This window comes from Protopterus annectens, chromosome 1.part1, assembly GCF_019279795.1.
Source record: "Protopterus annectens isolate FY-2018-M chromosome 1.part1, PAN1.0, whole genome shotgun sequence".
Lineage (NCBI taxonomy): Eukaryota > Metazoa > Chordata > Ceratodontiformes > Protopteridae > Protopterus > Protopterus annectens.
The window spans coordinates 1359784373-1359856461 of record NC_056726.1 but is presented as its reverse complement, the minus strand read 5'-3'; positions in this window follow the sequence as shown (position 1 = coordinate 1359856461).

Genomic DNA, 72089 nt, shown 5'->3' with positions numbered 1-72089 from the left:
TACCTGGGCTGAAGTGTATTGCATCAGGGTTGCCAAACCTCCCAGAAACTTTTTACTGGTAACAATCAAGACTTTTATGGATAGACTCATTTTTCTTTTTTCCTATCTTTCTGTCTATCCATCTATCCATCTGTCTATCTATCCATTCATTCATTCTTTGTTGACCAGGTTGCTTTCACAGGCCTGTATCCTGTTTTCAGGGCAGACCCAAGCTAGTATTCATGCTGACTAGGAAAATTTGAATAGGGTTCCAGGGGAAATTCCCCTACTTCTTTTCATTGAGTGCCTGCATTCACCTGAGTTACAACCAACTCAGGCAGATGGGACCTTGGTTTAATATCTTATCCAAAGCTTGGTGTGCTCAGAATGCAAAGGGTGAATAGTATGCAGGAGTAGCTAACAAAATGTGCACAGGCAGGACCTTCTTTGAACAATGTAGTCCACTTCTGCTTATTGATCATCACCAGGACTCTGTAAACACTCCAAATTTTGGATAGACGTCAGTAAACTCACAGGGCATAACCTGACTCACACTTCTAAAATTACTTACTTCAGTTGGTCTGCAGATGATTTTCGCAGACACATTAGTGACCTCCTCAGATGTGCTGCAGGTCTGCAAAAGGGAAAGGAATCCTACACCTTCAATAGGAATTCAGCCACCCTCTTGTATCCTCAGCCTCTACTAAAAACTCCATCAATATTAATTTGTTACACAGTCCCCCAAAAATGATCACCACTGTATAATAAAACGGCAAACTGGCTCCCAGTTAATCAAAGATCAAACCTGCTCCTAGGATCTCAACTGTTCAAACGTACATAAAGATTCTGTTCCTCCTTTAACCTCAAAACTAATAAGGCAACCCCCCCACATACAACTTAAAAAGAAACTTGCACCACTCAGGCCCTAAAACACAAATCCCACAATCCACGCTAAATATCTCTGTGCATTCTTGATTCTTGGGCCCACACTATGGGAGTCTCTCCCACCTGCAATTAAAGATTTATCCTGTTATTTCAAGCTCTGTTCTCTACTAAAGTTGTGTTTAGTTAAATGAGCAAAATGTACCTGTTACCCCTCAGGTCACATCTTCTCCACTCTAACTCACCCACTAAGATCCTTTTCTCCTCTTCACATCTTTAATTTATATTGCTGTAACCTCTCAAATGTTTTGACACTTTTGCACATATTGTAAATTATTGCATTGGATTTACTGTGTATCCAAGGCACTGCTCTACCACTGTACTGTTACTGTCAAATATGGGTTATTGGGCTCTTGTCTATTTTGTATGTCTGGTCAGTTTTTAACCCTGGGCTGAGACTGAAATTGGTCAGAACTGGTCAGTGCTCTACCTCAGTAAAAATTCAAGTAAGCAAGTAAGCAAATAAATAAATAAATAAAACATTGTTCAACACCTCACTCACTGGAACTGTATGGGGCAGCACTGCTATACAGGCACACACATATGAATGAGTTTATGTGTGCCTGTGTGTGTATGTGTTTTTGTGTGCAAGCACACCCATGTATGTCTGTATGTCAGTGTATAGGATAACAGATTCATATGCTGTTAGTCTATCCAGCATACATTCTAAAACATTTGCACCACCCACACACAAACATTCAGCCTGGTACACTTCTGGGTGCACAGGCTATCATTCTGCATATTCTTGCTACAAATTGTAATCTCATGTCATTAGGCATCTGTGGGGTGCCAGTGCATCCTACACCAACAGCACTCCTTGTTCAAGTGCAGACTGTGCTGCATCTGCATAGGGTACACAGCCTGTCATGTTGTGTGTCTTTATATGTGTTGCTGCAGATGACATCCACTTTATTTGACTGCAGGGCTCACTGGATGCCATGATGTCTGTCCTGTTTGTAGCTCCTATGACCACTAAGTCCTGATTGATGCAGTCAATATTGTGTACCATGAAGTGCTATGAGATGGCCGTATGTCCCTCTGCAGTGCATTGAGTGAGTACTGATAGCTGCATGATTCTGTCTATGAAATGCACTGTGCATGTTTTAGCCTCATTCTTAACAAACCTATTAGCATTTGAGACACTGTAGCAACTGCGTCATGGGTACTGGCAACTCACTTCTGTTAACACATCCTGATTCCACCTATAAAAGATGCATTTAGTTATCAAAACTGGAGGCTAGCCTTTTTCATGGTCAGTAAACAGCACCACAACAGCACTACATTATCGCAGTTGTACAACATCACTTATACATATGCTGAGGTAGTGTGTAAATCCTTGCCTAAGTCTATTAGGCTTCCTAGACATCCATTTAACATATCTCAGCCTCAGAGCCAAAATTCTAACACCACACCTACACCCTCACCCTCACCCATACCTACTGTTAATGTAATGACCTGTAATGCAACCCTGTACACGTAAGGTCTCATAAGCCTGCATCACATCCCAGAAATATTTAGCCATTGATAACTTTACTGTAAGGCATTCAGACAGCGCTCATCAGGTTGGAAGGGATAAGATGACAGTTAACTGCCTTTCTTGTGTCAGGACTGAATGGTTTGTCTGTTTGACCTTTTTACCCTTTGGTTTGGATGTTATTTGGGATATTTTGATGGCATCCTAATGTTTAAGGGCATCAAACTTGGTTTTAAGCTCTGTGTTTCCAAAGTATGGCCAAACAATCCACTTATGCTGGCAAGATCAGAAAAAAGGATGAAATATGGCATGTCTACATCTAGTGAGGTTTGGCTTTATTAGCCTGAATGCACTAGTAAAGAATAAAAATTAAAAAAATCTTGGGCATTCAGAATCTGAGTAGCTGAAACACTGCATGTCCTTAAGGAGTTATTTGCATATATCCAAATGGCCTCCACTACAGGAAGTTTATTGTATTACAGAGTGAGGACTCTAAATTGACTGGGTCTTTCTTGTAGTTTGTACCATTTGGTTTATGACCTTTTTATCCTTTTGTTTTGGTGCTAAAATAAGGGAAGTTCCTGGGCCCTTAGGTCCTTGCACCACCTCAAATACAGTTTTGACCTTTCAGTTGCAAATTTGTTAAATAATAGTCTTAATCATTCCATGTTAGGGGAGATGCAGATAGTCAATGCCAAGCTCTCTGCTCATGTCTTCAAAGAATATAATGTCCTGACACTGCACAGTGATTTGCATTAAATAAGGATGATGCCTCATTTCAAGTATAAAATAATTGACTTCAGTAATTGGTTAGTAAATTGGTATCATTCTAGCAGTATCCAGTGTGTGTCTGCAGAGAATTACATGGCCAACAGACCCCCCCAGCCTATTTGATGAGGGGATACCCTGTAGTTTTCACCCCTACCCCCGAGCTTTTGCATAATGGCTAAAACATTTGTTGCTCTCAAAGTGACATTTTTATGCAGAGTTTGCCTGGCAAACATCCCAGCATAGCAAATTCCAGTCTGGTCAGTGTAGCAATGCTGAATGCCAAATTCCTAAACAGTAAAATCTCTTGAACCTGAGACCTTCTGAACCTTCAAATACATTGTGCAATGACAGAAATCTAGTTCCATTGTACTGACAGTACTCCCTCTGTTACAGGGTAGGATGCCTGTCGTGTTCAGATCTACTGCTAGCTGTGGAGAAGTATCTATTTTCATTATAACCCCTTGTCAATCACCAGATTCCACATGATACAGATCTGGCAGTGGCTGAAGTCCTAATTACACTCAATAAAATTAATTATCAAACTGTAGGCAATTATAGAACCCCACCCATGACCTATTTGAAGCTTGAAGAATACTTTAACCAGTTCGAAAAATGAACTGTTAAACCAAATTCCTTTCTTATAGATGACTTCAACTACCTAGACATAAAGTGTTAAGCATATACTACCAAAATAAACATGTACAATAATTTCTTGACTTTGCAAATGCCAGCATACTTGGCCAATCTGTCCCCTTGCCTGCCAGAGGTCTTAATGTTTCCCCAATTGTACCATTCCACTTGTTACCCCACCCTCAGTCAAATCTGATAATTTTCATATGACCTTCTCCCAGAAGACCTGCTTTGCAACCCTTAATAACTTTTCTACATTCAGGGATTACTACAAAAGCAGTTACTTACTATTTATTGACTCACTGACAATCATAAATGGTATAGCTGTCCAGCAAACCTTGTACCTATGGTTGCTACCTACTCCTCTGAATTTCCTCCCTCTTGGCTAGCTGTACAAAGGCATCTATCCCAGTCTATGCAAACATAAAGGCAAGTTTAAACCCATGTGATGGCATTACCATATCAATAAAATGTATAAGGCAAAGAAAAAGCTCTTGGCTATCTCTAACAGATGTCCATTTCATCATTATGAGAGTGATTTAATAAGTAAGTGTTTCATACTTACCATTAGGAAAAGCAACGCCAACTATGAACTTAAGATTACACCTATTTCAAGACAGCCATAATGCCTTCTCTGACTACATTAGCAGGCTCAGAAGTTACCAACAGTTCTGTAGTAAATTTATTTCTAATGGTACCTCTTTCTCTGACACCAAGGACATTGCTAATATTCTTGTGGGCAAATCCTCTTCCAACTTCACCCCATTTACCCTCCCATCTGTCCCCCATCATCCCTTACACCTCCTCTCCTGAAATACTTTTGGACCAAGTCCATTTGACTCTTTCCAAAATTAAAGCTACCAGTTCCATGGTTCTTGACACTATTGCTGAAGTCTGCTAAGCATTGTTAAGTCCCAGCTATCAAAGTCCCTCCATCAGTTCTTCAGCCTGAGTCTCTCCACTGGTTACATGCCTTATATGTGGAGAGCAGCTGGTGTGGTGCCCTTGCAAGAAGGTGGCCACTCTACTAAACCTAGGAATTGCAGGCCTGTTAATCTCAGCAGTCTTCTTTTCAAGGCTAGTTATAGGCAACCTTTTATTTATTATTTATTGTACTTTGAATAAAATAAAATAAAAAACTGCCAAAAAAAATCAAAATAGCCACTCCAAGCAGGTTAAATTAAGTGCTTTCATTTGTTTAATACACAAACTTCATCAGAACAGGATTCTGGCTTGTGGCCTCTTTTCAAGGGAGAACTGAGGAGGTGTTTTTACTACTAGGGTAAATTTGGTCAGGGCAGGAGGAATTTCCCCTACTCTACCACAGGAGGTTTTGCATCCAAATGAGCAGATAGGACCTTGGTTTAACATCTTATCCAAAGAACAGAGTACTCAGGAGTGTAGAGCCTCCCTTATACTCCACTGCACTGTCAGCAATCCGGTCACCTGGAGTGGGAAAAGCAACCACAGCCTTATGGTCTTCTAGAACCAAAGGTGATTATGCTACCTGTTGTGACACTGACACTTACTTATAACCCTAGATCCACACCAGTCTGGCTTTGTAAAAGGCAGATTATGCCTACTAAGCCCAGATGATTTTTTTGAAAGGGTTACTTAGGCTATGGTAATGGGCATACAGTCCACACTGCCTACCTGGACTTTGCCAAGACCTTTGATGTTATACCCCATGCTGGGATTATTAACAAACTCTTCCAATATAACATTAATCCATACATTATTCACTGGGTAGGCAATAGGCTATCTGACGGAGCCCATACCATTAAGGTCAGGGGGTGCTATCTCTAGGCAGAAAAGCATCATTGGTGGTGTCCCATCGAGCGCTGTCCTGTACCACTTCCTCTTTGGTATATGCTTTTCTAACAGGAAAACTTATGACAGTTAACAGATCTCAATGTTTCATCACCAAAACAATATCAGGTCTCAGTACCTTTAACTACTTTGGTAGATTACAAATCTTGTCCCTCTTCTCAATGTTGTATATACTCCTGAGTGCTGATCTCTGCTTAGTCTTCTGTGCTATGAATAACCGCAAACTCTTTGAACTTATCCAATTAAATTGACCAGTGATAAAGCAAACATCCATTCCATGGACCTAAACCTATACTACCACATTAACACCAAATGATATAGGTCTGAATGGAGAGATAATAAATCAGCAAACAAAGGAAAGTAGTATTGTTGGAACTGAATTCATCCTCACGTCTTCATGAGTATTTTCACAAGGTGGACCCTGTTTTTACAAAACCTCACCAAGATGACACTGATATATGGATTGTATTTTATATAGCACATATAATGGACAGCAATAGGTTAAAAAATAAAAAAAAAATAGCTTGGTACACAAGTCCCGGGATAAAAATACAATCCTGGTAGGCACAGCGGTGCCAGGACTGGAAAACTGCAGTATAGAATCCTCGAGACAAGAAAACTTTTCTATAATGGAGTTAGGCCAGGCTCAGGGGAAGGACTGCACTCTTGTTGTAGAAGAAAGTAGTAATCCACAAAAAAAAAACACTGACAGGCCAGAAAAGAGCCATAAAGATGACAGAGTGGATTATTGAGACTAACAAAGAAATTATATATTGTTACTATTATGCAAAAAAACATAATTTCTAAGCAGAAGATACAACAAAAAATTACAAGAGAAATTAGAGGAAAAAAATAATTGGACAAGAAAAACTGCCAAAAGTTTCAAATGCAAATTTGTGTTCATTAATATAACATATTCATGAAAAACATTATATTGACCAAAAAACCTTGGGCTGTTTGGAAAAAGAAGAAACTTAGGAAGTGCAAAAATATAAAGAACAGAATTTAGAGATTTTTGAAAGGTATAAAAAAGAAATATGGACATGAGAAAGAAAGAGAAAATGATATGGTGCAATATTTATGCAAAGGAGAAAGCAAAATGAATTAATACAAAAAAAGTAGCTCCAAAGATATTTGAAGAGAACTACAGGCAAAGGCAGCCAGATATGGAAATTTTCACAATACAAAAAATAATATCACAAGGGAGGAATGTAGGACAAAAGATTAGTAAAATAGAAGTTAAAAAAATAGAAGCTGAAGTTATGGAATTCCTGTGAAGTGAAGGATTTAGTATAGAAAGTCTAACACAGGTTATGGCACAGAGTGATGGAACAATGAGTACCCCAAATAAGGAGAATCATGAGGAGCGGAAGATATTTGAAGAAGAAATGTGGAGATGGGAAAGAAAAAGAGATGTAATATGTTACAATAGTTATGCAAAGGATAAAGCAATACTGATCCATACAAAAAAAAGCAGCAACAATGATATTTGAAGAGAAATACAGGCAAAGGCATCCAGGTATGGAACATTTTACAATACAAAAATAAGAAAACAAAGAGGGGAAGTAGATAGTAATGGAGAAGTTAAAGAAATAGAAACTGAAGTTACAGATTACCTGCAAAGTGAAGGATTTAGAAAATCTAACTGATAACATCACAGCATGCTAAAATAATGAATCCCCAAATTAAGGAGAAACCAATGGAACAGGAAGCATCTGATCAGTTGTCATATGAAGATACTTTGGAGTCTTCAGTAGGAAATCAGTAAAAACGTTCAGCTGGAGTTGCATAACAAGGGAAAGAACAGGAAACTGTGGCAACTCTCTGACTCAGTCTATGTTGTGGAGTGATAGGTCAGTGAGTTCCGATATGAAAGAACAATGGAACAGGGTGAAGTTGAAGAAAATATAGCACAGGGAAATTTTCCAGAACTTTCTATCGAATGCCCGCAAGAAAGAGAGAACTAAGAATGTGCCCTTAGTTTAGAAGAAAATGATCTAAGGGAAGAATTGCTTGATTTAATAGAGATGGATAGACATACTAAAATCAATGAAAGAAATAGACTACAGAAAGTCAATAAGACCAAAAATGTTAGAAGTTTGATAAAACAAATGAACACAGTAATCAAGCCTGTTCATAAAAAATCATGCAATATAACATAAGTAAACAGGATATATTATTGTGCAGATAAAATAATAACAGATAAACCCCCAGATTCAGCAAGCAGCCATGCAGGAATAAGTTATTCCTGCATGGTAGGGACCATTCCTGTTCATCACGGAAGCATATGTATGAAGCCATGCTGTAAAACGGACATGGTTCCATGTACGAATGCAGGGGTGTGTCTGAGAGAAGAGCTGTCACAATACACATGCCCCCCCCCCCCGCACTCCAGAATTGCTGTTTGGCAATTAAAATGAGTGAGAATGCTCGTAACACCCCCAACCCATCAGTGTAAGAAATCTGGACAAAGCCATAAGGGACAATCGTCCTTACCAAGCCAAAAGTTGATAGAATAACAGATTTAGCATAAGCACAAAGTGCACACCTCCCAACCCGTCATAGTAAGGAATGTGGACAAAGCCATAAGGGACAATTGTCCCACAAAGCAGAAAGTTGATGGAATAACAGGTTCAGCATGGATATTCTGAAAGGTACAAATAAAAAAAAAACACAACAAATACATTTTTTTTATACATGCAATAAAATTTAAGCATGGCTGCACAGGTGTGCCTATTGCTGAGCTATGCTTAGCCCAGCTGAAACGGCATGATAAGTTAAAAAGCAATAGAAATCCAGCATAAACGTAAGTGCAATAGTATAGCAGTTAGAGCGTATGCCTTGCATGTAGTCATTCACAGTTCGAGCCTCACGAAAGCCATTTCCATTTTGTATGTGTAAACATTAAAATTTAAATTTTTTGCATATTTTTGTAAGAAGTAATTGATTTTTCTTAACCAGCGTAGTGTATTAGGTCCAGATGTGAGGTGTCAGTGTAATAAAGTAGTGAAACCCCCATATAAACACAAGTGCCCCATACAATATAGTCACACAAGAATAAATTAATCACACCACATTTGGGGATGTCAGGGAAGGTAAATAAATCTATATTATGTAATGAATGATGAATCACTCCTATGCAGGTGGTAGACCAATATAATAAAACATAACCAATGCTAAGCATTGCACAGCTATGCTGACTTGGGTGTAAGCATTGTGTACATATGAATACTAAGCAATGGATTGCCCAGCTAAGTGGATTTGCCCATTGATAAGCAATGCTGAACCTGCCCTGTTAAGCACTGTCAACTTTAGCTAAGCAGGTTTGCCCGTAGTTTAGCTTAGCTACGCATTTTCAAAACTGTCCAATCATGGCAAAGGGCAGGAAATCATCCATATTTAAACCACACAGGTGGGAATACAGCTCATAACTGGTTGTAGCTCTTCACTGTAGGCAGTATGGCAGGTGTTGGAGAGGGCATGCGCTTCCGAGTACAGTGCTGGGGCATACAGAATTACAAGGTCATGGTAGGACTTCTGGTAAAAAAACATGACATGAGACTGCTGCAGTACCAGTACCAGGGCTCCCAGTATAAAGCAGAAGCCTGGGAAAGTCTCACCCATGATCTCACCAGTGCCACTGGTATCCTTCGGACTGGTGAGCAGGTCCGGCACCACTATGCCGACTTGAAATGGGGGATGAGGGAGCTCTTGGAACATTGGATCCAAGAAGCAAGAGACAGGGGAGATGTCCCCGCAGTGTGTAAGTGTTCATAGCAATAATTGTTTACCAAAGTCCAGCCTGTATATGTGATGGATAGGTATGCATAACTGTTTCTCTATTTTCATTAGAGCTGCAGCTGAGCAGGCTGTGAACCAGGAAGCCCATGCCAGCAGGTTGCAAAGGCTGCGCTGTGAGGCTGGTGAGTAGCAATCCTGCTTGTAGTAGTCATACCAAATAAATATAAATGAGTAAAATGCCACCTGGCACTAAAAAAAATGTGTATGGTTTCCACTGAATAAACCAGATAATATGACAGTAATAGTCCCATATAGGTCATATTTAAATAAAAGTGTAACTGCCTGGCAATAAAGTTCTAAATCCTGGACTGGTTGTGTTTACTCTGGTATTGTATGGCCTCACATGTTGCATTCACCAAGATCTGGTATGTGAATAGTACCACTGTGCCAACTGTTTCTCACACTGTGCTACATAAAAAATATGTCTAGGAATGTCTTTATAAGAATGTTGTAATTACAAGGTCAGATTATACAACCAAGAGAGACTTAGACAGAAAACACTGAATGAACAGACAGCACTTTCTAAATAGCTCACTCTGATGAAACACAAATTGTTGTATTTTAGCATACGCAGCCATGGTTTGAATCCTGGGAGTAGTAGTAAGCTGTATACACAATCATACCTCTCAACTGTACAGATTTGTGCAGAATTCCAGATATTTGCCTAATGTTTTTGGCCTTTTCCTCTATTTTCCTGGCCAATCACTGGGATGATCTCAGGATTGTAGTCACAAAATAATGACATACATTTGAGTTTCAGACTTCAGATCCTTTAGAAAATGTATATTAAAACAAATCCTGTTACTCTAGCAAATTTCTAAAAGTTTATAAGAGCAATATTTAAAATATGTCCCTATTTGTACCCCCAGTTTGTCATGCTCTGTACAGATGTTTTGAATTAAGAGGTTGAGAGGTATGTGCAGAATTATAACTAGGAATCTGGGAATATGTTTAGAAACAGTCAGGTAGTGTTAACAAACATTCCCTCCACAGGTCTACCAGGTAAGAGAAGTAGAATTTAGCTATAAGACAGTTGAAGTATACACTGTGTACAAACATACCACTGCCCAAACCAAGGCCACAGGGTATTGTAATAATACCTGTAGAGTAATGATTAGAGCAATGATTAAAGTTGTGAGTACTGCAAACATATACAAATTGTTAGTTGACATCTCTCTCTCCCCCCACCATATCTGCAACAATAATCTAAACACACAAATCAATGGGTATGTTTTACACCAAACCTACTGATGGGACATAGGTCCTATTGTTCAACAAATATTGAAATGTGTTTCTATTAATCTTCCATGTTGAAATGCTATCATTGGCGGCCTGTTGCTATCAATGTAACCTGCATGTCGTTGTAATGGCCACTGTGGTTTCATATATGCATGTTTTCTGTTTGCTATGCAAGTGTTTCAAATCTGTTGTTTTGGGTTAATGGGAATATCTATGCATGCTGCTATAACTAATCCCGGATTTTGTTGACTATTACTAACCCACATATGTTCTAAACTTGTAACACCATAGCACATTTCGGAAGGCCGGTCCCAGCAGACCCACCTCTCCCACCTCATCTGGTCGTGGCACCAGGGCCCAGCACATCTGGAAACCCACCCAGGACCTCCTCATTTGCTGGTCCTGCACCACCTGTGGGTGGAACCACCTCAGAGAATGGGGCTTGTCCCCTCCGGGAGTGGGCATGAACAGGATCCTGTCACCCGAAGCCAGGTCCAGAGTTTGGTGCGTAGTGATCTCCGAAAAAAGTTTGAAGATCTGCTACGCCAACTTGAGGGCCACATGGTGCAATTAGAGGGTCAGCCTATCCCTCCTGCTCAGCCCCCAGCACAGCCACCTTCAGGGCTGTGAAGGTCCAGTGGTGACTGCCCATGGGTGGGAACCTCAGTCCCACTGTTTCCATTTGGGGGCTCATGGGCTTCTGATTTCCAAACACACCTCCCTGTCCAAGGATTTACCCCCCACATGTGTCATATACCACCCCTGTATGCTGTCTTGTCTGTCTTCATATCCAACCTACCTCCCCAAATATACATACTATCCTTCCCCAACATTCCACTCTCACCTTAAAAAAAGGTCAATCTGTTCTCAAAAAAACTTTCGCCACATACCTAGCTCTCCATTTCACACACGTGTCCACTGGACACATGTAATCTGGTGTAATTGGCTTCACAACACATTATTGTTGTCCTCATCCCTCTCTAGGGGGTTTGAGTGTCCAAATATACCTCCAAATTCAGTATATATGCACAGCTGTTGCTGTAGAAGAAATGGACAGCAATGGAACATCCCTACACCCGTCCTGCACATCCCTAGCTACTTTCCCTATTGTCTTTCCCTCTGCGTGCCCCCTTTTTCATCAGTTTCCTATCACCACTTTTTTATTTTCTTTTAAAGAAATTAGCATGGGGGTAAGCAGGAGTAACGATTTTTAAGCAGTAGTAAGCGGGATTAAGCCTGTTTGCACAGAGCTAAGCAATGCCTACACAGATTAAGCACTTTAAGGCTAACTGTCTGTAAGCATATTTAACTGCATTGATTACCGCCATGCAAACCCGCTTACAACTGCTTAAAAGTGCCTTAATCACTCTGTATCCAACAGCCCTTGGTCTGCCCAGCAACAAAATAATCAGCCCTTACAAGTCTCGAACCCAGGACGCTGCACACCATAGCCACAGCAAGTTACCATAAACCATCTGAGCTGTAGATATGTGTGATGTTTTCTCAAACATATCATGCAGCACAGTCATTCAACAGTAGGGAAAATGTATTTTTGTGTGTGTGTGTGTGTGTGTGTGTGTGTGTGTGTGTGTGTGTGTGTGTGTGTGTGTGTGTGTGTGTGTGTATATATATATATATATATATATATATATATATATATATATATATATATATATATATATATATATATATATATATATATATATATATATATATATATACATATATATATATATGTATATATATACATACATGAGTTTACTTTGAACATTTTGGACATTAAGACTTTCACTAGAAATCTAACTTTGAAATTATTGTATTTAGGAAATGAGTCTGTTGAAAGTTCTAACATGTTTGTTAGACCTAGTTCTTTTATTCCGAATGTGAATCCTATTATTAATGCTTTTGAGAAGTTATGTATTAGGGATATATATGATGCGAATATGAGTGCAAATACTTATTTTAACAAGAGGGGTTATTTGAATTTGAATAAGCAAGAAGCCAGAGCTCTGCAGGAGTTGGAGAATGATGAGCGCCTTGTTTTTAGACCAGCCGATAAAGGAGGTCTTATTGTGGTCCTTGATAAGGGTTGGTATGAGATGAAAATGTTGGATAGTTTGGCAGACAACTTATTTTATGAGGAATTAAGTATTACACAGGTCAATGGACATATAGATATAGTTGCTGATAGTGTTAGGTCTCTTTTTGAGCAACAGTTAATTGACAAAAAATTGTTTGACTATTTTTTAACTACTAAACCCCTTATACCCATTCTACAGGGTTTACCTAAGGTGCACAAATCTATTTTGAACCCGCCAATGAGACCTATTGTCTCAGGGCGAGGATGGTGCACTGAATCCATCTCTATATTTATAGAGAAACATCTCAGACCGATTTTGAATGATATACAGCATATACTTAAGGACACTGAACATTTTCTCAGTGACCTTTATGATTTTTTATCTACATATGATGACTGTCGAGTTATGTTTGTTACTCTTGATGTAGTTTCACTTTTTACGGTAATACCCAATGAGGCAGGGGTTAGATCAGTTTGGCATTTCTTGAATAGTTATGCATTATATAGTCAAGAATTAGTATGTCTATTGACAGACCTTTTGAGGTTAGTGTTAGAACATAATGTTTTTTTATTTGGACATCAGATGTTCAGACAATGCAATGGCGTGGCTATGGGCACGTCTTGTGCCAATAGCTACGCCAATGCAGTTATGGTTGTTTGGGAAGTGGATCATGTTTTTAAAGGTCCCTTTAAGGAACACATTCGGTTTTATCGCAGATTTGTAGATGACGTCTTTGTCTTGTGGGAGGGTGATGAAGACAGTCTATGTAGATTTTTATGTTTTGTCAATGAGTCTACAGAATTCCTACGCTTTACACACAGGATGTCATATAATGAATTAGACTTCTTAGATGTGGCAGTTGTGAGAGATGAGAGAGGGTTAGTGTATACTAAGCAACACAGGAAGGATTGTCATGTTAATCACCTTCTTCACCGGAGTAGTGCACATCCACCTCATATTTTTGAGAATATTGTTAATCAAGTTATGAGGGCCTCCAGATTTTAATAATGAGTTGGATAGAGTGACTGGATTTTTGAGCAAGCGAGGCTATGATGACAAAACTCTAGCTAGAAATATACCATTAGCTGTTAGTAAGCGAGGTGCAGAGGCTAAACCCTATTTTTCTTAGAAAAGACAGCTATTACAACGTCCACAGAGTAAATCTGCACATACTAGGTTAAGAGTGCCCCTGAAGTATACAGCTGATGTGAATAGATATATTGATATCATTAGGAAACACTGGCAGGTTCTATTGACAGATAGTACCATAGCTGGTATAGTTGATACTGTACCAAGAATCAGTTATAGGAATGATAAATAAATTAAGAGGAGATTATGTTATCCTAAGGAGGTTAGGTTAGATGGAGAATACACTGGCACTATTCAATGTAGATCATGTAATTGGTGCAGTTTTATAGATAGTGGTCTGTCATTTCATCATCCAGATCAGGGCAAGGACTACACTTTTCATGTTTCTGCGACATGTGACAGCAGACATGTTGTTTATCTAGCTAGCTGCAGGGTCTGTGCAAAGTTTTATATTGGCAAGACAGGTAGACATCTTAGAGAACACATCAGGGAACATGTTTATAACATCAGGAAAGGTAGTAATACAAATGCACTTGCTAAGCATGTAGCCAGTACAGATACATCCCATGTTTTTAGCTTCAGAGTTATTGGTTTACTTCATGAGAGCCTTAGACAAGGTGATGTCTGTAATAGGACTGAAAACTTGGAAGCTACATGGATTATAAAATTGAGGAGCACTGAAGGGCATGGGCTTAATGAATGTATCCCTTTAAGACCCAGATTGAAAAGGAGGCCGTTGAAAAGATAATTTTTGAATATTAACATGATGTTTTTTATATGTATTAAATGTATTTATATATTTTTTAGTATGAATGTATTATATGTATGTATTTGAGAAGTTATTATATATACTTTTTGGTTTTTATAGTTTTTGCAATTATGAACCTTGATCAGGTGATTATGTGTGTCGGTATAAAAGGTGTGTTTTTGTAGTGCTTGATGTACACCTGAAGAAGCTCGTTTGTGAAAGCGCTTGTGTTTTGCACTAGTAAAGGCCTTTTTGGAGATTACAGCCATCAGCGTCTTCTTTTTTACTACAAGGACTTCATTTTTAGAGACGTTTTGGTGTGTATATGCTAGCAGTTGCTGTTTCTATTTTATATACATGCATGAGTTTACTTTGAAACATCTAAAACCCATAACATCTAATTTCATAACATTGAGACCAGAACATCTAAAACCCAAAACATTTAAAACCCATAAGATCGAATTTCATAACATCTAACACTCCAAATCACAAGAAAATAACATCCTCCCCACATATAATGATAAAAAAACTACCAAACACACTTTTTACTATGTTTCTGCGGGGGGCAAGCCCCCCTGCACACCCACACCCCTTGTAAATTAAATATACCAACTCCAAAATCGCACTACAGTGGGAAAAAGTAAATTTCCTAATCCCACTATATCAAGCCCACCCCCCCTGCAGAAATGTAGTAAAAAGTGTGTTTGGTAGTTTAGTCTAATTATATGTCATTATATGTGGAGGGGATGTTATTTTCATGTGATTTGCACTGTTATTATGAAATTTAATGTTATGGGTTTTAGATGTTCTGGTCTCAATGTTATGAAATTAGATGTTATGGGTTTTAGATGTTTTGAAGGGGACCCATATCTATATATATATATATATATATATATATATATATATATATATATATATATATAGACCTATATATACATATCTATATATCTAAATATATATATATATATATATATATATATATATATATATATATATATATATATATATATTGATATATATGCATATATATATATATATATATATATATATATATATATATATATGTGTGTGTGTGTGTGTGTGTTTGTTTGTAGTGCATTTGGACATTGGTTACCCAGTCTGAACCTCTCACTGCAAAACATCTGACCAAAGGCACTGTAAATGGGGATGGAGGGGCCCAAAATAGGGGCCTCTTGTAATTATTGCCATTATCCCTTCCTCCACAGCTGAACTGTTCTGCCTTGCAACAAAATAACCAGCCCTTGCAAGTCTTGAAACCAGTACCCTGCACAACATAGCCACAACAAGTTACCACTAAACCATTTGAGCTGTAAGATATTGGAATGATTTCTCTAACATATCATGCAGAACAGTCAGTCTACCAAAGGGAATGCACAATGTGGAAGCACTAAACATTCCAATGATACATACACACACACTTAGATATATATATATATATATATATATATATATATATATAGTTCAACAGACTCCAATTACACTCTGTAGTCAACTCCCTAGGGGGAAAAGTGTCATTTGTCACAATGTAAATGTATCTGTTACATAACAATGCTTAACTTACAATGTCACTATCACACTGACAAACAGAACTGTGTGCAAGACAGTACGCTCTAGCCCACCACAGTTTCCATGGTGAAACGTATGAAAATGTACGGCCATATACCTTTATGTTTCTTATTACTGATATTCCTCACATGTTGTAAAAGCCTAGGATAAAAACATTTAATACCCCTCCCCCATAAAATGTCTTACAAGGGCATATAACAATGTTCTCTATACACTGACCTCCAGGCTGTACAGGGTCACACATGTTTTGTCCAGCTGTAGCCCTCATATATATGGACGCTACCCACCAACTTGTGTGGAAGTCCACAACATCACTGGAATGATAGCAGGAATGTCAGCACTAAATAATGATAGACCATACCTATCAACCTCTTACTGCATGACATCTGGACAAAGCGTGGTATATAAGTGGAGGACAGAGGCTGAAACACAGGGCCATATTTGAAATATTGCTTTTATACACTGTGAAAGTTGCTGGTGTTACAGGATTGATTGCAACATACCCTTACTCAGGAATATGAAGTCAGAAACACAAATGGATGTTGCCATGTACTGATAGCAATCAACAGAGAGAATGGCACTGATATGTCAGGGACAAGACCTGTGGGGAACAGACAAAACATAACAGCCAATCCTCTGGCCATCATGTGGATAGGTCCACAGTTGAGAGCTATGCAGACAGACTGCATTCCATGCAAAACTAGCATGTACACACAAAACCTGTAAAACTAGCAGTATTCAATGCATATAACAGCAATACTCACACACTGCCCCTAGGTCTGGAACCTTATACAAACATGTAGTTGGCCTGTGTCCACAAGTCTTGTTGTAAGAGGTATTTCTATCTGCTGTCTGTAACACTGCTGCCCCCACACATGAAGGATGTCTTCCATAAGGGAAAGGGAAAGGAACAACACCCACATGATGTAGTAATTTATAGTAGTGGGTTGCTATGATACTGGCTTTTGGAAGAACTACACAGCTGCCTGCATGCAATTAGCAAGTGAGGAACAGCAATTGGTGCAGAGACCATCACCTGAACACGAGCATCACCTACAAAAGCCATGCTTCAACCTATTCAAACAAGCTTGATCCCAGTAGTGGAGAGAGAGAAAACAAGAGAGACACCAAAAAAAAAAAAAAAAAAGAAAAGAAAAAACAAACACATAAACAAAACCTCAAAATAAGAAATAAGAAACAAGAAGACATCCTGTACACAGAAGGAACCTGAAGATAAACCAGGTATGTGAAACATGTAAGCATGTAATTGAATGTAGTACTTGGTCTGTAATAACGGGATAGATGATTATGAAAGATGTATATGTGCCACCAATACTTGCTGTAATGATGTCCTGGTGAACAAATGCTATGGTCATAGCATCTGGCTCTGTCTGCAGTGGGCCATACCTGTCAACTGTGCTGATCTTCACAGAATGTCTAGATTTAGCCATCATAGTGTTTGTTCTGTTCCTCCAAACATCTATATTAGTCTGGCAAATAGCTGGAGATGGAAACAATGAAGTCATGACAGAAACATGAGTTTCAGACCCCACCACCTTCAGAACAGTCATGGTAATGTGAACTGTATCATGCTACAAACTTCATAGGTTTGTAATAGGCATATCTATGATCTGTCCCTATATATCCCACCTATGTTTGGCTTTTTCCACATGTGATGCTCTAAGAGGTGGATAGGTTGGGTCACAGCTGAGGAGCTTGACACACCCTGGAAAAGGACAGCTCACATATGGCAACCACTAGAGTGCCTGTCAAACAGTCATGTCTGTGCCACTGCTATGCCAGTTAATGGGATGTTGCCCATATCCATATGTTACCTGTGAATATGAGTATTATACATGTTTGTATTGTAAGTCTAGGATACCTATATAGGGCATGAGCGTAGTAAAGCACTGTTGCAGATGTGTGTGTTAAACTGCATGTGATATATTGAATTAATAACATTCAACTGTTCAGTGTTCTGCTGGACAATGTTCAAAGTTGTGACAGATATCTGTAGTCACATACACATATACTTGTTTTATATCAGCTATATTAATACTTTATCAAAATTGATTTCCCTGTTGTCACCCAGTGATGTGGACCAATGCCCAGAAGTCCTGGTATAACAGGTTGAGACGTATGATTGAGCTGCAAGACTGTAAATACAGTGTGCCGTAATGGCATAGAACACATATGTATACCAGGTATCCCCGAGCATGTGTCTGTATGCATATGTTCAGCTGAAAGGCACAGAAGTAATAACAAAATAGGATATGCATATTGCACATCTGTGTAATATCACTGTTACTGCATACAACAAAATAAAATGTGTACTGCTACTGATTGTTGCATTGCCATGACACTGATATGGGTACTACAGTAGGCATGCTAATCACTTAGTAATCAGGGAAGTATACAAATGTGTTATGACCCACCGTCCATGCCTACCACTAACAGCTATATCAACACCCATATACACTGGATATCAAAGTGTACATACCCCTGTTGGAATGCCAGGTCTGTGTGCTGTATACCAATGAGACCACAGAAAGTCATGTCAAAACGTTTCTCACCTCAAATGTGACCCATAACCTGTACAATTCTGTTGAAAAAGAAACAAAGGTGTTTCATGGAAGATGAGCAACCATTGCCAAGTGAAGATGTGATATGACGTTAGACTACAAACCAAAACAAATGGATGCTGTAATCATCGCAGCAGGTGTTTGCACAACATATCAGTGTAAGGGTGTGCACAGACATTCAGCTGGCTTACTGTACTGAGTATTAATTCCCATATTTTTCCACAGGATAGGTTGTTATGTTCCCTATTGAACTGAGCAGACTATAGGACACATCACAGGTGGGGATTGTGTTGACATGTGCTTTTGTGGGGTCATGTTCCCATTGCACAAGTACCATGCATTCTAACAGGGGTGTGTACACTTCATATCCACTGTAGCTATATGGAATCAGCAGTACCTTACCTGTACAACCATCCTCCACCAACGATAGAGTAATTCCCCTTGATGGACAGCATCAAGACACAAAGCACATAATAGGTTGCTATAATGGCTGTACAGGGACACATAGGTGCAGACCACAACTTGGAAGCAAGTGCACCTCTATCTGAGCAAGCATGTAGGTTCACATGTGACTTCCTGTAAGGCTGACTATGACTAGAAATCAGACATATCCAAACCACCAAGGTCAATTGCAACCATGTCTCCACATATGTACGCAGTCTCAGAGCCAGTAACACAAGTCAGCCTGTACTGGGGGTAAAGCACACCTCATACACACATGTGATGGATACAGGCAACCTGCATCAGACAGGATAGGCGGAAACAGTGGCACCCTGTCCACAACATTAGCACAGGGGGATATGCACATCAACATCACTCCTTCTCGCATCAGTGGTGAGCATGGACATAATGCCAACTGATGGAAAAAACAGCAAGTCTCCGTGGGGCATGAGAACATCACAGTTTTCCTCCTACATGAACACAGGCATGTGCTCACACTTCCATCACAAACTACAGTCAAACACACACGTCACCATCCACACACCATCCACATGGAAGACAGCCACTCTCATCCCTCTACACAGAATTGAATGGTGAATAATGGATTATGCCATTAAGTGTCCAACATTGGGGGAACTGGACAGGTCAGGGCCAGGAGTGTAATGCAAGATGTCAAAGCCATGATAGCTTACAGTGTTATGGTATAGTTTGGATTATTTGCAAGTAATATCCACTGTTGATGTGCACATGGACAACCATATGAGGTCCTGTGACCTTTTTTCTTGTTTATGTCTTCCAGGTACAATGTCACAAGAATGTCTGCCTGCATTCACAAACCTGGAAATTGATGCAGTCATCCAATACCTCATCATGCATCATGCCATCCTCTTTAGCCGCAGGGCCCAGGATCTGCAGGAGAGGACCAACCTGTGGAATGAGGTCATCCACAGGGTAAACAATGTCAGCCTGCACAACTGAAATTATGAGCTGCACAGATCTGATCCACCACACCCGTCAGTGTGCTGCTGCAGTTAGGAGGGACCAGCTAGCCACAATTGGGGGTCATTCCATCAGGCCCCCACTGACACATGCTGAGGATCTCTTCGCCAGCCTTGGGGCACCCGCCCACCTGCCAAGCCAACAGGCTGAAGACAGCATTGTGGAGGTGGGTGCCACCCACACAATGGATGAGCAGTGTGCAGGTAAGGCCCCAGGGCACATTATTAGACCACTGTTGCTTATCCATTTTCATCTGTAAAGTATCTACATGCATATGTCAGATAAGATAGTCTGGTGCTGCAGTGTAGTAATGAACAGATGTGCATAATCTCTAGTATTGTGGGTTTGTACTGTCGATGTGCTGAAATGCTGCTCCCACCCTGTACCAATGCCACAGGTGTGGCTACTGATGTTACTTCTCTCACACAACTATTTAGGTCACTCTGGTATACAACTGGGGCAGCAGCCTTTAGCTAGTGAGTATGGAATTGTTTTGTTCAGGTTTGCCAATTCACCAGCCATGTTATGGCCATGCTATTTGCCATGCACACATTTAACACACCTACCCATAATGCATGCTGTACGTGCTCACTTATTATTGGTGCTAACTGCACTGCATCACAGTGGTCACCATGGTGGCATATCTGAAGGGTATGTAAAAGTCCTGCAGTATACCTAACAACCTGTCAGTGCAAGATGTGTGGACAGAGATGAACATAATGGTGGGACAAATGGTCTACAGTAGGGACATCTCTGAAACATTACCCTTGTACAGTGGCTACAACAGTGTTTACGCCACTATTACATGGCAACTGTTCCTGATATCAACAACAGCAAATCACAATACCACATTACACAACTTTTAAAACTGTAATGTGATCCTAACATGAACAATGAATGTGTAATATGGAATCCTATGTTAGGACAACAAATATGGTGAATACATACCTTAACAAACACTGGAAGCATATGTGTGCTCACACTCCAAATAACATATTGTGGAAGCAGCTTGTGATGTACTGACAGCATTCACTCTTCTTGAGTACACACCTTCCATCAGGTACATGCCTCAATGTCACACCAAGTAATGGTCTGTTGTCCAAGAACTATGTCCATGACATTTGCCTTCTCACCTGCAACAGAGGCAGCCATGGCTTGCACATATCTTACAAACCATGAAATGGATCCCATATCTAAAAGGTAGCACTCAGGAGTGGGAAAAGTAGCCTTACCTCACCATTGAATGTACCATGGCAAACAGTGCAGACAGTTATGTATGTGTGTATGAAGTATGGGACAACATTGATGTAGAAAATAAACAGATGCTCATCCAAAACAGATGACAAAACATGTTGCAAACTGGTTATGGAGGCTGCCCAGAAACATGCAGCAACACTGAGGGATTTGCAGGAATGTCTATCAAGTACTGCTTGTGCAGTACCCGTGTTGACAATTGCCTGGATTCTGCATAAGTGTGGCCTATGGGTTAGGGTAATCAGACAGAAGAGTTATCCCACATGATACATCATCCAGGGCTCTCTACAGGTAGCACAAGCATAACATCAAGTCTCCCAAAGGCATGTGTTGCAATGTGTAATGGTGTCATGGGACCAAGGCTCAAACCTACAGACAGTATTCATAAAGATACATGTGGTGCATAAGCAACATCTCACTCCACCTCAGGGCCACCATCCCCAAAATTTAGCTTGCTGGTGCCAGTGTACACCTTTAGGTTTGCTGTTCATTAGCTGGAATTAGCCCCGTAGACATGGTGTTTGGAATTTGGAATACTGCAAAAAAACACTCACGTGTGGCCCATAGTTGTCAAGCATCTGCAATAAGGCTGAGGATGGGGAGGGGTGTCATCTTGAAACACAACAGTGAAGTGAAGCATACATCCAAAGCTTGCTAAGAATGGCTGTATCTGAACACAGTGAAGGTTATGAATTGTGCCAGACATAACCCTAATTCTACAGCAATAGTAAAGCCACTGTGTGGCCCAAGGGCTGTGCACATGAACTGACCTTGCAATCTGGCAGAGTTGGGGGACATTTGTAGGTCAGAGTGACCAAATAATGGCAAGTGAAGATGGGCCATGCTAGTATACCCCTTCCAGGAATAGTGACTGCTGCAGTTCATTTAACAGGTGCTTCAACAAACCATTATGTTAAGGGTATGCACACTTATGCAAACCACATATTGTATGCATCTCATTCAGCATCTGCATGACTAACACATATGTTTGATATGTCACATATCAGGTGAGTGTAATGTTAACAAATGCAGTATTGTGGCCCCATTGCATATCATAGAAGAGGCTGACATGTCAACAAGGGTGTGTACAATCCTCATACTCACATTAAGCTTTGAAGGTTGTCAGTGTAACCGGATGTTATTGCACATACATGCACTGCTGATGATAAGATCTGCAAATCAAAGGACAGGCATTAATTACTGACATCAGTCCTCATATCATCCCAGGTATGTGTCAGACAAACACCTAGGTGCTGTGAGCAACAGAGCAAACATAACTGCCACACATATACACATTCGGCAATGGTGTGTACACTTGTGAGGTATGGTGCACAGTACATTGCAGTGTGCTGTACTGGTGCACATCAATACTGTGTACATGGGTGCAGTGTGTTCCAGGGGAAGGGGCATCATCTATTAACACAACTCATGTATCACAGAGATGTATAATGTTGGTAATCAGAATTGAGTATGGCTGCAGTGCATGCTGTTGAGTGCCATATGTCATGCATGTTGACTGTTGGGTAATGAGAGGTCTGTGTAATATCTTTGTGCCACATCACCTGTAAGTGTGTGTGTGTGTGTGTGTGTGTGTGTGTGTGTGTGTGTGTGTGTGTGTGTGTGTGTGTGTGTGTGTGTGTGTGTAGAAGTAAACCATAAAGTAGAGGTCTTAATTTACATTTCTTGTCTACCCCTCACAAGTGGCAAGGTGGGTCAGGGTCCCTCCTGCAAGCAAACTGATGTTAGTGTCCATACAGACTCTGACAATGATGATAGGCATAGTGAGACACAGGCATGGTTGTCAGGGGCTGAATCTGTGCCATTGGTTGACGTCCAGCTTTTATCCACCCCATCCTTACACACAGTCACAATGCCCATACATGCCACATCACCAGTGGCCATAGATGAGGGACAGTTGGCGAGTGGTGGCATGGGAAAGGAAAGTGTGGTGACTATGGCAAGTGTGTCTATACACAGCAGACATAGCTGGATGACCGGCGAGATACCACACAGGTAGATGTACAGGAGTGCTAATAGGAGGGCTGCTGCCCATCATGCCCCTGGCAGAAGTGCCACAGTAGGTGTCACCAGACGCATGTTTTGGGCCATCATGGAGGCACAGGCATGTATAGAACGTTACACCAGAGATAGTCTGAGGCTCCAGTGGGCTACTCTTCCTACTGTACATGACAACATCCATGATCTTGTAGGTGCCGACCATTATTTTGTAGAGGTCATGGACAGACGGTTGGGTGAGATGTTGGGAATCCTCGACCGTATGGTGTCTGTGGTAGAGCATGTGGTGGGAGTAGGGCAGCAGCCATGTGGACGTAGGTCAGCAACACCAACAGGTGGAGGTCTACGTGAACGTGCAACAGCTCATGGCTGCTCCCATAGTGGCAGTACCAGCACCAGCACTGCAGAGGGGTGCTGTCCACACCACAATGCAGCAGGCCACATGAACATGGTATTGGCTGGTAACAACAGGGACACGGATCCAGCAGACAATTGTCATCATCAGGGGAGAGTACCATATCTGGGGTTTTGCCTGGTAGTGCCCATGCAACCCCTGACAGGCACAATTCCCATGTCAGTGGCCAGACACTGTGAGCTGCACACCCTGCCATGTACAGTATGCAGCTGTCCAAAAAACTCCTGTATATGGCAGCCACATGGCAGAAATGTGTGCATACACACACACACACACACACACACACACACACACACACACACACACACACACACACACACACACCCTAACCCACACACATGATGTCAACCAAATGGCTCAGCCTAGGCCTCGGGCAAACCCACAATACACCCTGTGCTTATGATGATACCTGTGCCACATCCCTGTCATCCATACTATCGATGCAGGGACATGCTAATATGGTTCTGATGCACAGGGTGAATGTACTAAGGTATAGCAATGTAATGCTGTTTAACATGTCAGCTGGAATGATTAATGCTTACATGTCAGGGTGTGTAGCTGTCTAGACATGATGCATTATAGCTGTTATTAACACTGATTGTGGTCTCCATAATGTATTCTGTTTGTGTTCTATGTGTCTATGTGTCAGCAGGATGTTGGTCTGCTCTCCTTTCCTACAAGAGGTGTGGCACTGTGGTGACACACTGACTGTGTCATATCCCAGGTACAGCTGAATACAAGTAACAGGTCTGTATAACAGTTACTGCATGTGCCACATGGCTGATAGGTCTGAGGGGTGTATACAGGTGAGTGCATGGTGGCTGATGTAAGCAGCTCTTCTACAGTGGACAATGGTAAGTGTACTGAGTGGCACACACCAAATGTTTGTGAATAACACACACACACACGGAGGCTTTGGTGTTGATGCAATACACAGAGAATATTGTTCACATGGATGTAATTCATTTTGCAGTGAACTCATTTTGGCCTAAGTAATTCCACCAAGACCAAATTGCCAAAACATCACATCAGTAAATAATCAGACTGCCAGTTTAATGTCATTGGCAATGGTACTGGCAGGGTCTTCCTCATTGTAGTGCAGTTCTGGAGTTGGCAAACATAGGTGCGCTGGTGTGGGTGGCACAGCCCCCCACTTTGGAGGGTGTGGGGTGGCATAGAACCACACATAGTGTGATTAACAACTACTTAACCTGTTAACATAAACTGTACAGTATAACAGCACACTAAGTGGGGGGATACGCACAATAATAACCCCAATGTGGGTGGCTGTGCCCACAACAATCACACCCAACTATATATACCAACTCCAGTATTGCTGTATAGCTGTACAGTGGGGAAGAGAGCATTTACACATCCACTACTAGTTTTGATGGAATGAATTTCCACAAGATGATTGCTTTGAAATGTTATCTTTTGCCAGTTAGTTCTCAGACAAATGATCTCCTGGGACATATATTTTCTGCAAACTGAAGTAAATCCCTTCACATACACACACAGTTACTTGGCAACACTGAGAGTAGAACCCCTACCTAGGTACTTATTGCTACTAATGTGTTTGGCCTTAATTGCACATACCACAGAGCTTTTAGGGTGAGGTGTGTCTTGAGCTTCCTGTTAAGTGAAGAACATCACTAGGCCTTGTACAGTATGGTAATGGGTGATGTACTGGGTGTTAATGAAAAATACATAGTATGACATACTGTCATATACACATTGACAAACACATACAGTCATAGACACATTTAACAGACCTGGGTTTAGCAGTGCTAACTACCTTGTCAGTGAGGCCATACTGTTACAGAGTTTTTGCACACAGCACATGCATCATTGGGCTGGATACTGTAATCAATTACCTGTATGGTTGATGGTGATAGTGGTCCTCATACAGTGGACCTTGGAACCTTTATTTATTTATTTATTTTACATTTGTTGACCGGGATAGTCCGACTGGATGCATGCCCATTTTCAGCGGAGGCCCGGGGAGAAAAGCTCCAAGGGTAAGCAGATACAGCATTACATAATACCAGCATTACATATTACAAACAGACTATTTACAGAGATTACATAAGTAAGCAAGTTAAACAAGTTCCACAGGTTACAGTTAGTCCTGAGCACAAGTCAGGATTAAATTAAATTACACAGTAAACTGGTTAACATATTTTTACACATTCGAGTTAGCCTGGCTTGATACATTGACATAGCCAGTTAAGTGACAAATGTTGTTTGAGTCTAGTTTTAAATTGACCTAAGGTGGAAAGTAAGGTAATATCAGCTGGAAGAGAGTTCCAGGATCTACTTACAGAGTTTGCAAAGAGAGAGGGTACCATGGTGTAAAGACAGTATACCCAGCACCCACACCCCACATTGGATATTATACTCACTGAAATTCATGATAATGCTCTGACATACCCACAATCACACATTGACCAGGACTGCAATACAAACCCTTGTCTATCTAATCAGTGCTACTACAGAGATATGCATTTATTACACATGACGCAGGGATAGTAGAGTGAGGGTTTGTTAGGGCTCTCCTAATGTCAGCAACATCACCATCCCTTATAATGTATGGCAAGGTTTAATGATTTTGGAGAATGTGGCTTAAGAATGCTGTCTCCTACAAATATGCACACTCACACACAATTGTACACAAACATACTCACATTTGCCAGGACTCAGAGGGCAACCCACGCCTATCTACCCATTTGTAGCACAGTGTTATGCTGGTACTGCAAGCTCCAGGTAACCCATAGGGTGAAGAGTGTAACAAGGTACATTTAATGTGAATTACAGCAGCAGCCCTTTCTAAGTATAGTAATGGGGGGTGTAGCATGAGACGGCCCTCAGAGTATTTAGTATTTTCAACTACAAGTTTACAAACACACACACACACACACACACACACACACACACACACACACACACACACACACACACACACACACACACACACACACACACTGTTATTCTCAGTAATGCACACTGACACATTTGTAAGTACTGACGTCCATAGGTGCAGGTATTTCTAGGTGTGTACCAGGCTAATGTCCATGGAGAGATGAGAAGAGTAGGGCATGTGGGTACATTGGTATCATGCCACCTAACATTTGTCAGCAGGCCATCTATCAACCAATGCCACTTGAGTGATCCTCAGGGTAACAGTTAAGTTCAACATCCAATCATCTGATTTTCTCTTGTAGAGGGCCAGTGAGGTGCTCCAGTTGACATGTATGCAACATTTATTGCATAACATGGCCAGTGTCTGGGTTAGGTACCTGTGCCCAAGCATGTTCTGTTGTCTGTGGTAGTCTGGTTGAGGTATCCATGGCATGTGGTACATACAGAATGGGGTTTCCTAGCTGTGGCATTCATAACAGAGCTGGGCAGACATGTTAGTGTTAGTCAATCAGAGATTGCCCGTAAGCAGCCAAGATGAATACCTGACATCTGCACATCTGTACAGAGGACAGACAGAAATTAGCTAGCCAACAGGTTATGCATTAGGATGAATGTTTTGACAGATAGATATCTGACACTGATAGGTATGCCATTACTACATGACAGCAGTCCTCAATGACATGTCCTAAACACATAGTAGTCTACAGTTAATATCAACATATCAGATCAAAATCCAATAGGAGATGACATACAGCTCAAACACCAAGAACACGATAGTCAGTACTCAGAGTCCAGCTTTGCATACAGGGGTGTATGGTTCCAGTACTACAATCTGCAGTCTACTCTCACTTGGAAAAGCACTGCTAAAAGTAGTAATGTAATGATACAATACATGCAAGTGTGACTGCATATAACCTGGAATACTACCCATGTATGATACACATACAAAGAGAAAAGATTGTGGTACTACCCATGTATACTAAGGTGTCCCATACAGTATATTCACACCCCTTGCTACTGTAATGACAGCACATAGAAGCATGTTATGTACATGGAATTAAATACACTTATTAAAGATGTCATTACCCTGCTATTTTATCAGACTGTAATGTGATCACTGGCTACCAGGGCTGAGCTATGCTGAGCAGGTGCAAGCATTGCTTAAATGTAAATGCTAAGCAGATTTGCACACTGGTAAGTGAAGCCAAAACGGTATAAGCGCCTTTTCGTTTAACCGTACATTAGCATTGCTTACCATCTGGCAAAACCCACGCAAACCCACTTACATCTTCTTAAAAGTGCCTTAATCTCGCTGTATCCAACAGCCCTTGTTCTGCCCAGCAACAAAATAATCAGCCCTTGAACCCGGGAGCCTTTAGACTATAGTCACAGCACTTAACCACTAAGCCATCTGAGCTGTAAAAATGTCTGTTGCTTTTTCAAATATATCATTCAGTACATGTACTGAATAGTAGTGAACAAGTGCTTTGACTACTACAATTGTTTACTACTTGTTAGTGAAAATACTGTTGAATCAGCCATGTTTTTATATCTAAATATACACATATCTGATAAATATGGTGGGATACATCTGAGAAGTAAATACAACACTCATGTTTACCCATAACAAGGATATATATATATATATATATATATATATATATATATATATATATATATATATATATATATATATATATATAGGTTCAGTACATAATCTTGAAATTGTGAAATATTGAATTTCAAAATCTCGAGAATATAGCCGAAACCCCTAAATGCTGAAAGACCAGAAGCATGAAATTCAAAATCCAGAACGTACAACACACATACATCACACACATACACATACACACAACTTCAACCAACAATCAAACATATCATCCTACACTACATGCACTCATATATATATATATATATATATATATATATATATATATATATATATATACCATGTGCCCATAACATGTAGTGGAGTCATACCTCAGCAGCATAACTCTCAACCTCTTAGTGCAAGGGAATATAATGTAAGTATTGCAGTTATAAATATAGAATGTTGCTACAGTAACAGGGGTTGTGTCAACAGACATGTTGTGTAGGAAGGCTCTTCTGAAACTGACATGTACGCCATCAGTTACTGACAGACATCATAAAATCATTATAGTAAAGTACCACACAAATCACAGTAATGATCCTGTGGAATACAGCAGAAATATGACCAATAAACATGGACAGTCTGAAACAATCTGGTCAGTCCAGAGGTATAGACAGAACTCCTTAGTGTAAGACGTGTGGACCAAGCCTGACAAAGGAAATGTTTACAGCCAGGCAGCAGTACATCTGACAAATATCTGGACATAACATCACACTAGGTAAATACACTGAGCTGCTAGGCATGTCACCAAACACTGTCTAAACTACAGGCAGACTGCCACAACACTAACCCAAGTTTCCTATGGGGAATACACATATAATTGCAAATATAGCAAGCACTACAGGCATGTAACAGCATGGAGTAACAGACACCAGTGTGAAAGTGCATACCCACAACCAATGTCAACACAGTCACAGTCACATTATGGTAAGCCTAATTAATAGTACAGTTTATGGACTTTGTGAACAAAACCATCATCATATTTGCCACTCACACACTAACCCTACATGTACTGGCCCAATTCACAGTGTAGTCTGATGGCTGACTGTGGTATGGGACATGTCTCAGTCTGGCCCTACAAACATATGCACTGATAGGGTACCAGAAACTGGAGCAGCATGCAACGTCAGATAGAACAGGACCAAAAACACTGACATCTACCCCAGTCTGTACACAGGCCAAATAACATATTCACAATACACTACTACACAATACTGACACTCTGTCAACAATCACCATAAGTACACAGACCTCACTACTGTACAGACTATAACATACTGTCCAGGTTTTGTCCTCAAATATAAGGCCTCCTATACATAACATGTTTGGCAGTCTGATGTATCACTGGCTTGATATCAGGAATGATGTCAGTAAATAATGATATACTGTACATTTGCACCTCTTACTGCATGACATATGGATGAAGGGTGATAGACTTGTGGGACAGAGGCACAAGCATATGGCCAATATTGACATATTGTTGTGATAAACTGAGAAAATTGCTGGTGTAACAGGGGTTTGTTGTGACATATCTCTTCTGAGGGACATGAAGTCAGTAACACACATGGATGTCACCATTTACTGACTACAATCATCACATATGGCTATGCTTGTATAATTGTTATGGCTAGGCTTGTATAGGCCCTAGGGTCAATAGCCTAGTACCAACCTATGAACCTATATTCACCCCGGGGATCGTGTCAGTCGCCCTGCTAGACAGGAGTCCAGAAAAGTAAATATTGTGGGAAGAAATATCTAGGGAATTGTTATGGCTAGGCTTGTATAGGCCCTAGGGCCAATATCCTAGTACCAAGCTATGAACATATGCTACTGCATTTCTAAAGACAGAAAATGTGTGAGTAACACACCACATCTAAGACTCCAAACTCTGGCCAGTCTGCAGATAGCCCTACAGGTGAGTGTTTCCTCAACCACATAACACTGTCATGCCAGACTTTAAATCATGCAGAACAGCCATATCCACACAAACCCTGTTAAGCCAACATTACTTCAAATGTAGAACAGCAATACTTACATTCTGTCCCCATGTCTGGAACATCCCCCTCCAGTTTTTTGGCCTGTCTCCACAGTGTTTGTTGTAAGAGGTATTTCCAACTACCCTCTGTGATGCTGTTTTTCAGACACCCACATGAAGTCCTGCTCACAGTGAGGGAAAGGGCCAACACCCACATGAAGTGCTTAGTTATAGGAGTGTGTTTCCATGCAATTGGCTAGTGGAATGATACCACAGCTGTTCCACATGCAATTAGCAAGTGGGGAACTCCAATTCCTGCACAGGCCATCAGCTGATCATGAACATTACCTACAAAAGACAAGCTGCTGCCTATGTAAAACAGATGTATTTTTCTACATCTACCATAGAGAGGGAGAGAGAGACAGAGAAATAGAGAAAGTAAGAAAGGAAGAGAGAAAGAGCCAAGCGTGTTTGTGTATGATCCATGGGTGGAGAGTGGTCTATGGGTATTATAATGGTTCCCTATATTGTTTACTAATCCATAATGTCACATAGTAATTGCACATGGCAGTATACATTTAAGGCTGTGGATTGTCTACAACAACATCTACAGTGTTTGACAACTGTTGGCCTTGTAATGTGGACATTGGGACATATAGGTCCTCAATATAACAATGTAGCAAAACCCGCACTGCAATGGATCCTGTCATTAAACAATCACTCCAACAGCATACTGATGACGCACACACAAACACAAGCATACACACTTACTAGTACTGAGTTTCATACCCCTACCTTGCTATGTATTCCTATTACAGTGTTATACAGTTATCACACATGCCACAGAGCTTACATGTTGGAGAGCTGTCCAAAGGTATCTTTGAAAGTGAGTGACATCAGCAGCAGTGCTAAAGGAGGGGTAAGGGAAGTGTAGTAAGTGTGAATGTCCACAAAATCAGATGTCAACAAAGGCATGCACACACACATTACACAAACACACACATTATCACAGTTGCCAAGACCAAGATTAGAACTCCTACCTAACTAGTTTGCTACACTACAATATTATGCAGTTATCACAAGTGCCATGGAGCTTATAGGGCTGAAACTTGGCCAAAGGGTTATTTCAAGGTGACTGGCATCAGCAACCATGCTAAAGTAGGGCAATGGGAGGTGTAGTGAGTGTGAATGGCCTCAAAATCATTCATCTTCACAGACACACACACACACACACACACACACACACACACACACACACACACACACACACACACACACACACACAAAACACACACTTGCCAGTACTGAGATCCATAGGTTCATTGCTTCACAGGTGTGTAGTAGGTGAATGGGCCAGAAGGCTCTACAAGGCTAGGCCAAGGGAATACCTTGGCATCAGGCCACATGACAATAGTCCACAGTGTGGATCATGGGTGTAGTCCCTGGAGTGGTCCCCAGGGGTGGGTATTGTATTCACCATCCACTCATCTGGGTTTCTATTGTGAGTGGCCAGTGATGTGAATTGCTTACCATGTATGTGAGCTATATTCCATAACATGGACAGCATCTGGGTTGTGCACATGTCCCACATGCATGTTCTTTGACATGTGGAAGTGTACTTGAGGTCTCTGGGGCATGCTGTGTGGACAGATTGGTATCTTCTGATGTGTCATTCCTGACCTCATTTGGTGAAACCTGGCTATGTAACTGAGTTTGTGATTGTACCTACATTGACAGTATGATACAGGTATTCATTGGAGTTAGTGGTGCCTGTCCATACAGGGCATGTGTATAAGGCATGGTATTCCCTTTGTGGGGTATGTTTGCAGACTCTATAGTTGTTGCAGACATCCAGTGGGGAACATGGCAAAAGGGTCACTGTACACATTTATTTGGCTACTGAGGGGATGGAACAGGGTGCCATGTGCTTATTCTTGCTGGATACCACACAGTCAAGAGATGTAACACATCAAAGTACTTTCTGATGTCAGTGGCACTGTTGTGGTCAACAGGCATGTAGTCCACTGCTATCACACCGTGGTTACTATCTGAGAGGAAATATGCAGGGGAACTACCAATATAGTGGTTGTTGCCTAGTCAAGTGTGTTTGTGTATAATGCATGGGTGGAGAGTGTTCTCTGAGTAATAGAATGGTTGCCTATATTGTTCACTAATCCATACTGTCACATGTAGGGCCGTGGATTGTCTACACCAACCTCTCCAGTGTTTGACATCTGTTGGCCTTATAATGTGGACATTGTGACATATACTAGGTCCTAAACATAATAATTTAGCAAACCTACCCCACAATGGATCCTGTTATTACATAATCACAGCAACCCCCACACAGGATACTGATGACACACATGCACACACACACACACACACACACACACACACACACACACACACACACACACACACACACACACACACACACACACTTGCCAGTACTAAGATTCAAACCCCTGCCTAGCTATGCATTGCTACTACAGTGTACTACATTTATTGCATGCGCCACTGAGCTTGTAGGATGGATGTTGTCCCAAGATACTTCTAAGGTGAGGAACATCACCAGGCCTTGTAAATACTGGCTCTAGATGATGTAGTGGGTGAGAGATCCCAAAAATAATTTTACCCTACACACACATTTACATTTGCCAGGGGTGAGGTTCAAACCTCTGTCTAACAATCTTTTCAGACCATTATGTTACACATTTATCACATGTACCACTGACCTTACATGGCTTGGGGTTGGCAACAGGTACATCTAAGGTGGATGATATCTGCAGGACTGCTAAAGTCAGGCACTGAGATGTGTACTGGATGTAAATGGGGCCAAAATCTTTGAAGTACAGACATACATATGTACACACACAAACACTTGCCATAGATGAGATTCAAACCCATACCTATGTAGTTATTGCTACTACATTAATCCACATTTATGGCACGTGCCATGAAGTTAACATGTTGGAGACCTGTGCCAAGGTATCTTTGAAGCTGAGTGACATTGGCAGCAGTGGTAAAGGAGGGGTAAGGGAAGTGTTGTAAGTGTGAATGACCACAAAATCAGGTCTCTACAAGGATACACACACTCTCTCAAACAAACACTCATATTTACACAGTTGCTAGGATCAGGACTAGAACTCCTACTTAACTAGTATGCTACACTAGAGTATTACATAGTTATTGCAAGCTCCACTGAGCTTATATGTTAGAGAGCAGTCCAAAGGTATATTTGAAGGTGAGTAACATCAGCAGCAGTGCTAAAGGAGGAGTTATGGGAGAGTAGTAAGTGTGAATGTCCATTAAATCAGGTATCATCAAGGCACACACACTCTGTCACATAAACACACACAGTTTCACAGTTGCCATATCTGGGATTAGAACTCCTACCTAGCTAGCATGCTACACTATAGGATTATGCAGTTATTGCAAGTGCCACAGAGCTTATATGTTAGACAGCTCTCCAAAGTTATCTTTGAAGGTGAGTAACATCAGCAGCAGTGCTAAAGGAGAGGTATGGGAAGAGTAGTAAGTGTGAATGTCCATAAAATCAGGTATCATCAAAGACACACATACTCTATCACACAAACAGTTTCACAGTTGCCATGTCTGGGATTAAAACTCCTACCTAACTAGTATGCTACACTATAGTATTACGCAGTTATTGCAAGCACCACAGAGCTTATAGGGCTGGAACCTGGCCAAAGGGTTATTTCAAGGTGACTGACATCAGCAAGCATGCTAAAGTAGGGCAATGGGAGGTGTAGTGAGTGTGAATGGCCTCAAAATCATTCATCCCCCCCCCACACACACACACACAGAGTTTCACAGTTGCCATGTCTGGGATTAGAACTTCTACCTAACTAGTTTTCTACACTACAGTATTACATACATATCATGGCCACATAGCTTATAGGGCTGAGACTTGACCAGAGGGTTATTTCAAGGTGACTGATATCAGCAGGAGTGCTAACATGGACAATGGGAAGTGCAGTGTGTGTGAATGGGCCATAAATAATTTGTCTGGAAACACACACACACTCAGTCACACACAACTTTACATTTGACAGGACTGGGTATACAAATTCTAGATGAATACTGATTTGTACTATCATGTTACACAGTTATCACAAGCACCACAGACACTATAGGGCTGAGGGCTACCAAAAGGAATGTCTGCAGTGATTGACATCAGCGCATCATGTGATATCGGCCACTTGGATGTGTGGTGGGTGAGACAGGCCTCATAATGGAATTTTCTCTGTCACTGTCTGTCTCTCTTCCCCACATCTCTGTGTATGTTTGACATATTATAGTGTGTTGGCCTTGGATATGTGTGAATATTCCTATCTAATGTGTGTGCAAAGCATGAGTGGTGTACAATTTGGTGTGTGTGCACAGACATCTGTGAATGACAAATATGTATAGTCCACTGTGTTGTCAGACATTGGCTTTATTTCTCTAAGTGCAGGAGCATGCCCAGTATGACCTTCTGTATTGAGTGTGTGAATCCATTCCAGGTAGGGTTGTACTCCAGTCCAGGGTTTGGTGTTCTAAACCTACAGCTAGCAGCCTATTTCTGCAGGATATCTGTAGATAGGTTGACAATATGGAGTCACAATGGGCGACAGATAGTGGGATACTGTAACTATTGCTGTCTGTGCTGCTTGTGTTACATGGTTGGTGTTAGCAGAGATATTCAGACATATGCACTGTTTTACACTGTGATATATTATGTCATCAACTACTGACAGATATATTTATTTGCTCACAGTTATTTCCTGGGAAATACAAGATGAATGTAGCTGTGTCCAGTATTGTGGTCCACAGCCTACATATTCTTGCACACTCATGCCATTCTGGAGGGGTAGCTGCAGATACTTGCTGATGGCCTTTGTGTAAATGGTCCATCACCTTGGTACTATGGTGGCTGAGAATCCCCTTCTTGTACATATATCATCTTAACAGAATGACCATATCCTGCTGTGGCCATACCTCTCAGCTGTACAGATTCACCCAGGTTACCCAGAGGCAGGGCTCATATATCTGGTCAGTTCCCCTTTACATTGTAGTTTATGAGCAGGTTTGTAGCCACCCATTACTGGGTTTTCAGGCATGGGTAGTATGGGCACACATCAGAGTTTCAGACTTCACACACTCCATGACATCCCCCTGCTTCTACACCGCCCACTCTGTTATTCTATCCTCTTCACAAAGAGAGAATAAACTAAGTAATCCAAAAAAACAGAAAGAACAGGACAACCACCTTGGAAACCATGATTTATTACAAATAATGTTGAGCACGTTCTTCCTCACTAAAGGGACTTCCTCAGAACAATGTAAAACACAGACACCCAGCTCTATTTATACTCCACCCTAATTAAACAATTACATTAAATCACTGATTGTTAAAAACATCAAAAATGCATTTAAAACAGACAAAAACATTCACAAGTTATGATTAAAAACTTTAACGTGGAAGCTTCATTATTTTCATGAAAAATATATATAAATAATAATGTTGAGTTGCCAATATTAATTTAGTTGTCCCTCGTTTACCCCAGTATATTACGCAACTTTAAAATACTCGAAATAGTAATCATTTCATTTATTCCAGGGTAATGGGAAGCATTTAAAAACAGCTGCCATTTTAATTTCATAATATATAGATGCACATCTAATATTCTTCCTTGCACATCTTTTTGCAACTGTTGTGCCATCATCAATTTAAACCTATTTCCTGCATATGTATGTGTATGTCTGAACAGTGGACTGGTGATTCTATTGTTCCTTATGTCTCCTAGATGTTCACTTATCCTGACTTTGAATTTCCTACAAGTTTTCCCAATATAAAATACGGGGCAGTCCTGACATTTGGCCATATATGTCACATTGGTGGAATTACAGTTAAAATGTCCATTTATACGTATTGTTCTTCCATTTAACTTGAAATCTTTCCCTGTTTCCAAAATGGGGGGACAGTAAATACAACCATTACACTTGAAATTACCCATGGCTCTATTACATGTTACATTCTCTACTCTCCTTTCTAAATTATATTTATTTTATTTATTTTATTTTATTTTACATTTGTTGACCGGGCTAGTCTAGTGGGATATATTTCCATTTTCAGTAGAGGCCCGGGGAGAAAAGCCCCACACAGATATACAAAGTATAAAATATTGTTACATGGTGAAAAAAAAGGATTAAAAATCAAAAATAAAAACAGGTAGTTAATACATTCTTGAGATATAAATACTAGAGAAACGTTAAAGTAAAACAGAGTAAAGTTTAAGAGAGCTAGAACAGATATAATACAGTAAGAGTTGTGTACAATAGATAAAAACACTTGAGAAACAGTACAGAGAGCAGAATACAGCTTTAGACAGCTCAAAAACAGAATAGTAAGAGTTATGTATAACAGATCATATGAGATAGAATTATTTAAACACTAAGTTGATTAGAGTTTAGAAAGAGTCAGTCTTATTTACAAGTCAACAGCATGTAGAAGTTTGGAAGCATGGAAAGAAGAGGAAGAAAGAGGGGTGAAGAGGATGGTTAGTCAGGGTTACTACAAGGGCATAGCCAGTGCATTTGGAGGTGTTTTCTAAGTTTTTGTTTAAAGAGTGGCAAGGATGTAGTTAGAGTTAGTTCAGTGGGTAGTAGGTTCCAGAGTTTTCCTGTTGTGTTGGTAAATAGAGAGTCACCAGCTGCATTATTAGACTTTGTTAAGCTGGCAAGAAGTTTGCTAGAAGAACGTAGGGAGTTCAGATTATTATATGGGACTATGAGTTTTGAGAGTATAGGGGTATTATTGGGTTGGTAAAATATCTTGTGGGCAATTGTGAGTTGGGGGATAATCAGATGGTTTTGGAATTCGAGCCAATTTAGTTGTTTAAGATTTGAACAGTGATGGGTTCTGAAGGGATTGCCAGTAGCAAATCTAGCAATGTTATTATAGGAGGTTACTAATTTGTTAAGGTTGGTTTTCTTAAGGTTGGTAAATATAGGTGAAGCATATAGGAGGGTTGAGATTAGATGGGAATGAGCAATCTTGGCTCTGGCTGCAGAGGTTTAAGAAGGGTTTTATTCTGTTTAGGGAGCCTATTTTTCTGTTTACTGTTTTAATGGTATTGTTTACATGGTAATCAAATGAGAGATTATTATCAATGTTTATTCCTAGAAGTTTAGTGGTAGTGTCAGGGAGAATAACAGTACCATTTGTTGAAGAGATAGAGAAGTCTAAGGGGGAAGACCTAGTAGTGGGTGTAAAGAGAAGGAGTTTTGTTTTTTTAGCATTAAGAAGGAGACAGCATTTGGAAAACCATGTTTCTACAGTGTTGAAAACATCTTGAGTAAGAGAATATAGTTCAGATGGAGAGGTTGATGAGCATATTAGTGTGGAGTCATCTGCATATTGAATACAAGTGGCTTGTGGAATTGCTACATGGAGATCATTAATAAATAAGGAGAAGAGAAGTGGTCCAAGAATAGAGCCCTGAGGGACCCCAATAGTAACAGGTAAAAAGGATGAGACTTGATTTTCCCAGAGGACTGCTTGTTGTCTATTACTGAGGTATGATGTGAACCATTTTAAGGCTAGAGAATCAAAGGAGAGAGATTCCAGAATATTGATTAAGAGGGTATGGTTAACTATGTCGAAAGCTTTAGAGAGGTCAATGAAGAGTGCAGATGAGAGAAGGTTTTTGTTACGATTTCTATTGATGGTATCTGTGAAGGATAGAAGGGCAGTAGTGGTACTATGAGATGGTCTAAAGCCATGTTGACATTGTGCTATTAGGTTGTGTTGAGAGAGATGGGATAGAAGTTGTTTGTGAATGCATTTTTCCATAATTTTTGCTAGGGGTGATAAAAGAGCAATTGGCCGATAGTTAGAGTAATCATTGGAGTTCCCACCTTTATGTAAGGGGATAATGTGGGAGATTTTCCAAATATCTGGGATGGTACCTTCTTGGATTGTCCTATTTATAAGGATAGATATAGGGTAAGCAATTTCCTTAGCTGCTTTTTGGAGAAATTGGGAAGGAAGTTGGTCAGCAGATAGAGCACATGGTTTAAGTTTTAGAATAAGTTTAAAGATGAGAGAAGTAGAGATGGGTTGTAGTTTGAATTTCGAGAAAGAGTGGGGTAAGTCAATGGGAATGCTGGAGTTTTCTGAGATAAGTTGAGTAGCTAGAGATTGTATAGTGTCAGTAAAGAAAGAGTTGAAGGTATTGGCAGTTAGATGGGGAGTATTTGGATCTGCATCAAGTGGGGTGGGTGTTCGGGAGTTACCTGGGGAAAGGAGCTTATTAATGCAAGACCAGAACTGTTGGGGATTATTTTGATGAGTTTGCTGAAGTTTACAATAGTAGTTTTTTTATCTGTAAGTATAGCTTTTTTTGTGCTGTTTCTAAGCTGTCTAAAGTATAGGTGATCAGAGCTATTTCTATAGGTTCTCCATTTAGTCCAGACTTTGGTCCTAAGTAGAATTTGATTCCTAGTTTCATTAGAAAGCCATGGGGCTGGGTTAGACTTCATTCTATTGGAACGTTTGGGAGCATGCTTATCCAGGATAGATAAGAAAGCAGTGTTAAAATACTGTACTGCCTCTTCAAGTGGGAGGGACTTTAATGGGTTCCAGTTGCATGCTTTAAGGTCAGTTTGAAATAATTCTGCCTTAAAGTGTTTGGTAGAGCATGCTGTTCTAATGGTGGGGAGGTTTGGGAAGTCTTTCTTTTCTCTAGTAATGAAGGTCAAGGAATGATCACTTACATCATCAGGCAGGGTTCCTATTTTGTAAGATTGTTTCACTTTGTTTATGAGAATCCAGTCTAATGTACTCTCTTTTTTGTTAGGTTTGTTAATCCTGGTTGTAGAGGTTATAGTTTGGGTAAATCCATGGAGGTTAATATGAGAGGTAGGATTTTTAGCACTAACACTTTTCCAGTCCATGTTAAAGTCACCTACTATTATAGTTTCTTGGGGGTAAGTAGAAGACAGCCAGCTAAGAAATGCCTCAATTGTAGTGATATTATTTCCGGGTGGTATATAAATGCAGATAATATATAAAGATTTGTTTATGTTGATTTGAAGCTTAGTAATGAGGATTTCTGCGTTGCTATCCTGGGTTGGATTAGATGGGAGGGTGGAGATATGAAGTCCATTTTTAAATAGAATTGCTACTCCACCACCTTTACGTTTTGTTCGGTCTTGTCTCACTATATTATGGCCTTGGGGAATAATTTCATTATCTTTAGTTTCTGGTTTCAACCAAGTCTCAGTGAGGCAGAGGATATCAAAGGAGTGAATATCTAAGAGGGCATGAAGGTGCGCTACTTTATTATTGATGCTTTGGATATTAAGATGCCCTATTCGGAGAGAGCTATTGAGATTGGGGTGAGTTGTTTGGGTTGTAGGGTTGGTAGGGCCAGGGTTGGGGTGGACATCGCCATCTTTCAAGGTGGGACTATTTAGTTTTGTTCCTGAGTTGTATGTAAGGTAGGTTAACAGTTCTGATTTTTTTTCTAAAGGTAGGTTAAGTTTAATGTGGGAGAGTCTGTGGTATTTGGGTAGTAGGTAACTGAGATTGGAAGTTATGTTAGCATGTCTATCAAAGGATATGTATGTGTAGATTGAAGTTTGTTTGTGGGAATGGTTAAGATGGTAAAGATGGTTAAGATGGTTAAGATAGTGCAGTTTCTCAAGGGAGGTAAGAAGGTAGGTTGAGATGAGCGTAGTCGAGAGTATGATTGTAAGTGTTAGCTTGGTGAGATTAGGGAGAGGCATCTTGGAGAAGTTTGTAAAATAAGAGTACAAGTGTAGTGATATAATAGGGAGAAAGATGTGAAGGGGAGGAAGATAAAGGAGTACAGGAAGAAAAAAGAGGGGGATATTGTATGGATGAGTTAAAAAGTAGGAGGATATGATAGGGGTACTCTAAGGAGTGGCTTATTGAAAGTGATTGTTAAAGAGGTAGGGGTGTGGTTAGAGTTTGTGGGGAGGAGTGATGTATGGGATAGGTTGGACGTGAGAGAGGGTGTGGTAAGGGAGGTATAAGAGTAGGACCCCTGGGGGGTGGGTGGGAATTGGGGGTAGGGTAGGTGAGCGGAGTGAGCCCGTAGGGCGAACGGAGCGGGTTGCAGCTGAGAGAGGCTGAGAGGCAATCAGTTATGGAGAGAGACTGAGTTCTACAGGCACAGGAAAGGTAAGAGACAATATATAGTTACTAAGTAGCAGAGAATACAAGGTGAACAAAGGTATAGCTGTGCTGGGGAGATAGTTACGTGAAACAGATTTAGAACAGAGAGAGAGGTATTTATAGAAATTACCACAGGCAGGAAAGGAGGTTAATACAGAGGGAATAATTGAGGGGCCAGTAACAACAGTAGTGATAGTCAGAGGTAGTGATAGTCAGAGGTATCTATGTAGTAATGCTCCCTGATTTACCTAGGATAATTCCCTTTTCAAGCAGGTATGGGATGGGGGTAAGTGCATGAATAGAAAGTACAGGCACAGATAACAGAGTCTGGCTGCTCAACAGGGCTAGTTGGGTTCTACAACCATTTAGAGAAGTTCAACAACCAGTGGGAGAAGGTATCCTAAGCCTGAGCTCTGCTGCTCTCTAGTGGATAATGCAGGGCAAGCACTAACTCAACTAGGATAGTAGGACATGGGGGGAATAAGATAATAGAGAGATGGTAGGAGGGGAAGGTCCACGGGTGTGGTGGCCCTTACAAACTACTTAACAATTTATAGCAGACACCAGTAATTTAAAGTTAATGCACTCACGAGGTTATATTTAAACAAACATATACTGTAGGATAACACCTACACTGTGAGGCTGAAATGTAGAGGGACCAGGAAGATCCTGAAGGGCTTCTAAGTTGAGTTTCCTTACTATTCAGTACGATAATTAATTAGCCTTACAGGGATTCAAATGGAGGGACCGGCTGTGACTCCACACAGGACTTAGAGGCTGAAAAACAGGAGACAAAAAAGTATTAAATGATTGCTGTCTAACTAGGCGAAGTTCTATGCAGGAGTGGAAAGGAAAGTGTAGAGGTGGAGTGCTTAGTCTGTAGTTGAGTGGAGTGTAGGGTGCAGTGAGTTATTAGCTCAGAGTGTATGATACAGTAAGGTAAGTTAGCACAAGTTATCAGCTATTAAGATCAAATACATTTAAATGTAAAGCTCAGAAAAAGAAAACAATACATGTATATCTACAACAGAAGACAAAGTGTAGCAGCTAATTCAAAAACAGCATTAACTGAGAAGCTAAAAAGAAAAGAAAAATGAACTAAATTAGTTTAACATATTAAACTACACAAGAAATAAACCAGACCAAAGAACAGGAATACAGCCTGTTACCGTCATATCATACAATAATGTTCTCTTTTGCTGCAAATAGTTCACAAGGACTGTAAAGTTATAACAAATTCTAGCCAAATATTAAATGGTTGTAAAACAAAAATTATAGCCAAAAAAGGGGTAAGGCTGGTTTACACCTCCACAGTCTCCACACTCTAAACTCTAGTAGTTATAAACATTATAGCCAAAAGAGGGATAGGCTGGTTTACACCTTCCAGACATAAGGTAGTGAGATCAGCTTATCCGGGCTACCAGGATCAGTAATTTACAATTAAACAGCCATTCTGGATGCCAGTTTAGGGAAGTCGCGAGGTAGCAGATAAACCCTATTATCCAAAGCTAGCGTAATTCAGCTTTTCAGATACAAAAAACCACCACCAACAAAGGAGTAACAGGATAAAGTGGCAGCCAGCACATTGAGAGTTGCAGAACTTCAACGGCAACAATTGAAACACTGTAGGGGGGCTAAGGGCTATATCCTCTTCCTAACATTATGCAAGCAATATCTGAGAAGTATCCCTATAGTTGGCCCTTCATCCCAGTGGTATTTAGAGGTTGGTCCACAGTTTATGCAGTAGGACATGGTGGGCATGCTACTGGGATATGTCAACATAGCCTTGCATTTGTGTTCTGTTGACTGTGTTATGTTGTTAGTTGGGACCCCATGAGATACCATACATTGGCACTATGGGTGAGGCACAGGCCTTTGACAGAGGACTGTAGGCCAGTTGGTAGTGATGCAGGCCATCTGTAGCAAGCCAGTGCATTCTGTCACTCCTACATTCCCAGGCTGCAAGTCAGTGGATTCCCCTTGGGTGACAGGGTAAGTGTGCAAGCTGTTAATGGCAATAGTTCCTGTCCATATTAATCCATTGTTCTGGATGCTGGCAGGGTGCAGCTAGGGGCACACCTGCATGGGACACCTCTTCAGCATGCTGCATTCTGTGGGTATTTCCATACAGAAGTGGGGTCATACTGTACTCATTCACAACAGCAAGGATATGACCTGTGATAAACCTGTGGCTGATGGTGGGGTGAGCTTAGTGCATGTGTGATATGGAAGCTACTTGCAGCTGACTCACAGATATACATGGGACATTCCCCTTATGCTGTCTTGTGCAGGGACATAGACAGTCTCTCATTACTTCATAACTGTGCCTTTTGTGGCCTGCCAGTGATTGGCCAAGCTACATCAGTATTCCATACTACACAGACAACTAATGTGCTGGTAAACTGTATGTACAATTTCAAAGGTGTGGGCAGTTGACAGTTACATTTTATGTACTCTGTATAGGGTACTTCCACCTGTGTATTGTGTGTATGTATGGGCCCACATTCATGGCATGTTCATCTTTCAGATGGTGACAGATATTGACATCTGGATAGAGAGTATGGACGACTGCTGACATGGGTATTGCAGAGAAGCATTGTGGCTGGCACTGCAGTTGTCAGAACATGGCCCTGTCATCCACAGTACTGCCCATAGGCCACTGAGACACAACCTTCCATGCTTACATATTGACCACTTCCAGACAATAGTGAACACACAACAACCTAACACAAGGACCCCTGCATATTGTACACATGCAACAATCTATCCTGTAGATTGGGCCAGCTTGGGTAATCTGTGCTCCACTGTTATTACACCTCACACTTACATGTTACTGCATTTCTACATAGGATTGTGGGTGGGGGGGGCACACCTGACGACTTTAAACATTTGCTATGACTGTACTGGTATTTCAGGTACTCTGCTCTGTTGGCTTCCATTTCATTTTGTATTCTGACCTATCATTCAGACTGGAGGCATATCAGTAGAATACAGATCTTAGGTTTTATTTACCTATATTTCAGTTTCAGACTTCTTACTCTTCAGAACTAACATACAACTGCCAGACCTGTTATAGTCTGTCTGTGTAGGTCTGGAGTGGGGCTGTTCACCATTGCCATTAATTGGAGGCCTTAGACCAGCCTTTCTTTATGGTCATCTACACCTGTCCTGCTGGTTGAGGCTGGTGATGGGTATGTGAGCCTCACTGACATGCATGTGTGTGTCCTACGGACGCACATTTGGGTCACCACATCTACTGCAGTGTGATTTGTCACCTTGTCTAGTACTGCCTAGTATATCGACACCAGTATTTGTTTTGGATTTCATGCTGCCCATATAGGTGTCCACTATCTGCTGCCATCCCATTCAGCCACCCGATTCCCTTGCATGCTCACATCCATACCATAGATACAACTGTCAGAACATACAACTCCATTCAACAATTGATAGGAAGAGTGACTTACCTTGTGGATGTGCCAGTATTGAGGACGGTGCTGGAGGGCTGACTATGTTGGATGCACATAGTACACTCCCTATACACGGTAAAGCACATGTAGTGTCATGTTTTTCATCCCTTTTACTGTATGTGCGAGTCAGAGAGAAGTGTCATTCCCTGAGTCCCTACCATGTCAGTGTATGTGCTATGCATTGCCTCTTTGCCAAACCTGGGCATACTGGGCATGCCTCCTTCTGCCTACATGGGCAGGCTCAGGTAGTTCCTCCTCCAAGTCCCTCTGTGCCTGTGATGGCCTTGGCAATGGTGGGGGGCTGTGTGGCCTTACCCCACGCTGTTCCTGCTGCAGCTGTTCCCACAAGATCATATTGTGTAGCATGGCACATACTATGAACATTTGTGTTCATGTAGCTGGAAAGTACTGTAGGGCTCCACCAGATATGTCTAGGCAGTGAAACCGTGACTTGAGCATCCCAAACACATGCTGTATTATGATTCTGGTTTGTGCGTGTGCCTCATTATGGTGTTCTTGTTCAGGTATGTGTGCATTTCTGAGGAGTGTCATCAGCCACGGCTCCAGTGCATAGCCAGCAACCCCCACTAGGTGGGATGTCCCCAATGGCAAATGACTGGTACAGCCATGTCATATGCCAGATGTGGGAGTCGTGATAGCTTTCAGGGCTGCCAGCACACACACTCAAGATAATGCCCTGGGCATCGCACATGACCTGGCAGCTGATGGAGGAGAAGCCCTTGCGGTTTATGTAGACCCTACCCCGCTCACCTGATGGTGCTTTGATGTGTATGTGCATGCAGTCTATAGCACCCACTCCCTCAGGGTATTCTGCTTTTTGGTGGAAGAGATGCATATTGCTGGTCAATACCTCATGGGTGTTGAGGAAATTTATGTGCTCACTGGCATGCGCTGACACGCATCCAGGAAATGGTGGAGTACCCTGGATGCTGATGTCTGTGAGATCCCCATGATATCCCCAGTGGCTATTATTCTTAAGCCTGCATATACCTTGATAGCCACTGGGATGGGTTCCCCTTTGTTGTTTCTGTGTGTGAGGCATGGCTGGCACAGCTCAACAATTTGCTGTAGAATGTCCCTGTCCACCCTATTCCTTTGGCTTAATCTAAAATGATTTTGTGTAAGCATGCAGGTTTGAAAAATAAGAAACATTGTGAATGCAATGAAAGTAAAAAAAACATGTTCAGTGAGAGCTGAAAAGTCTGCAGCTGAGGGAATTGTACATTTTCTTCTTATGTTTCATGGAGGCAAGCTGACTACAGGTACAGGCAATAAATCTTGAGAGGTCTGGGCAATGTTTAGTGAGGGAAGTGTAAAATTAAAAGGCACAAGGGCAAGCAGCTCAGTAAAAATTAAAGTTTGAGATTATTGGAAGTGAACAAGCGATAGCAGCTTTCCTGGTATCTAAAGTCTTCAATACATTTAATAGAACAATGTATAATTTAGTTTTATTTAAAGATAGCCAGTGCAGTTTCTTAAGGATAAAAGTTAAAGGATAAAGGTTTCTGAAAGCATACAAGCAGCTTTTCACATCTGTGAGGGTGGACAGAGATAAAATAAGGACAGACAGCAATCGGTGTAAGTAGGAGCACAGGCTGTAACTTGTACTTTAGCATGGAGAACCTTAATTTTAGGTTAGGTAATGCCTGTGAGTATAGCTGTCAATTTGGGACAATTGTTCCTATCAGGAGGCTTGAATGTCATTATCTGAATATGTACATACTTTTGTGTGTTTGTTTTAAGTTAATAGCTTATGAGGGTATTCTGGCGGGGGGGGGGTCTGTTTGTTTGTTTGTTTGTTTGTTTATTTGAGGGTTTTCATTAAAATGAAAAGACTTGAAAAATGTGACATAGGTTCAGCTGGAGATGACCAGAAACAACTGTATAAAAGATAAACGTGCCAAATATTTGTGGGTGCATGTATCACAAAAGCTAGAAACAGATACTTAAAAAGTTGTGTATAATAGGTGGAAATAATAACTTCTTATCATAGTGGCTATGCTATCCATATTATTCTGAAACATAAATGGCCTCACAGGTATAAACAAAAAGGTAAAAGTACTAAATTGTATTAAGAAATGCAGAGTGCAAATAATGCTACAAGAGACACATTTAGAAAGAAATGAGCATGTGAATATCGTAAAGAATGGCTTTCATGATGGATATTCAGCAGAATATTAGGGTCAACGGAAAAAGAAAGTGCTTGTAGTAATTGCTAGAGGAGCTCCAATAGTGATAGAAGAGGGAAGAAAATAATAATGTTAGATTTGTGGTAATAAGATGCTACTGACAAGGGAGGAAGATTACACTGGCATGTATTTATATTCCAGCTAAAACTGCTGTTATGGAGATTAAGAAAATTTTGAGAGAAATAATCAGTTTTCAGCAGGTAATATTACTTGTAGGTGGGAACAGAAACTTGATTTGCAATAGTGAGGGTGAACCTGGGGGACCTAGAAGGGAAATATAACACAACAGGGTAGACTTCAGAAGAAATTTATGAAAATATTTGGAATGGAGGATGTGAATTCAGTAGTAGGAACTCTGAGAGAATTGACATATTATTCCCCAAAATACACGGGAATATGTGCATTTAATTGAAAGCTTTGACACACAACTAATAATTCTTTCAAATCATGTGCCAATAAAAACTAAGATAAAAATGCAGGGTAATGAGTTAAAAATGAGACACTGCAGTTCCCCATCTACCTGTTAAAAAGAGAGGGATTTAAGGAATGGGTAGGGTAATTATTTGATGGTTATTAAGGAAGTAGAAATATCTTCAGAAATTATAGCTACTTGAGTGTGATAAAATGAAAGTGATGTTTAAAATAGGGTAGAAATAAAAGAAAAAGAGATCTGGTTAAGAAGTAATAATTATTTAGAGGGATGACAAAGGTTAAAGTATTACAGAATAAGGGGGATCTCACAGAACAAGAAGAGGCACCACTGCAGAGTGCTAAAGAGAAAATAAAGGAGTATATGGATAATGTGCATGAGTTTAGAAAGATTGTTGTTAAACAACTGTTTTTTGATAATAACTCCAGAGCACAAAAACTTTTAGCACAATGACTTAGGCAACAGAAAATAAAAGGGGTTGTTGCCAAACTTAGGGAGCCTATGGCAAGAAAAATAACCAGAGACCCTATAGAGATATAAGAGATATTTCAATAATTTTATGAATCTAAAAATAAACACAAATTTATGTAGTTCTTGAAAGTATGCCAATATTAGAGGCAGATGAGACTCAACAATTAGTTAAGACAGGAGGAGATGAGATAAAAATGATGATATATAATCACTTTGTGGAAGTTTGGAGCTCTAGGAGGGAAGCAAGTGATAAAGATCTAGAAGGTTTTGTTTAACAGTATTTTAAAAGGAAGGGAAGCACCAACATCCTAGAAGAAAGTTGTGGTGGCCATAATACCTAAAAACCCATTAAACCCATCTTCACATAGGCCCATTTCAATTTTAAACCATGGTTATAAAGTGCTATGTCTATAATAGCTAAATCAATGGCAATGGTGATTCCAAATTTGATATATATGCCATCAGTGTGGTTTTGTGGAGGGGAGGCAAGCATTTGATAACATTAGTAGAACAAAGGTGATCCAGAGGGAAGCAGAATGTAAGAAAATACCACTTTTGTTGGTGGGTCTTGATACAAAGAAAGCATTCAGCAGTAAACTGGGATTTTATGAGTAGAGCAATGGAAGAATTTGCATTCACTGACACAACAATAAGGTTAATTAGGAGGACATATGAGATACCAGAGGCAAGAATTAAAATGTGAGTGCTTTTCTCTGATAAGTTGTGTCTGATCATTGGAATCAGGCAGGGGTGTCCTCTTTCCCCTTTATTATTTGCTTTATATTTAAAAGAAAATAAGGGACTCAGAAATTCAAGGATATAATTGGTATGGTAATGAAAAGTTGGCTTTATTTGCAGACAATATTGTTTTGTACCTGATAAAATCAGAAAAGGACACAACACCTCATTATTGGGGAACATTTTGATAGTCTCGGGTCTTTTTGGGATATAAAATTAAGGAAGATGCAACAAAGGTTATAGCTATTTATTACGTACCCACACACGAATTGGTTCAGCAATACCCATATTTATGGGGACACAATAAAATGAAGTATTTAGGAGTAAGGATTAAAAAGCCTTCTGTTATGGGAGCTAAGGATATGTGAGAAGAGACTAAACAAAAGATAATATAAAAACTGAAAGTTCTTGTTTATTGATATTTTATTTTTATTTAACATTTCTTTACCGGGAAAGTCCGACTTGGAATGAAGCCAATTTTCAGCGGATGCCCAGGGAGAAACACTTCAGATGCATGTCTTTGTAATGTGGGAGGAAACTGGAGTACCGGAGAAAACCCACACAAACGCAGGTAGGACATGCAGACTCCACACAGAAGACACTCCAGCTGAGAATCGAACTGGAGAACCTCTTGCTGTGAGGCGACAACACTATCACTTTACCACTGCACCGGATATGGATAGCAAGATACAAGCAGTGAAAATGTTTTTAGTCCCTTTAGTTTTATATACAGGCCCAGGCATATGTTTATCAACCAGAGGAGAAGTTGTTAAAAATAATTAATAAAGAGTTGAAAGAATTTATCTGAGAGGGGAAGAGGGCAATGGTCAAGTGGGTAACCATTTGAAATGCTGGGACTCACTAGACTGAGTCCTGAAATATGGAGACTGAATGGCCAAAAGAACAGAGTTAAATATACTAAGGGCAGGATTCACGAAGGCTTGCACAGAGTGTAAGAGACGTGCAACACTCCATGCAAGCCTCGCGATCCAGGAACAGCCCTAAACTCCGTGTAAGAGACCAGCTAAAACGTCTCTTACACGGACTGGGCGTGGACATGCTAAATACCTCACTTGCATCCAAAAGGTATGCAAATGAGGTATATTAGCGATCCACGAAGCAGAAACCAGTCCGTGTAGGAGACGTTTTAGCTGCAGAAATGTACTCAGTTGACAACTGAGTACATCTCTGCAAAATCAACAACGGAGCGATGTCAGCTCCAAAAAAAGGTTGCATATGAGTCAGGTAGCATGCCAATGGCCAAATATGTGGCCATTGGCAAGATAACCCGATGCAAAAATATAAAAATAATGTTTTTTTCGGAAATTGCCGATGATTAAACCCAGCGCAGCCCCGCGCAAACGGGCTGCCCTGTATAAAACTATAAAAAAGAAGGTTATAAACCCACAAATGTGGGTTTAATGCAATACATGGAATGACAATGCAGGGACCAGCAGACAAAAACCAACATGGTCACAATGTAGTGGTTGCTAAGGGGGGAAGCTGAGTCTAAGACATGTAACTAAGCATTAGTAGGCAATCTCATGTAAATGAGGGTTAGGATACTGAATCCCACAGTCACATAGCAAATGAGCACTGTCTGAGTAGTGTAAGAGATAGTAAAGGGGGAGGAATAGAGTAGGAGATAGGTGACATCACAGGGGGGAATGGTAGACAGAAACACAGTTCATTGGAGGCCAGTGTAACATGACAGATGACAGGCACAGATCATGGAAAGAGGTGTGCCACTAGAGAAGTCATGGAAAGACAAGAAATGGAAGGTGTACACTGTTACCTAGACCAAAGTTTCTTGCTGGCCGTGCATGCACACGTGTGTGCGCAATGAAGCGTGAGTAAGGCAGTGTGCGCGCGTGTAAGGCAGTGTGAGCATGTGGGAGCGTGTTGGGAGATGTTTAACACTGTTTGCATGGGTGTGCGCGCATGGAAGGCAGTCCGAGGATATAGGAGGCTGTTGGCAGACGTGTAACAGTGTTTGCGCGGGTGTACGCGCGTGTAAACCTGAATAAGAAGATCCTTAACCGTGTAAGCATGTGTGCGCGCGTGTAAGCCACTGTGAGCGTGTTTCACATAGTATGCAACCTGCTCCCCCCTGAGGAAACAGAGAGGAAAAAGGAAGCAACAGAATTAATAGGAAGCTAGCAGGGATAACTGCTGAAGCTAGCAGGTGAAAATAATTAGAAGCAGGCAATTACACAGGCAGAATAGTAGCCCAGCCCAGCACTTAAAACTCTGCAAACAGTAGTGCAGGATGTTCTCATTAAGAGACACTGCAAGACAGGAGTAAGCTAATAGAAGTGAAAACTGAAAAAGCTGAACTCAGAGCAGAAATGCTAGGGGCTGCCATAGCTGTCATAATGAGACATAGGCGACTTGCTGAGGGTGGTGACAATGCAGAAGGTGCCAGACAACCCACAGTGAGGAGACGGAGAAGAGTGTACAGGCCCAGGGTCACCTACCACGGGTTACATGAGCTGGAGATTGTAGAGCGCTATAGAGTGGACAGAGAGCTCCTGCAGCAGATTGTTGAGCTGTGCAGGCCACGCCTCACACACAGAACCAACAGAGGGGAACCCATCCCAGTGGAAACCAAGGTATGTGTTGGCCTAAGAATACTAGCAACAGGTACCTTCCAGAGACCAACTGGCGATATGATGGGGATATCACAGGCATCAGCCTCCAGGGTACTACACCAGTTCCTGGATGCCATGTCAGCACATGTCGGTGATCATGTATATTTCCCCAATGCCCGTGAGGTATTGGCCAGCAATATGCGTCTCTTCCAGCAAATAGCGGAATACCCTGAGGTACTGGGTGCTATAGACTGCACGCACATACGCATCAAAGCACCAGCAGGAGAGCGGGGTAGGGCCTACATAAACCGCAAGGGCTTCCCCTCCATCAACTGCCAGGTCGTGTGTGATGCCCAGGGAATAATAATGAATGTGTGTGCTGGCTGCCCTGGGAGTTATCACGATTCCCACATCTGGCATCTGACGCAGCTGTACCAGACATTTGCCAATGGGGACATCCCACACGGACACCTAGTGGGGGATGCAGGTTATGCACTGGAGCCATGGCTGATGACACCCATCAGAAACGCACACACACCTGAACAGGAACGCCATAATGAGGCACACGCACAAACACGTAATGTGATAGAGCGTGTGTTTGGGCTGCTCAAGTCACGGTTCCGGTGTCTGGACACATCTGGTGGAGCCTTGCAGTACACACCAACTACATGTACCCAAATTGTCATGGTATGTGCCATGCTACATAATATGATCCTGCGAAAACAGCTGCAGCAGGACCAGCATAGGGCAGGGACAAACAGCCCCCCACCATTGCCAAGGCCATCACAGGCAGAGCGTGACTCGGAGGAGGAACAACCTGAGCCTGCCCCAGTAGGCAGAAGGAGGCATGCCCAGTATGCCCTGGCCTTGGCAAAGAGGCAACGCATAGCACATACACTGGCTCAGTAGGAACCCTGGGAATGATACCCATCTCTGACTCACACATATAGTAAAATGGATGCCTAACGTGACACAACCTGCTCTCAAACATGTACAGGGAAGTGTAATATGCATCCGACAGAGGCAGCCCTGCTGCACCACCTGAGGCATGAATGCTATGTGTTAAGTAATGTAACACCAAGTACCATATGCACACCTGAGGACCCTGACTAACATCCTACCCTCACCAAGTATCATGCCACAACATGACAACGAGATGACCAAGTGCAACAATTGCCTGAAGTATCGCAGTTATCGAAGGGGACCCAATGTGTGCCAGTCTGGGATGACATGCTGAGCATGACAAGATGCACCACCTGCCAGGACTGGCGTGCACCTATCAGTGCAGGCCGTATGGATACTGGCAAAGGCTGTTGTCACCCACAGTGCGCCCTGAATAGGTAAGGCTCAAAACACAAACCTATCTCCAGAGGTACCAGAAGGGATAAGAATAAGATAAGGGATAAGTTGAATCAGCAAGATGCATGCAGTCTAAACACACCCAGTATGGTGAATGTTGATAACTGTGGTGTAACAGAAAACTGAGGCAAGGCTCACAACAGCACCCTAACACTACCAGGTTACACCTCATACTGTGCTGTACAGCCTCAGAACTTGGACCAAGCTACAAAATGATGGTGACTAGCAAGAATTCTCAAGGATAACCACACCCCATGTCGGTACCACAACAAAAGCAGCATGGACTAGCCATGCTCAAGTAACAGTGGCTACAACTGCCCCCCAGTGTATAGCCTGCTACAGACTACTGTCCCAACACCAGGAACTGCATCCGGCCTATGCTGGAATACATGAATATATCAAGTCCTCAAACCCACATTATATTGGGTGACTGCAAATACCCAGACATAGACTGGGAGCATTATACTAGCTCCAACAGTGTCGGACAAAGGTTCATAGAATCCACAAACCAAAAGGCCCAGGAACAACGTACCACTCCCACAAGAGGGTAAGCATACTGGATGTGATAATCAGCAACATGGGTACTGGATGTCAAGATGAGAAGTGTATTGCTCACTGGTAAAACCAGACCATAGAGTAATCACACTGGATATACAAATCCTGACCACAGTCCCTGGCCGGAAACCACAGTGGAAAACATGTGTTAAGCAATATCTGCACTCCTCCAAACTGATGTGGAATCCATTAAAGGTCCCGTGCAGGTGCAAAATATGGGCCACACCTCAGAACCTGTAATACAGCCATTCCATGAACACTGCCAGGAATGCTTGGATTATGCAGTCCTAAATTAAAACAAGACACAGTGCCTAAATCTGGCATGGTGGACACCAGCCATAACGAAAACATGCAAGAGAATGAGGAAGCTACTACATGATAGAGCAAACATGAACAATGAAGTAATCACTGATCAGTAGTATGGCAATAAAATCTGTCCACACATGCAATCCACTAAGGCCAGCCACAACAAGTGGAATCTGTGAATCCTGAGGCAATGTCACACCTGCCCCAAGTACACAGACAACCCCCAACACCACCCAAGAAATACAAACATATGTGAGAGATGCAACCATCCATCCAAACTGGAGGCTGAGCTCCCTCAACTCAGTACTCCCAAAACAAGTCAGTAGGAGAAGGTAACCACACACACCACAAACACAGTCCCACATAGACCTATCACAACTGCAAACCAAACACATAAACACAGACAAACATTCCCGGAGGCACAAATTACAAACACAGCACACCAACAGAGGCCTCTAAAGCAGACACCCAATCAAACAGCCTCCAAACATAGCACATGCAACACATAGCACACAAAGCTGGTGTGCCAAACAGTCACAGGCCAGAAGGAGAAACAACATGCCTGATACAGTTGTAATAGGTGACTCCATAGTCAGACACACTGCTGTCCCGCACACCAGACTGAACAAGGGAAAGGGTACAGTAAGCTGCCTGTAGGCTGCCACAATATGCCACATAACAGAAGTATGTAGGTCACTCCAAAGCAAGTAGAAATATGATGCAGTCATAGTCCATGCTGGTGTGAATGACCTGAGATGTACCGCCCTAGACTACATGAAAAGAGACATAGATGAGCTATCTGATTATGTAGTCCAGGCCAGTATGACACTCACCGTTCGCAGCATCCTACCCTTACCAAGAGTAATGCCACAGTACAAACATGGAATGATCAGTCATAGCAAGTGGCACACTTACTGGTGTTATTCCAAGGGGATGCAATGTCTGTCCGCTTGGGATGTCATGCTTGACAAGCCACGCAGCTGTCCTTGGGATGGCCTGCACCTGTTACCCCTGGGCGTCTGAATATTGGATAAGGCCTTTGCCACCTCCATAGAGCCTTTTGTAGGCAAGGCTGAAAAGACTGACCCACCACCCTAGAAAACATAAGTGGGAAGAAACATAAGGGAAATGCTGACCAATGCCAGATGTGTACACCCCAATATGCAAGCTCCCGAGGCCATCCCAGAATGGAGAACATCGATGTCTGTGCAGTGACAGAAACCTGCTGCAAGCCTCCTGACAGCACACCAGCACTACCAGGTTATACCATGTATCATGTGTCATGGCCCCAAAACCTGGAACGAAACATAAAAGGAGGGTGAGTATCCGTAGTCAGCACAGACACCCATACGTCCAGGTAACTGACAATGCACAAGGCATTGGAGTTCACACATGTGCAACTAACTGTAGGCAAGACTGCTGTGCAGTCTGTAGCATGCTACAGACCGCACTCTCACACACAATAACCCCACCCAGCTGTCCTGAAGACAATGGGCAGTATGAATGTCCCACCAAATAACAAACAAGGTACCACTAATTACCACATAGGTGGTAAACCAGTATGTATAGAAAGAGTAACCAGGGACCTAGGGACACAAGTGGACAGTAACCTGTTATGTGACACCCACATTGCCAATGTGGCTAGGAAGACTGTCTACATTTGACACCGTAGCAGGAAAGGAGTCACATCTACGGCAACAGAGGTCATTGTGCCCCATACTTTTCCCCAATCACACCCATAATCCAGTACAATGCCTCATATGGGATGTACCTTACCTGACACCTGCAGCAGTTAGAAAGACCTCAAAGGTACCTCACCAAGAGGATAAAGGGTCACAAATACATGTCATATGCTGCCTGGCTGTAGACACCCCAGCTGAATCCAGTCACATACTGCCTACACAGAGGCATTGCATGCCTGTTGTAGGAGGCCATGCCCAACACAGGAGTAATGGACATGCTCCACCCCAGAAAACACAAATCCATCGGAGCTGTGAGAGGGAGAGATGTCAACCTCAACAAATAATGAAATAGGATGTGCTGGTGGGACAGATACATAATCCAGAGGCTCCCCACACCCTGGACCAGAATCCCATTCCATGTTAGGCAGAGCCCCTCACTGACACTCTTCAACAGGAATCTTGCCAAGTGGATGGATGATTGTAGAGTTACACTGGGGGTCTTCACTGTGTCATGTCCAGACAGAGGCACAGCCAAGCAAAACATAAATGGCCATAATATGCACATAGCAAGGGGTGTCAAAAGCCACACACACTCTGGCTAGGCCAACAAATGCCCAGGGTGGATAGCCTAGTATGACCCTATGAACCTATGAAGATACAAATTGTACAGGACACTAAGGATAATCCCAAGGCTTTCACAACTGAAGGTAGGAACCATGTTGGGAATTCACAGATATGCCCTGAATCACACAAATATCACAAACACACACACATATTGCCCACATACATCCTGACAGGTGCAGTGCAAACCCCCCCCCCCCAATGCAGAATATCTATCCCAGAAGACTGCTGGCCCCCTGACATTGCAGATGCTGAGGTAACAGCCAACATCTACAAAGCAAAACACACAGCAGCAATGGTATGAGATGTTGTCCTGGGCTTAGTGCAACATGGACTCCAAGATGAATGGAATGCCAAACCACACTACTGCTCAATGTCAGCCTTACCACAGAATATGTACCCAAAGAGCAGTGTACAACAACAGTGGTCCTTCTCAACAAAGGTGTTGCCTGAATGGATACTGAACACTACTACCCCAGAATCCTGAGAAGCTCGGTTTGCACAGCTATGGAAAGGATCAGCATGTACCACAGACATAAAGATATTGGGGACCTACTGACACGGGACCCAACCCAGTGTGGCCTTCCCAAGTGCAGATCCTGCCCCTAACCATGTTTGACTCAATTGAAACAGCCATTAAGGTCATTGATGAGGGCAATGTGCTCCACACAGTGTATCTGGACCTTGCAAAGGCTTCTATACAATACCCTATGTGTTCATTATAGATAGGCTCACCAGCTTAAATATAAACCCACATGTCAGTAGAGGGTTGCAAACCAGACCAAGGACAGAACAGACATGGTCAGACATGCTGCAGCCATGTCAGACTACAAACCAGATATAACTGGCATCCCACAAGGCTTTGTCCTGGGAACACCCTCGTCTGGTATATATGTCCCATAGGTACAGGCAAACATGGAAGGACTGTGTCCGAACATGTCTGCAGAGGACTACAAACTGCTCACCACATATGATCCACCAGCTGACACAAGCATCCCACAAAGGGCCACATAGAAACAGATAACTGGTCCCATAGCCATGTCAGCAAGCTAAGTGCAGAAACATGTATAGTGAACCCCGTGGATATACAGTAAGTGCCCACCAATTACCACATAGGTGTGAACCCATTATGTAGTTAACATGTAATGAGAGACCTGGGGACACAAGGTGATAGATATCCTGCATTGGACAAACATGTGCTGTAGTGTTTACAGGAACATACCATATACCCACCTACTCACAAAGGCTGTCAGATCTAGATAAGGGAGGTCATTGTGGCTCTGCAGTCATCCTTCATCAGCGGTACAATTGACTACAATAGCCCCTGTGGGATGTACCTCAGCAGACACCTCCATCAACTGTAAAGTCCCCAACAGTACCTCATCAGGAGTATCAAAGAGCTTGCACAGATGCCATGTGTTGCCTGTGTCGCTGGCATCAATGAACATGCTGCACCTTGTACAATCTGAATGGCAGTGAGCCATGCACATTAGAGACCTGAACCCCAGCACTGACTTACATAGGACAAGCTGTACTGTGTGCTCCATAACACAGAAGCCACCCCAGCACAGGCTACCCATAGAGTCACATATCAATCTTCCTCAATAGGAACCCTGATGAGTGGATGGGAGATGGTAGATTTATCCTGGGTACCACTGTCATGTCACAGGTAGACAGAGGCACAGTATACTAACCATGACATATGTCATGGCAAACTCCACGTACAATGTGTGTTGAAGGACAAACATACTCTCCAAATAGCATTACACATGGACTAGGGCACATCGCTAGTGTTTGCAAATGTACACCTATGTTGTGGAATACACTACCAATGTTGGACAAGCCTGGTTTAAGTAGTTCATATCTGAACAGAATGCAACATGGTCAGATGTACACAACTGGCCCGTAACCAGGCTGTTGTGCCCACTATCGAAATGTAAAGCAGTGATAGCAGTAAAGCCTAGGATACTGCCCACCACAGTCAAAGTACTACCAGTACACTATACAGTACTACAGTGTTAGGTCAGTGTGAAAGGATGTTGACAACTGTATGCAAAGTATCCCATGCAAACACTGCAGGCACAGTATAACCCTGTTGTGTTCACACACAAAGCAGTTGTACCGTAACTACACAACATGACACACAACACACAACCATAAACGGGTGATAGTTGTTGAAGTTCACACTCATCCACAAATGTGGTGGGCTGCAGAGTCCAACATATGGAATGCTCACACTGGGCATGCTCACACACATTGACAACATGCCATGGGAAGGCTGAACTGGGCATGCTCACACACTTAGGCCAAATCTCGGTGTAGCAGTTGGACACACATAGCTGGTATTGTTATGTTGTATTCCAGGAACCAACCACATTATAGCAGTCTGCCCAGTGCACACAGCTAAATGACTACAGAGACATACGTGATATAGTGGATCCCTCCCAGATGCAAACATCTTCCACAGATGCACAAGTTGTTCATACAAACAGGGAATGCTATGGCAATAAAGATGTGCAAACAGTCTATCAGCAACAAATAATGTGCATTTCACAATTAAACATATGGGTGTAGGGTCAACACTAGGCTGTGTGCCCTAGGGAATGACAGCTTAGCCAGAGTGTGCTTGGTGTCTGCCTCCCCACAGGATGCACATTCCCCTTTCTAAACACAGATGATGTCAGCACCCTCTAAGTACAGCAGGAGAAAAGAAACTCCCCAGTAATCCGAATAGCGTGCTCTGCTAATGCGTCCGTCTCAAGTGTCATAACATAGTTAGGTAGGGGTGTCAAATCCTGCAAATGCTCAGTGTGTGTGTGTGTGTGAGTGGGGTTGGTGTGTGTGTAAGTCTGTGGGAGAGAAATGTCCCTTTTGGCAAATAGGAAAACACACTACGGGATGCACATTCCCTTTCTAAACACCAATGATGTCAGCACCCAATAAGTACAGCAGGAGAAAAAGAGCTTTCCAGTAATCCGAATAGCGCGCTCTGCTAATGCGTCCGTCTCAAGTGTCATAACATGGTTAGGTAGGGGTTTCAAATCCTGCAAATGCTCAGTGTGTGTGTGTGAGTGGGGTTGGTGTGTGTGTAAGTCTGTGGGAGAGGAATGTCCCTTTTGGCAAATAGGAAAACACACTACAGGATGCACATTCCCTTTCTAAACACCAATGATGTCAGCACCCAATAAGTACAGCAGGAGAAAATAAACCTCCCAGTAATGCGAATAGCGCGCTCTGCTAATGCGTCTGTCTCAAGTGTCATAACATAGTTAGGTAGGGGTTTGAATCCTGTGAATGGCAAGTGTGTGTGTTTGTCTGAGGGGGGTTTGTGTGTGTGAGGGAAATGTCCCTTTTGGCAAATTGGAAAACACACTACAGGATGCACATTCCCTTTCTAAACACCAATGATGTCAGCACCCAATAAGTACAGCATGAGAAAAGAAACCTCCCAGTAATGCGAATAGCGCGCTCTGCTAATGCGTCTGTCTCAAGTGTCATAACATAGTTAGGTAGGGGTTTGAATCCTGTGAATGGCAAGTGTGTGTGTTTGTCTGAGGGGGGTTTGTGTGTGTGAGGAAATGTCCCTTTTGGCAAATAGGAAAACACACTACAGGATGCACATTCCCTTTCTAAACACCGATGGTGTCAGCACCCAATAAGTACAGCATGAGAAAAAAAACCTCCCAGTAATGCGAATAGCGCTCTGCTAATGCGTCCGTCTCAAGTGTCATAACATAGTTAGGTAGGGGTTTGAATCCTGTGAATGGCAAGTGTGTGTGATTGTCTGAGGGGGGTAGTGTGTGTGAGGACAATGTCCCTTTTGTCAACTATGTGAACAGACTACAGGATGCACATTCCCCTTTCTAAACACTGTTCAGCAGAAGGCCATGGCTCTGGCACAAGATGTCTGTTGCTATGATGCCCCTTTGGAAGATGCTTGTGTCCGCTGAAGAGGCGATTATGGTGGCCTGTTTGCAGTCATCTGCATATTTGGACAGCCACAGTCCGTCCGTGTTGGCCTGTACCTCCAATAAAATATACCCAACAAGAGGGTCCCAGGACTAAGCCTTGTGGGACACAACCCGTAACTGTTGTGGGGTCTGGCATGGCTCCAGCAATGCTAACCATGTGGTATCTGTCCTTGAGCCACTGTGCAATCCATCTAGTGACATAGGGCCTTATATTTAAGCTGGTGACCTTCTCTAGAATGGCCAAGTGGGGTATTGTTGTGACGGCTTCTGCAAGGTCCAGGTAGGCTGTGTGAACCACCTTCCCCTCGTCAATGGCCTTGGTGACTGTTTCAAAGAAATCAACCGGGTTAAACCCGGTAGTGCTGGTGTGCTCTCAGTAGCCCTGAACCAGGCATCTGTAACTGCACAGATATCGATGTTTTCCATGCCAAGGAGTGTTTTGTGTGCACGCATCTGGAGGTTTAGATATCTGGCGTTGGGTAGCATTGCTCTTAGTTTCGTATCCCTTGTGATACCTATGAAGGTGGGTTTGTCATTCGAGCCCTGCCTAACATAGGCACAATGGGTGTAGCAAGAGCCTTTGCCAATATCTGAATGACCAATGCAAACTGTACACATGTTCATAGGATGCAAGTGTCAAGGAATATGCTGCGTGGCCAGTATAGTCCTCCAGCATGGGTCCTCTGAAGTCATCCACCCCAGTCTACACAAGTGTAGAGTCTGCTTGTGCTAAACACAGTCTGTGTGCAGTGACAACCTTGCCTGGGGGTGGAGATGGGATATGGATGTCCAGGGAAAGGTGGACATGGGCAGGTATCAACAATGGTGGTCTACCTCTGGTGTGGAACAGTGGGTACCCACATTGCAGATGGACATGTGCAATATGTATTAAACCATGTGGCTGTGGTGTGTGGTTCTGCCATAGCACATGGACCCATAAATTGTAGTGGCGGTAGGGTAAAGAGGTAGAGGCCTGAGTAGTTCCCACACACAATATGCCTGTACCTGATGTTAACAACTGGAATGGTGTATGTGAATACCTGCATATCCTGGCACTGTTCCCAGGGAAGCTAGGTGTGTGTCCTGGATGTGGGTGTGGTGTGCTGGACTGGTAGTGTTGTGTGTTACAGGTCCTGTGGTCCCAAAGCATGGTATAGAACATAACCTGCCAGTGCGATGTGCACATCTGACCCTGATGTAGGTGGCTGCATATGCATATACATGCTATCCCCCACCTGACAGGTAGTAAGACAACCACAAACCTCTGTGGAAATGAAGATGTCAGCACCCTAGAAATACTACAGGTGTAGAACAGATGCCCAGTAATTCGGATAGTGCGCTCTGCTAATGCGTCACCCTCAAGTGTCATAATATAGTTAGGTAGGGGGTCGAATCCTGCAAATGCTCAGTGTGTGTATGTGTGTGGGTGAGTGGGGTTTGTGTGTGTGAAAGGCTGTGAGAGGGAAATGTTCCTTTAGCCAACTGGGAGAACACACTACAGGATGCACACGCCCCTTTCTTAACACAGATGATGTCAGCATCCTATAAGTACAGCAGGAGAAGGGAAGCCTCCCAGTAATGCGAATAGCGCGCTCTGCTAATGCATCCGTCTCATGTGTCATAACATAGTTAGGTAGTGGTTTGAATCCTGCAGATGCCAAGTGTGTGTGTTTGGATGGGGGGGGGTATTGTGTGTGTGTGCAGATATGTATGAGGAAAATGTTCCATTTACCAACTGGGAGAACAGAATGCAGACCGCCCTTTCTTAACACAGATGATGTCAGCACCCTATAAGTACAGCAGGGGAAGGGAAGCCTCCCAGTAATGTGAATAGCGCACTCTGCTAATGCGTCTCTCCCGAGTATCGTAATGTAGTTAGGTAGGAATTTGAAACCTGTAAATGGCATGTGTGTGTGTTTGGATGTGGGGAGTTTGTGTGTGTGCATGTCCGTCTGAAAAACATGTTAGTTTTGGCAATCAGGAGATCACACTACCTGATGCACATTACCCTTTCAAAGTACTGATGTTGTCAGCACCCTCTAAGTATAGCCAGAGACGAGGAACTATCTAGTAAACCGAACAGTGCGCTTTGCTAATGCGTCACTCTCACGTGTCATGACATAGGTAGGTAGGGGAATGAATCCTGCATATGGCAAGTTTGCATGTGTGTGGGGGTAGTAGGGTGTGTGTAAATGCAAGTGTGAGGGAACAGATCCTTTTGGCAAATACTACTATACACCAGATGCTGCATACCCCACCAGTAAACACACGGGATGTCACCACACTATCAGCACAGCCAGACAGGGCTGGTTGGCTAGTAATGCCAATAGTGTGCTCTGCTACTGTGTCTATTACCATCGTCAGAGTACAGATAGGCATGTTTGGGTAACCCACAACTATCACGTGTGGTTGTGTCACACAGTATGACCTTGTGCGGGTGTTTGTACATACCAATGCATGCCATCGCCTAACCCAGCAATGGCATTGCACACATGATGTATGTGTGTGACACATACACAGAAATACCTGTGACCTGCAGTAGTTACCATGTCTGACACATGCTTTGTGTGGATAAATGGTATTAGCAATGTATACCAATATGACTGTGTGTCCTAGTGTGCAGGGTCCGCACGTGGTATGTCCCTATACAGTGTGGGTGTCTATGGTGAAAGACCTACAGCAGGGGATACACATCTGGTCTGGCCCATATAGTGTACATGTAGTCAATGTACAGGTGCTGTATGTTCCCACCTGTTGTGGTAGTGGTAACATGTCATTCCACTGCATGTCGGTGACCACATGCTGTGAACTCTTCAGCTAGAGTGTTGTAGCTACAGTAATGCTCACACACAATGTTCGGCTGGATGCAGTATGGCCTTATAAACACAGTTCATGGGACTGTCATATTGCCGGTGTTGTTATGGAGGATAGGTGGTCTTCCTGTGTATGTGAGGGTTGTGTGTGCCATGCTATGAACCAGATGGCAGTCCGACACACTGTCAGCTGCACCTGAGTAGGCCCTGATGGTTTGTGCTGTGCCAACAACCTGGAGGTGTGTGTATCTGTGCTAACTTGGGATACCACACCCCTATCCATGTGTGTTACATGTGTAGGGGACGACAGGCATGGTAAGGGGCATAACCTGTCAGTGATGGGTAACACCTGTGAGGCATGAATCATGCATCTGGTACTGCACAGACACTGCAGTTCACCGTGCTGAGGGCAGTGTCCGGTGCATGCATCCTCCGGTGTACACTGCTGTAGTTGTGTAGCAGCACTGTTAGTGTCCTAACCTGTGTGATACCCACGGAGGTCGCTATGTAAACCATGTCCTGCAGCATAAGGCAGTATGTGTGTACCAAGGAGCCATGCCAGTATACATCGGGCCATGTGTGTCACGTGCAAGATGACCCGTGAACATCAATGTGGCTTCCTAGCATGTAAGCAGACGTTGACAGCCAGTGGATACCCTATGAATGACAGTGGAGACTGAGCATAATGTAGACATACAACAGCCTTCCCACATATAGTGGTAGAATACCTGGGGAGAGTATGTTGGCAACCAACATCAGGCTCATACTGGCCTGTGCCACATGCTGAGAGATCCATTCTATGTTCCCTATCATGTAATCCAGGGAGGTATGTCCCAGGCAGCCACACTGGCATGGTCAATGAGTGAGTCATATCTGTCCATGCCTCTGTCTGACCTGTATGCATGTGTGCTGTGGTGGACCATAGTGCCCCTGTGTCATATCACCGTGCCCTTCACCAGATACAGCCTGTTGAGCGGGACACCAGTGCAGCACACATGACAGGTACCTGACACGTCTGTAGCAGGTGTGTTGTGTAGCCCTACAGGCTGTGGGTGTGTGGCACAGGGAATGTGCGTGCCATGTATGGCATGTGCTCTGTTCTGACGGAACATATGCCTGTGTGCCAGCTGCGGAGGTGTGTGATGCACAGGCAGGCTGCTAGTCTGAGTCCCCACGTATGCCCCAGTGTGTTCAGCATGCTGTCAGTGTGTGTCAATGTCTGACTGGTATTGTCGTCACTGTAATATCATGTATTGCTTTATTTATTCTTCCTACATATGTTGACAGGGATAGCCCAACTGGATGCATGTCCATTCCCAGGGTAGGCCCGTGGAGACAAGCTACGAGGGTAGCAGATACAGCATTACAGAATACTAGCATGACATAGTACAAACAGATTATTTACAGAGATTACATAAGTAAGCAGGTCCAACATGTTCCACAGGTTAATGTTAGACCTGAGCACAAGCCAGGATTAAATTGTATTTACACAGTACAGTGGTTCACACAGGTTACACATCCGAGTTAGCCAGGCCTGATACACTGACATAGCCAGTTACATGACAAATGTTGTTTGGGTCTACTGTTAAATGACCTAAGGTGGACATTAGGGTAATATCAGCTGGAAGTGGGTTCCAGGATCTACGTACAGGATTTGCAAAGAGAGAATCACCAGCTGTGTTAATAGACTCGCTAGTTCGAAGTAGTACAATGTTAGAGGATCGAAGCGGTCTAGGATTGTTATAGGGGGTGATTGTAATTTAAGTGCAGGAGTATTGTCTGGACTATACAGGATTTTATAGGCCATAATCAGTTGGTTATACTGTATTAGGCTGGGTATTGATAGCCAACCAAGCTGATTTAGATTGATGCAATGATGTGTCCTAACAGGCGGGCCAGTGGCAAACCTGGCAATGTGGATGTAGCAAATCCAGTGCTTGTTAAGGACAGTCTTGTTCATATGTGAGAGTAGAGGGGATGCATACAGAAGGGCTGCAACAAGGTGTGAGCGAGCTATGGCACCTTTAGCTGGAGGGGCTAGGAAGGCTTTAATTCTGTACAGTGACCCTAGCTTTCTATTGATGGCTTGGCTAATCTGGTTAACATGTATGTCACATATGAGGTTATTGTCTATGATGACACCTAATAATTGTTGTGATGGGTCAGGGTAGATTATTGTGCCATCAGTTGATGTTATGGTAACAGTGAACGTGGTAGACCTACGTGTTTGTGGAATAACAGCAGTTCAGTTTGATTGGGATTTAGGATCAGACGATGTTCAGAAAGCCAGTTCGCTATTGTATTACAGGTGGTCTGGGTAGCTGAACATAACTCTACTGGAGATGTGGCTGAGCAGATCAGAGTAGAGTATACAGCATATTGGATACAGCTGGCCTTTGGGATGACAGTATAATGGTCGTTAATGACGATGGAGGACAGCAAGGTCCTTAGCATAGAGCCTTGTGGTACTCTGTGGGTGTTAGGTAGACGGTTAGAGGGTTTGGTCTGCCAGAGGCCGGCCTGCTGTTGACCATGCAGGTAGGATTGACACCATTGGAAGGCTCCAGTATCTAGACAGTCTGTGCAGGGTGTGGAGTCCAAGTTGGTGATCAACCATATCGTATGCCTTTGAGTTATCCAAAAAGAGGGCTGTGGATACATCATTGATGTTGCAAGTATGGCTTATGGTGTTAGTAAAGGCTAGGAGGCCTGACGGACTGCTGTGATGAGGACGTACGCCATGCTGAGTGTCTGCCATAATGCGAGTTTGGACTAGGTGGTGCATGACTTGTCTATGACGAAAGTCACCATAATCTCTGCATGTGGAGAGTGTATAGCTATTGGCCTATCAGTGGAGACGTCAGTAGAGCTGCCTCCTGTGTGAAGTGGGATTACATATGACATTTCCCAGATGGTGGTGAAGTTCGATTCTAACATAGTACCTCTGATTACCTTTGAGACGGGGTAAGCAATAGCATCATCTGGTTTTGATAGGTACTTGGCAGGGTGTTGATCGGCACACAGTGTAGTGGGTTTCACTGTTACAACCAAGGTACGGAGGAGTGAAGTGGCGACTGGTTGGCAGCTGGACGCAAGTAGATTTCTAGAGGTGCTGCTTTCAGGACCAGGGGAGCTAGGAGGTAGATGGCAAGCTAGGGCCTACACTGTCTCAGTAAAGGACTGGTCAAAGCTATCAGGAACATCTTCAGGGGTATTATCATTAGTAGCAGCAGGGATTGGGTTTGACGTTTGTCCTGTACGTAGTATATCTGACATGCCACCTGACAGGGTATGGCATCACTGGGTTCAGAGAGACCAGTCCCCAGATTGGCTGTGTGGTGGCATCCCACACATGTGTTGTATATACCTGGCCAAGGGTGATGGCTGACTGCATACATGTGGCAGCTGTGACAATGACACATGACCCACATAAACCACGACTAGACCATAGAGGCGATTCACAGGTTACCTTTGGACATGCCACCCTAGTAGTGTGATTGCCATGGTGTGTACCAACACATAGGGCCAATGGGGAACAACATACTGAAGGTGTGTATGTGTGGGTGGACTGCCTCTGTCTCATAGCACTGACATATATGACTGCACACGTGGGTATATGCCGGGTAAGACGTGTGCAATGTGTCACAGGCTACTTACATGCGTACAGGACAGACAGTGACGTTCTGTCATTTGTAAGGTTGACATACATATGGTACGCTATGCAGATGTCACTAGCAGTCTACAGAAGCACTGTAACCCTGCATTGCAGGTGTAAGCAGTGTTCCAGGGGACCCCAGGCAAACATGCATGCAAACAAGGCTACAGTACACAGGGCTGGAAGTACTGCATCATACAACAAAGAAGGGGTAACAATAGCAGTAATTCACAATGCATATATGTAGGCACTGTCAACATGTACCCAGGAATACGCAGCACAGATGGCCATGGTGGAACCGATATTATGTCATACTTATTTGTGGTCTGGACAACATTGGTACTGCACACATATCTACATGTGTGAACATACACATGGCATAGTTGTTGTGGGCATCTTGACACCATTACTGTACATGTCCACCATTGCATATCACTACTTGCGTTAGCTTTCCCCCTGTGCTACCCATGTATGCGGCTATCTGTTGACAACCTTACCACCGGCATGCAATTATGTGCATCTGTTATGCTTTGGTATGTACTATGGGTGCAGATAACAATTCAGGACATTCATACAGTTACTACAGCAGGCATGCTGGGGTACACACACAGTCATAGCAGCACACTGTACTGTCACCAACATGATACTACTAATACACGTCTATGTAGTCACCCTGTGCATCAGCAACGTGTTTACCTGTTCTCGCAATGATGTTGGAGATTGCAGGAGGTGGCACAGTGTCATCATATGCACAGGGTGTGGATTAGGTATGCCTGAGTCAGCCACTGATACCACCAATTGACATGTGTGTGTATGTGTGTTGGTGAGGGGCAGCAGTACAGGGTGGGCCAGTGTTGCTGCAGTGTGTGCGTGTATGTGGTTGCCCTAGGTGTTAACATTCCGCATGTGTGTATGCACGCACACAGTTCCACCTCATGGCTGCCATATACAGGGGTTTGTGGACAGCCACAGACTGCACCTGGCAGGCCATACAGATCAGTGTCTGCGTGCACGGACACGGTACCTGTGCCTGGCAGGGGTGCTACGGACCGTATCCAGTACAACGCCTGACTGGGTACTGTCATCAGAAGCGGGTGTGTGTTGACTGGACACATGTCCCTGTTGGGACTGTCCAGAGCCACGTGCATGTGGTCTCCTGGGGCGTTCCGATGACAGCACAGACCCAGCATTGCTGGGGCTGCTGCTGGCACTATGGGGGCGTGTGCGAGCCTGTTGCCGTCCGCGCCGACTGCCAGCTGCTGCGGCTGCCGGCATACGGCCACGTCGACGCCGCAGACGCCCACCATTGCCCTGGCTCATGGACATCTGGTTGTGGAACTGCTGTAATATGTCCCCACAACGTCTGTCTATGACATCGGTGAAGTTACGGATAGCATCCGCAATGTCACGCATACTGTCCGTCATGGCTGTGCGGCATGCTCTGAGCTCCCTCAGACCCTGTCTGGTGTACCTTTCCATACGTGACTGAGCCTGCATGACAGTCCGAAACATCGCTGAGGTTGACAGACCTCTTTGGGCACGTCGGCCAGGGGCAGTACGCCCACGGATGCTCCCACGAGAACCCATGGGCAACTGTCTGTGTGGTACCATTGGAGGACCCTGCCCATGGCTGCTGTGTGGGGATGCATGTGCCACAGGTACCACATTACCCTGGTCTATGCCCGCTGTATCCTGTCCATCACCTAGGGACAGTGGTGACATAGGATGTATAGGCAGGATGACTGTGCGCAATGATGGGGTTGACAGCTGTGTACTGTCAATTGGCTGACCAATGGCAGACCCTGACACACCTTCCTGTACCATTACACATATATCATCATCACCAGTAGCCGTGGCACAGGTTTCAGGTTCCCTGCTGCAGGTCACCAGAGCAGCCCCAGAACCTGTGGGATGAAGACAGGAAACACAGTTTACATTCTCCAGACATTGTTACCAGTGATGCACTCATACACACATGCACACCTGGACACATGCACGCAGGCACACATGCACACATGCACACATGCACACGTGGACACATGCACACATGGACACATGCACACATGCACACATGCACACATGCACACATGTTCACATGCACACATGCACACATGCACACATGGACACAGGCACACATGCACATGTGGACACAGGCACACATGCACACATGGACACAGGCACACATGCACACATGCACACGTGGACACAGGCACACATGCACACGTGGACACAGGCACACATGCACAACTGGACGCAGGCACACATGCACACATGCACACATGGGTACTGACACACCTGCACACATGCACACATGCACGCCCTGCAGTATACACACAGAGCAGTACTGAGTTACACTACTGTTACTAGCATTATCAGGACTATTATAGGTTATGTTAAACACACTCACCAGCATGGATGGCCTGTCTCTCTGTAACCCTGGAGGGACCTGCAGAAATGATGAGATTAATGTTAGTGGGCACATCTGTCCCATTGATATTGCATATGTTCCAGTGTACAGAACAGTCAGGTGTACATATGGCATTTACCTGCACGCTCCATGTCGTGCTGCTGTGTGGAACCAGCCTCCATCATAATGCAGGTGTACTGCTGTTGGTGTTCCGGGGCTGGAGCCACAACACTTAGGAGTAGCCCCTCCAGTCTGGTGAGGGGGGGATGTGTGGCCACCCCACCTCCTGTGGCGACCTGTTGCCTGTGGATATCTGCTGCACGCTGCCGGACAGTTCGTATTAAATCACTGCAGTGATGTCGTACCTGCTCATATGTCCTGTTATGCGTGCCAATTTCATTTACCCTACGGACCAGGTCTTGCCACAGTGCGGCCCTCTCCTGCTGGTTCTGACTGGTGCGGGAAAACAGGATGTCATACTCCCGCACCAGGCTCCGGTGGATCTCCTCATCCTCCGCAACAGAGTAGGCGGGGTTACGCTGTCGCGCCATCTCCCTGGAAGAGAACACAGACAGGATATCAGCGGACGATGACAGCAATGTATGGCACACATACTATACATGATATGCATGTGTAGTGATATACTACTACTCCCATATGTTGCATGTGTGTGTGTCACGGCGGATACACGGGTGCATGGCCAGATATCAGTGCTCAGCGAACACCTGTGCAACAATACCTGCCACATTCCACACTACGTAGTAGCATGCCCCATCGTTCAGCACACACTGACAGGTGCCATGCACAACCTCACTCTGGGGGTCCAGTCCAAGGTACTGTATGTGGGACACCGTCCACTACTCTGATGTAGACATACGTTACTCGGCCTGGATATACATATCCCACCACCACCACCAGTACAGTGGACTACATTGATATGTATGTGGTCAGACAGTTATTCACTTGCTGGGACTGGGATGTTATCCATGCAGCACACTGTGCCAGTGGAAGCCACAAGCCACACTGCTGGCCCCTTTGCAAATGCTTACCACATACATGCTGCAGATTGCATGGCACTTGCACACACATGTCTACCCCAGACCCTATGCACAACGGTTAGGCATCCTGTCCAGTGGACCCCAGACAGAGGCAGACTGTATAACAATAGCAGGAGGTTACTGCAGGACAGTGCACATTCACATTGAGGGTAGGCATCTGTGGTCAGCACTGGTACTATGCTACAGTCCGTCATAACAACAGCCACAGCCTACTCTGGGAGGGTGATAGACAAGAACACTGTGGATGACCACGGGGCCTTCTTCAGTTATGTTACACATACGGACCACATGCCTCAGATATGCTCTGTGTTAGTCCACACCTACTTAACATTCACCTGACACATGCATATTGGCTACATTCCTGCAGACATGTGTGGTGCACATATCCCCCCTCCCTCTCCCTCACCTTTTGGATATTTATCACAGATGCATGTAACATCACTATCATCGCACATGTCCAGGTGGGGGCCGCCCTCGGCAGAGCGGAACACACAGCATCCCTGTGACCTCGTGGTCCCCCTGGATGTGTGCTACCAGAACTCTGAGGGGACATACCACCGCATGTAACACTGATAGTTTATCTGGGCCGTGCTACAGGATATGTACCTGGACAGTGGCATGCAGCAACGGTGGTCCCACAACACTAGTGGGGCACCTCAACTGACCCTGGGGATTACCACATCATATGCATAATGGGCCTGGTCTGCTACGCTATGGGTTAATGCAGTAGGGGATGCATGTGCAGTGACATCAGGTACCTGCAGACACTTGTTCCCAGCCAGTGTGCCTTTGGGATGGGCTGATCCTGACATGTGGGCCTGGCTGACATGTCAAAGCGGTCACTACAGCCATTGCTAGCCCAACGCACAGACACATGCTGCCAGGATCCTGGCCTATCACTGCTTGACATGTGATGTGTGGTCATCCCCTTTTGTTGGAACTACATACACACAACATATCACATGGACATACCTATAGATACAGACCTATGACACATTTGGAGGGTTGACAGTATGCACACTGTTAACCTGCTACCTTGCATTACCTCTGTTTGTCGCAGCTGGTTGCGTTCCACAGCTTCTGCTTGCTGCTGCTATCACTCTCAGTGCTGACAGCTTCAGGGTAGAGAGGGTCACAGTTTTTTTTTGTGTGATCTCTCTCTCTCTCTCTCTCTCTCTCTCTCTTTCTCTTCAACTTCTCAGCCTCCCTCTGTCTGCTTACAGACAATGCAATTAACTTATTGCATGTTGGGAGTGTTAGCACTGGATGCTTTTGTAGGTATCTGCATAGGTCCATGTGATGGCCTCTGCACCAATTGGAGGCCAGCATTTGCTAATTGCATACAGCCAGTTGTGTACTGATTGCAGTTCTCACTGTGATTTCAGATCACTGCTATAAAAGGGTATGTGTGATAGGCGTTGCCCTTTCACATTGTGTGGGCGGGGACCATGCTGGTATGCTGTGGACAGTGTTCTGTGAGTGTAAAGGTTAGTATCTCTCTCCTGCTTCAGGCTGTGTTGTATATTCACATTTCTCCATTCCTCTTTCATGTTCCCTGTAGCAAGTGTGTATGCACATTGACTCCTACAAGTATATATAGTCATATTTATATATATATATATATATATATATATATATATATATATATATATATATATATATATATATATATGTGTACATATGCATACATATATCTATGTACTTTAACTGACCTTATTATCTACAGGCTGCCAACTAGCATGGCTGTTTATTTTCACACACTACTATTATGGATATCCATTGTTTTTGACATTTATTTTCAGTTACATGCTTTGTGTACTACACATCCTATATTCACTTTACATTCATCCCTACTTTTACAGGTTATATTTATTTTAGCACAATATGTTTGTATGAGAGTCATGGCTTAGTGGTAGGTTGTACAGACTAGTGTTTCCAAGGTCCTGGGTTCGGGACTGACAGTGGGAGTTTATTTTTCTTTTGAACTGAGTACAGGACCTGTCAATCACAGTGACTAAGGCACTTTTAAGCAGTTGTAACCAGGCTAGCGCTGGTTTGCGCGGAGCTCACGCATGCGCACTGGCGGTAAGCTCCGCGCACACCCGCTTACAACTGCTTAACGGTGCTTACTCTGGCGCACACCCGCGCTATTTTCTTTGAAAGAAAAGAAAATGGGGAGACAGGAAAGTGGTGAAAAAGGGGTCACAAAGAGGGTAAGACAGTAGGGAAACAAGCTTGGGATGTGCAGGAGGGATGTAGGTAAGGCCCATAGCTGCCCATTTCTTCAGCAGCAACAGCTGTGCATATGTATGTAATTTGGTGTGACATTTGAAACCTTCCACCCCTGGGAGAGGTGTCAGGACAACAATAATACTTGTTGTACAGCCAATTGTAATTGATAGGGTCCATGTCCAGTGGACATGTGTGCGGAATGGGCAGCTATGTATGGGGCGTAATTTTTTGTGGGTACAGAGTGCCCTTTTTTTTTTTTCAGGTAAGAGTGGTATGTCAGGTGAAGGCAGTTGGTTCAGATGGGGAGGTAGGCTGGGTAGGTAAACAGACAAGACAAACAAGACGCATACAGGGGCGGTGTATGACACGTGTGGGGGGGGTTACACAAATGACGGGGACGGAGGTTTGGATATCCAGAGCCCATGAGCCCACAGATGGCAACAGTGGAACTGATATCCCCACCCATAGGCAGTTGCCACTGTCCCTTCACTGCCCAGGACGGGGCTGTGCTGGGGGCTGTGTAGGCGGGGCAACGGGCAAGCCCGTTAGTTGCGCCACCCGTGCCTCGAGCTGGCGTAGGGGCTCAAGGACAGAGTCCCGAATCTCCCTACGCACCACAGTCCGGACACTACGGAGGGTGAGTGGTGGATCTCCTCCGGCCACACTTGCAGAGGGGGGGCGAGCCCCATCCCCTGCAGCGCTTCCACCCGCAGGTGGCACAGGGCCACCGGAGGAGGGTCCGGACTCGGCACTAGTGCCAGGTGCACTCGCCAGCTGAGGTGGGAGAGGTGGGTCCGCCGGAACCCGCCTTCCCTGTCGTTCTATGTTTTGCATTATGTCATGACAGTTTGGGTTAGTGACATATAATACCATTCACAGTTAGTTGTAAC